Source organism: Anguilla anguilla, chromosome 1 (assembly GCF_013347855.1).
Source record: "Anguilla anguilla isolate fAngAng1 chromosome 1, fAngAng1.pri, whole genome shotgun sequence".
Lineage (NCBI taxonomy): Eukaryota > Metazoa > Chordata > Actinopteri > Anguilliformes > Anguillidae > Anguilla > Anguilla anguilla.
Genome location: NC_049201.1, coordinates 67,223,671 through 67,295,501, shown reverse-complemented (window position 1 = coordinate 67,295,501; position 71,831 = coordinate 67,223,671). Strand labels below are relative to the sequence as shown.

General features: G+C 39.3%; 4 protein-coding genes across 10 annotated transcripts; 2 read left to right on the top strand and 2 right to left on the bottom strand.

Annotated features, from left to right (window-relative positions):
* Window positions 1-12,713: 12,713 nt before the first annotated feature.
* mcl1b (MCL1 apoptosis regulator, BCL2 family member b) lies at window positions 12,714-17,105 on the bottom strand. The gene is made up of 3 exons (XM_035426293.1): window positions 16,408-17,105; window positions 14,289-14,539; window positions 12,714-13,794 (listed from the first exon to the last, which is right to left on the bottom strand). Exons 1-3 carry the CDS (start codon window positions 16,895-16,897, stop codon window positions 13,678-13,680), a joined length of 858 nt encoding a protein of 285 aa, XP_035282184.1. The 5' UTR covers window positions 16,898-17,105; the 3' UTR covers window positions 12,714-13,677.
* A 742-nt stretch (window positions 17,106-17,847) lies between these two features.
* ensab (endosulfine alpha b) lies at window positions 17,848-26,106 on the bottom strand. Its single transcript, XM_035428456.1, has 3 exons — window positions 25,931-26,106; window positions 23,105-23,227; window positions 17,848-22,594 (listed from the first exon to the last, which is right to left on the bottom strand). Exons 1-3 carry the CDS (start codon window positions 25,985-25,987, stop codon window positions 22,424-22,426), a joined length of 351 nt encoding a protein of 116 aa, XP_035284347.1. The 5' UTR covers window positions 25,988-26,106; the 3' UTR covers window positions 17,848-22,423.
* hormad1 (HORMA domain containing 1) lies at window positions 26,104-35,225 on the top strand. Of its 5 annotated transcripts, XM_035428422.1 has the most exons (17): window positions 26,581-26,990; window positions 27,124-27,182; window positions 27,536-27,680; window positions 28,776-28,839; window positions 29,141-29,177; window positions 29,404-29,424; window positions 29,511-29,537; window positions 29,749-29,816; window positions 30,147-30,298; window positions 30,657-30,814; window positions 31,119-31,217; window positions 31,589-31,649; window positions 31,834-31,904; window positions 32,033-32,116; window positions 32,750-32,815; window positions 33,682-33,774; window positions 34,928-35,225. In XM_035428422.1, exons 2-16 carry the CDS (start codon window positions 27,150-27,152, stop codon window positions 33,766-33,768), a joined length of 1,173 nt encoding a protein of 390 aa, XP_035284313.1. In that variant the 5' UTR covers window positions 26,581-26,990; window positions 27,124-27,149; the 3' UTR covers window positions 33,769-33,774; window positions 34,928-35,225. The 5 variants fall into 5 exon arrangements, with proteins under 5 accessions (XP_035284332.1, XP_035284322.1, XP_035284313.1 ...); XM_035428441.1 differs by lacking the exon at window positions 26,581-26,990 and adding an exon at window positions 26,104-26,220 and having other exon boundaries at window positions 33,682-35,225; XM_035428431.1 differs by lacking the exon at window positions 26,581-26,990 and adding an exon at window positions 26,355-26,545 and having other exon boundaries at window positions 33,682-35,225.
* A 14,811-nt stretch (window positions 35,226-50,036) lies between these two features.
* On the top strand, window positions 50,037-67,544 carry onecutl (one cut domain, family member, like). Of its 3 annotated transcripts, none has more exons than XM_035386093.1 (3): window positions 50,037-50,267; window positions 60,923-61,963; window positions 67,144-67,544. In XM_035386093.1, exons 1-3 carry the CDS (start codon window positions 50,246-50,248, stop codon window positions 67,452-67,454), a joined length of 1,374 nt encoding a protein of 457 aa, XP_035241984.1. In that variant the 5' UTR covers window positions 50,037-50,245; the 3' UTR covers window positions 67,455-67,544. The 3 variants fall into 3 exon arrangements, with proteins under 3 accessions (XP_035241984.1, XP_035241966.1, XP_035241975.1); XM_035386075.1 differs by having other exon boundaries at window positions 67,075-67,544; XM_035386084.1 differs by lacking the exon at window positions 50,037-50,267 and adding an exon at window positions 59,678-60,287 and having other exon boundaries at window positions 60,728-61,963; window positions 67,075-67,544.
* Window positions 67,545-71,831: the final 4,287 nt, after the last annotated feature.

Genomic DNA, 71,831 nt, shown 5'->3' with positions numbered 1-71,831 from the left:
ACACCTTTTTAACATCCAGATCCACGCTGATACCCTATAGGGCCCTTGACTGTGGATTTCTACAGTACACATGACTGTCTGTCAGCTGATAAGTTTGCTTGGACTGTGCCCTAGAGTAGCACAAAGCAAGAACTTTTAAATAATACTTGTTTGTTCAAATTATAAGCAAGCCAGCATTTTGTGTTTCTCTGCATTCAGTCATTTTATCCTCCCTCCCTTTCCTGTCACTTCAGGAACTTCAAGTCAGCTGACTTCTGAGAAACTTTGTTTTTTGTTTCTTTTTACAGCCACGGGGGCAGGCTGTTGCTATGGGAAAGCAGAAGAGATCTCAACCAATCACTGGCCGTTTTTGCCACTTCTAGCATATGATTTGCTACAGTCTCTTTCAGTTCCCTCAACTTTTGTTACAGATTGGATACTTCAAAAAGGTTTTCTGCTGAAGAATGTTTATTTTCTTTTAAAATGAAATTTTTACCTGTTTCAATGAATAATAAAAAACACTCAAAAAACATGCTAGTATGCTTCCATTTCTATTATTTGAAATATATGCAGAGAAAAGGTCATGGATATAAGTTGCACAAGAAGACAGTAGGCTATATACAGTACTACATTTAAGTAGCAGGTTTGTTTTGATGTGCCATTTTTACCATAATTTAAAATTTCAATAACTTTCACTTGTATGAAATCTCAGGAGTATATAGAGTAGTATATTCTGTGGAATGTATTGATGTGTATGTTTTATTTGGTTATTTTATTCAGCCAATGTGAGTGAGACAATGAGACAATATGTATACTGTATAAAATACTGCAACTTGAATGACTTAATGCTGACTAAAATGTTCTGGCAGTATCAGTCTGTAGTGTCTGCACTTGCAAAGTGCAGTCTGCAATCTTTCCACATTCCAATGGTAAACCTCATTTCATCATGGGCTTCTAAGCAACTGTAATTTAAGTTTTGCTGTGAATTAATATAATTCACTACACAGAAAAGGATGTTGTTATGCAAAATTCATTAGTTGCTGAAACAGCTGATATTTTATACAGATATGTAGTATCACTTTGCTGTGTGGAATGAGTATATGAACCCAAATGCACCAAGATACTGCCTTCAAAATCAGATAAAATAAAATACTGATAATTGCCTCTGACCACTGCGTCGAATAATTCCAGTGTTGTTGATGAATCAATGAAGAATTTTATGGGCATCTCAGAGTGCAATGTGTTGTGACAAACACAACCAATATGACCAACAGGACACCTGAAAATTTGTCTGACATACTTGAGGCACTGTCATTACATTAAATAATATGCATGTTTCCCATTCTCAGAATCACCAAAGCATAGCTGACATTATTTAGGATCAAGGATAGCACAAACCCATTTTCTTTTTTGGTCTTGTCAAATGAATGAGACCATTTCTGTGCTTCCAGGCCCCTGGAACAAGTGCCATAGGCCTTCAGAAAACAGGAGATGTGGTTATCTTTTTTGGACTGATATAAAATAAGGCAATAATAAAATGCAAATAACATCAGCATCATCAGACACACTTCCGGTTTAGAGAATTTGAAGGGAAGTATCAGTGAGGATTTTTAAAATAGTAGTTTAATTTATTTTTGATGATTGCTTCTCTTCTTTGATCAAGAGAGTTTACAACGTTTGTCAGGCCATGCTGTGTTCCAGCTGACATTTTACTCATCAAAGAGGCAAATTAACAATAAATACTAAAAATGCAAACATCCGATCCATCAAACATCAGTGTGGTGAAAATCTCAATGACTCACTACGAGGATGCAGGTCAACAAGGTAAGCCTCTTCTCTGAAGCTAGTCACAGAGAAGGGCCATGAAAGCCAGGGTACAATGACTTGAGTTCATGGGAGAATTCTTCAGTGGTGACTGACCCCACATAACCTATTTCAGGAACTTACTGATGTTCAACATGAAAATCCAATGAACCATGTTCCAAATCCAGTTAGGATATGCTTCAGACACCACAAGGTCTAAGAATATGAGTGTGTCATGATGATGTAAGCTCTGGATGTTGACACTTTAGTAAAAAAAAAAAAACAAGAACAAAGCAATGAACTTGTCTAGACCACATCCATCCCAAAGCTTTGTAATATGTTTTTTTTTTGTAATATTGTTTGTAGTAGCTGTAGTTTTAATATCTAATGGTGATGACATAATTATTATAATTGGTGAGATCTACTGTGCTGTGGTTCCAGAAAATTAAATATGGGTGTCTGTAATAGGAAAGTCCAGAGGAAGAACGAATTGGTCAGGGAGATTTATCTATAGTAAGCTCCTTTGCTTCAGTTGATTTCTGGTAACTACCAAGTGCAGGCACATACAATTAAATGCAAAAATATTGGGATAATGACACATTATTTTTGTTGTTTTGGCCCTGTACTCCAGCACATTGGAGCTGAAATTAAACAATGCATATGAGGTTAATATGCAAGAATTATAAAAAAGGGCTGTAATTCAACTCTTAACCTCATAATTTCAAGTCAAATGTGCAGGAGTACAGAGCCAAAACAACAAAAATAGTGTCACTGTCCCAGCACTTTTGTATTTAACTGTGTACTGTATGTTTGTGTTGTGCATCATGAATACACTTGTGGAAATTAAATATTGTGTATGTGTGTGTGTGTTGAATAATATATTAACTGGACAATTGGAAAATTATATAAATATCAAAACACATATTGCATATTGTACTTCCTGGATTTTGACCCTGTGGACTGTTAAAACATGCATGTATTTACATGCTTTTATTTGCTTGTCATTATCACTTGCAATAGCATGTAGCTAAAAACATTTGTAGGTAAACTGGCTATTTTGTGTATGCATTTGCTAGTCAGACGGCCAAATTGCATATGTAAAGCTGTAGGTTTGTGCTTGAAAAACAACCATCTCAGAGCAATGTTGTGCATGCTTGTCTAACATTATATGAAACTAAGATATTATCCAAATCTTAGCCGCGTAATACAACAGTTTTGGGTTTTTTGTAGCATAGGTAACTTTCATTGCTGGATAAAGTGACAGGTTAAATATCCTAACAACATAAATATAACAGCTTTGATAGCTAAATCAATAGCATGGTTTTTTATATAAATTACATTGCATTATATGATTCAGTGATAGCTCCCAGCCCACATAGGGGGAGTTCTACTCTCCCATGAAAGTAACAGGCTGCTTTGCAGTGACAGCTACATTTAGTACTCAGCCACGGGAGACCCCGGGGGTGATGCAAGGCCTGAATAAATATTGCACCACCTGTTCTCCTTGCTGGAAGCGTCGTGCTGTCCCCTTTTGATTGGGAATGTGTATATGGTTCTGAACAAGTCCATCTGCTATAGAAATGTTCACCATCTGAATTATGGATTCTAAGAGACTGGATGGCTGGCATTTAAAAGTTTTGTTACCACAGTAGCAGAATATAGAAGACCAAAAACAAAAGTCAAACCAGGACATACTTCAATATAATAAAATCCAATGATCTACAAAGATGCACTGTTTAGCAATGGGAATGGGCAGGTAGTGGTGTCTGTACATGTTAAGAGTCTGAGTACATGAGGCTGAGTGGGAGTTGTACTATACTCTAAGGTTCATTTTAGAGTGCTCTATTCACAACTGAACCCTCCCACCCCTTGTTTACGCCATATGTGTATTCCAAAGTGTTTTTGAGCTTTGCCACATTACCCCCTGCCACATATCACAATCCCTGACTAGGCAAAATATGACAGAGCATAAAAGATTAAAACAAGTCACTGTTGTTGCATTATATGCACATTGCCCTTTTGCTGAATTATCAAAGCATTGCTGACAAGGAGCCCCCATACATGGTGCTTCCGCTGTTTTTGTTCCCTGTTTAGCCAGACCTCGGTCCCCACTCCAGTCTGCAGCAAGGCTCTAATGAGCATGCAACAGGGAAATCACAACAGTGGCTAGCAGCGCTGGCTGAGGCACAGTGAGCAGGATCACCATGGAGAGGCCTGCTGCATTAAAGATAGGCCCTCTGTGTTTGCGCTGTAACCAGAGACACTGGGAGGGAATCCGAGCAAACAATGGCGTGGAAAAAGTACGCAGGGAGATCAAGGGCTCAGAGCAGGGTGTTATTGAGTTACATCAGCCTGTAGATCCATCTGCTGGGGTCCACACAATCATATACCCTGAGCAAGTGATGTAATGTAAAGAGCAATTCATATCATCCAGCATACACGGACCATTGTAGTTGTGTTACAAGCCTACTTGGCTGAACACCAAAGGCTGATTTTTCCAAATGCATTGCAAAAAGCAGGTGCTGCATGTATGAGAAATAATATCAAGAAAGCAATACGAATCATCAGACAAAAATTCTGTGACGTTATTGATTTATTAAATCATTAATGATTGTAATGACCTCATATTAAAGGGCAACTTGAGTAGCTCCCAGAAATGATGAGCAGATTACTTGATACAGTTATCACCTTATCATGACAATGAACCCCAGGCATTTATAAACACTCAGCAAATCTATCCAATAACATTTCCTGGGTTTAGTTTATATTCACATAGAATACTACAGTCCACTTAAACCGATTATAGTCAGATTAGGTGTTCTGTGAGTTGCTACACCAAGGGAACAATTTAGTTGCATGCTTATTAAAGCCTATAAACAGTATCTGTGCAGAATGGCCTTTGGAGTACCAGACAGGTGGAACTAATAAACCATTCATCATATTTACACCTTTCTCCTGATATTACCATCTAATATGATGGCTCCAGCTTCCCTTTTGGTAGCTATCTGCAAATGGGAAACAATGGCCACTGTATGTGGCTTCATAGTTACTCATATCAATGACAGAATAGACAGGCATGGCTATCACTTCCTTGCTCTGTGCTCCCCTTGTCCTGGGTTCTCCTCCTACACCTCCAGGGGAAAACCTCCTCTCCCAGGACTGTCCAGGACGTGACCTTTCCCCAACAGGATAGGTTACACAGGCAGCAAAGGGCACTGTGATATTTCCGCAACACCTTCTTTTGATAAGCAGTTAATCTTTTGCACACCATTCAAAGCTTATGTCTGAGCAGGGTTTATGGTTTCAGAGGCAACTCACTCAAATATTTGCATTGGATGTGATGAAGGACATACAGTTCATACAAAACATCCTCCATTTACAGTGATATAGCAACACAACCATGTCTGGGTCATGTTTTTGTCATTTTTGTCAGTATGTATTTACATAGAATATGCTTTTATGTAGACTGAAGCATGTTTTTAGCATATTTTACAAATGACCCTTAGTCTTGAGATGTTTCAGGAAAAAACAGGTGCAATTTATTTTTCTCTATATTTGTATCACAAACTTCACAGAGCCCCTTAATACAGTACGTTTTTAACTGAAGCAGTCGCGATATAAAGTATGGTCAGGTGTTATAAATGCCAATCATGGAATAAAACCAAGAATGCTCCTTTTCTCCCAGACTATACTCTGCAGCCAGTCCTTTTCACAATGACACTTCTTGTGTCTTGTTGAGTCACATTCCATACCCAGTCTTATAATAGTGCAGTTTTCCACTTGTGGCATAACCAATAACCTTACCATGCAGGTATTTCTTCAAGGCACATGGAACCATTACAACTGTTGTGGCCCCTTACGCTTTTTCAGTATGAGGTGTTAATTCAAAGCATAACAAGGTATTTACTGATGCCACTCCACTACATAAATTAAGACATGAGTTAAATTATTAGGACAGGAATGTCAGCAAGTGGCAACTCAGACTATTTTGAATCAGTAATGTATATGTAAGACCTTACTGGCATTGTATTTATTGCTTGAATTTTAATGGCAGTGCAGTCATTATGATTAAATGTTGCTATTAATGTCTTTTGGTTTTATTTTCACAACAATGGGCAAAATTATACCGATTCCTCTGGGAAGACAAGAAGGGAAGAAAATCGTCTTGGTCAAGCTGTTTACCATGTGACCCAGCAGCAGGCAATGCAAGCTTCATTGCCCAAGAGCATTTTCTCATGTAAACTGTGGTTCTCAAATGGGTAAAAACAACAGGAACTAAAACACACATAATGTAATGACAGAATTCTGGTCTTGACCAGGATCCTGTTCTCACCACTGCTTATGTTTAGAAACATTTCAGGTTAGAGTGCATGGGAACAGCATTTTCTGAGTGGGCAGTAATTCTGCAGTTTTTTCACTGTGGTTTTGGTGGACAGCGCTAAAGTGAAATATAGAACTTACTGTGCATTTCTACTATACAAAAATCAATTGCTAACAAGCAGCACAGCCTTTAACAGCAAGATTGTGATTGGGTTCACAATCAGTGACCACTTACCTTATCTTGGTGCAAGACTACCTGTTATCTAAAGCTTTTCAGGTCAAATTCTGAAAACAGAGTGTGTGACAGACAAAGAAAGAGAGGAGGGGGGGGGGCAAAGAAGAAGTTAGATGTATCATTCATGCCCCTACCGAAAATTCTTCACATCATATTCATAAAATGCATCACCTGCGATAAAAGAGGATAGCCGCAAGGGTTATTTTTTCAAAATCACAATGAGATGAAAGAGTGTTAAAATACAGACAGATTACATGAGCCATCCTGGAATGTAATAGCCTGTTGTTTTCCAAGACTTCAAAGTGACCACCATATAACCTGGCCTACGGCGTAGGCAAGTCTAAAAGGCCGTTTGGCAGAAAAGGTACTGCATCACAGCTCCTACAGGAGATTCTAACGGAGCTTCACTTTGCAATAACAACACAATTTGTTCACAGAAGCATGTGATAGGTCTCTATTAGTCTATCTTGACCAATGACCAAACACAATTAAATACTGTGTAGGCCTATATTTACATCATGCAATAGCAAAAATGCTCTTTTAACTGTGTTTTCCCTGAAAAATATTGGCAGTTTGTGTCTTCCAGAGAAATATATGGCCATATCTACACTATTCCCTTCACTGTAAACAGTAGAATGTGATCACTTGTGGGTCTCCTCTGGATAATTTTTCATAAACAAACTGCAGAGCAACCAAACCCATCTGCTAACCAGTCCAGCAGCGCCAGTCAGAGCCTTGCTCTGATGTAATAAGTAAGCAACAGCAACTCAACGCTATCCAGCACAGCCCTCATTGAAGTGCACCTGGCGGTTGACATCAGGTGCTTTTACAGCAGACAACAGCTTGGCATCTGGCAAGATCATTAAGTAGATCAAAAAATGTTTGGATAGGAGCGCTTCCTGGACTCAAATTGAGTTTGTTTGAGGTGCTCTTTGGATGGGATACTTATAGACATAAAAAATCAAAGAAAACTCCAAGGCACTCTCTTTTTTAACAATTAAAATGCCTTTAAAAAAACAAACTCAGACGCATTTCAGCATCAAGCTTTTGAAAGCTTGATGCTGAAACGCGTCAGAGTTTGTTTTTAAAGGTTTAAAATGACCCTGCCACAACAATAAAGGCATTTTAATTGTTAAAAAAGAGTGCCTTGGAGTTTTCTTTGATTTATAAGATCATTAAGTAGTTGGAAATATGTTCAAAAGATCAAAAGCTTAGTGCAAGCAGGGACAACCGATGGAGAACACTTTTCAAGCCACCAATGATTGTTGTATAACCTCTGCATATAACCTCTGTGATCATCTAATCTATGTTTACAGTTAAACTGGAGACTAGGCCACAGGGTCTCTTTGTGATAATTTTTCTTTTTTTTTTTTAAAGAAAAAGCACAACATCTCCGTTCATATCAGAATCACTGTACAGAGTGTCTGCAAAAACATCTGTCAAAAGAATGGATAACAAGTCTTTCTATCAGGGTTTTCTATCAAGACCTGGATGAATGTTACAATGAATACACTAATGAGGGGATGGTCCTCTCTTCCTCATAGAGTCAGAATGTAGAAGTCAATTTGTCAGCATGTGACCTTTTTCCAATCTGTTTGATTGGCAACTTTTACTTTTAAAAAATGTTTACTTACAGCAAGGAATGCAGTCTTTAACTTACATTTACTCATCTATGAATGAGGAGTTATCATAACCAGAATTTCAGCACAATCTTGGGAAATTAACAATAAACCAAGGACAACATGACTTAAAACAGTCACAAGCAAGAACTATCACTTGATAACATAACCAGTGATGCAAGCATAATTGTTTCTTGACATATGATTTGGAGGAATTATATGAAAAACTTTATTATTTATTATTTACAGTTATTCAATCCAGAAGATAATTACCTCATTCACTTTCCCACTGAAAACAAAGGGGAGCTTGTCTATTCACCAAATCAACATTATGGCATTACAGCAGAGTCCATTGTGAACCAACACTGAGAACTGAGAAGTGGGAAAATAGGCTTTATTCTGTGAAAACGAAATGGCTGTTAACTCATCCTTCTATCCATCCATCCATTTTCTAACTGCTTAGTCCAGATCAGGCAAACTCCTGTGCCCCCTAAAATATCTGCAAAAGGGTAAAAAGCTGGCCTGCTGTTCCACGGCCTGGACAAAACCCGCATTGTTCCTCCTGAATCTGGGGTTCGACTATCGGTCATAGCCTCCTTTCCTGCACCTTGGCATAGACTTTCCCAGGGAGGCTTAGGACAGTGATTCCCTGATAATTGGAACGCACCCTCCAGTCCCCTTTCTTAAAAATGGGGACCACCACCCTGGTCTGCCATTCCAAAGGTACTGTTCCCAACTTCCATGCGACATATATGATTTGTGTCAGCCACAACACGCCAACAACATCTAGCGCCTTAAACATTTCTCAACGCATCTCATCCACCCCTGGTTCTCTACCACTGAGGAGCGCTCTTACCACCCCAGTCATTTCTGCCAGAGATGGACTCATCCCCCAGATTGCTCCAGCTCAGCCACCTGAAAGAGGGCGTGTCTGTCAGAAACAGGCAGCTAAAGTTCAGAAGATGCAATGTGTGAGTGTGGATGAGACAGAAACCAAGAATCATCTTATGGTTAGTATGAAATCATTTAAATGTTGTACCATTTCTGACTTTCTTCTTTTACAAGCAGGAACTCCTCACAGAAGCAGCAGTGTTCAAAGAGGTTATTATATTTGTTAATTCACTTTTCACAATATACAGCCTTTGGCTTGTAAAACACAGCCAAAGAAAAAATAATTTATGATTCTTCAAAAAATTATGGGAAAGCACAATAGGTGACAATTCCTCATATAAATTGTACCACTGATATACAGTAGGTGTCAGCTGGATAGTAAAAAATGTGATCTTCCTCTTTTCTAAAGTCCAATTCCTGTGGGAGCCCCTCCACTCTTTGCCCTTACTACAGGTTCCATTTTTTTTCTCTGTAGACTTGCTTTATGTATAAGCGCACGGATATTTTTCCATACTTTGTTTAAAAAATCTCTTAGAAGTCTGAGAAGTTGGTTACATATTCTACTACTTTTGTTCTAAGTAATCAAAAAAAAAAAAACGCATTCAATTATGAAATTGAATGTGTTTGTGATTACTGGGGAGGCCAGTCCATTGTTCAAAACACCGGCAGCTTGACCTTCTTAGCAGTGTGCCTGGGGTCATAGTCTTGCTGTAGAACGAATTTGCTAATCAAATGTTTCCCAATCAAACTCTGTCCAGAGGCTATTGCATGACATGTTAAGTATTTACCAGTATTCCTGATGCCTTCAATGAAAACCAAATCCTGTTGTTATACAACCTCAAACTTGCACTAATTGTCCACCATGCCTGACTGTTGGTTGTAGACCCGGTTCATTGCATACATGCTGCTTTTTATTCCAAAAATCTCACATTTAGACTCATTGGTCCATAAAACCTTTCTCTCAGGTGTCCAGTCCAGTGTACTATTGCAAAATTCTCTTTATTTCCTTTTCTTAGTTGCGGCTATTTGACCGCTAGACATCCTTTCGAACCCATAGCATTCAGCTGTTTTCTCACAGTGGATCATCTGTGGATTTCTTCAAGTCTGAAACAAGAGTGGAGCTTGAATTTCTCTGTAACTTCCAATAATCTATTGAACTCGGTTTTTTTTTTTGAAACTGCCGTCTTTTTTTAAAACTGATTTTCATTTAACCATTCCATCAAATATTCAAGCCTTGTATGCATAGCTACAGTACTTCTTCCTTCATTTGACAATAAAGTGAAATTACCTGCCTCAAGCAAGTTTAAAGCAACTTGTTTTCATTAAGAATGAGAACAGAACAATCAAAAGGCAAAACATTTGATTGGATGAAACTATCATTTTGTATAGTAATAAGGTTGTTGCATCACTTGCAAAACATGTCAACTTGTTTTCTTCAGGACCCTTTACAGTAAAAAATAATTAACATTTAGTCATACAGTACTATTGAGGAGGAAGTTGTTGAAATGTAATTACAATAAGCAGGTTATTCAGTGTTGGGTTTTCCCAGTTTGTACCATTAATTTCCTTGTTAAAGCCACTTCCTCTTAATAACAAAGCCCATCACACTACAGTACCAAAGAGGCTTTGTCTACACGGCTAGTTCCTTCATAAAGTTTTGACCCCTCGCTGATTATTTCTCATTTTCCTGTGATGCAAAGTCAAATTAATATATTTAAATTGAATTTATTTGTACTCCCATATAACTCTACAATATCATAATGAAACAATGTGTTTAATATCTTCAGAATTACATTATAAACTAAAATCGGACAATGACTTAAGTATTCACTCCATTTCTACTAAGTCTAAACTGGGCAAGTTGTATTCAATTTCCTTCAGACCACACTAAATGTGTTAATGCAGTCCACCTATGTTGATAATAAATACATGAAAATAATGGAAAAATAAATATCTACTTTGTGAGGTCTGAACTGAAATGGCAGACCAGTCACACTGTCATGAAGACAAAAAAACTGCCTGCAGAACTTATGGAACTAAAGGAGGCAAAGAACTCGAGCTTATACAATGACTGGCAAGGCTCTGAACCTCCCTATGAGTACTGCCAAGTCACAGAGTGGGAAAACAAATGGCACAGTGCAGACGCTACCAAGTTCAGGCCATCCTACCAAATTGAGAATGGCAAGTGTCAGAAGTAACCAAGAGCCCAGCTATAACACTGACAGTTGCAGGGCTCATTGGCTCAAAGGGGGAAACTTTTATTAGCATAAAGATAGATGGAGCCAAATACATGCAAATCCAAAATGATAACCGGTTTCATAACTCTGTTCGGAACAGTTTTTTTTTTTTTTTTTTTTTTAAATAAACTTTTTTTGAATCATAAATGTGTTGCATTTACTGTGTTGGTGTGGCGATGAGGGGAACATATATCACTCTGATTTACGACGGTATAAAAGTGGTGACACGGATGTAAAATCCGTTTGTCAACAATCACCATGCACAAATGCATAAACTGTTAAATCATACCACTAAACACTGTTAGGCAATAATCAAAAATGTTTAAAACCAACAAATGTAAGGACATGACTGGTTTCTACGGTCAGGTGAGACTTCAGAGCGCAACTTTTTGGCCATGTAAACCATTGGGATGTTTTGCATCAAGAGGGGTACACACAAGGAAAGCACCCGATACCTACCGCAATATCTGTTGGAGGATCATTGATGTTCCGGGGCTGCTTTGCTGCCAGTGATCCATGGGCCTTTGTTAAGATCAATGACATAATGAATTCCAAGTACTGGGACAATTCAGCCAAAACTCCCAAACTTACCTCAAAATCAACATAGAAATGTTTGTGAAATCAAAATTGACATTTTGCAATGGCTCTCTCACGCTGGACAAACCTCACTGAAAACCTGTGGCCTGAATTGAAGAGGACAGTCCATATGGGTAAGCCTAAGGATATCAACAACTTTGAAAGCTTCTGCATGGAGGAATGGATGATACTACAAATAGGTTATCCAACCTAATCAAATATACTAGAAAAAGGTTTTTTGCACTTATCTTTGCCATGGGAGGCTGCACAAAATACTCATTATAGGGGTGCCAATAATTGTGAGACTTAATTTGTCATGGAAACTAATAACTCATTTAATTTTGGCTGATTCCACTGAATTAGCAGTACAATGTTCCCATATGGGGAAATTACAATGTATTTCAGTGATGGTGTTATTTGTGCAGGGTGCAAATAATTTTTGATCCGATTACGTACGTACATACGTTACACATTTCCATAATTTACATACAAATAATTACATTAGGTTTGAAAGTAAATCGAGAAATTTGGCACTGCTCCAATGGAAAGAAAAAATGCAAATGAAAGGCAAAGTCTGTGAGGGTGCAGAGAGGAAACCAGAGTAGGCTGTCATGCATCTATTGCAAGTTGTTTTGCATGGGCCGGCAGAGCAGCGATGGAGAGATAGACGATTTGCAGACACTCTGAAAATAACTCCCACAGTGTGGGAGCAAGTGTGAGTGGGTGTTTGTGTGTATTTTGCAAACATCTCTGTTGGGTAAAAACAGAACAGCTTTGCAGCACCTGCAAACGGTCTTCAGCATCAAGCAGCAGACTGGCTTTTGGCTTCGGCCCCTCTACTCACCAGGGGCACACCAGCTGGTGGGCAGTTTTTGACTATTCTCATATGCTCTGGCCTATTTGTATGCGACAGCTAATTTGTAGTACAGCATGTTGCAAATAAATAATTAAATGAGTAAGTAAATAAATATTTTTAAATGAGTGTCCTATCCTTTTCTGAAGAGTCTCCTTTGTGTGCGCCGTAACGCAATTACAGATGACAGAGAGATTAAATGAGATAAGCCAATAGTTTTGAATGGAATTTACAGCGTTGTGCAACACAAACACTTACCCAACCTATAGCGCCAAAGCCTTCAACAGAATGCAAGTCATACAAACTTTTTTTTCCTCATTTTTTTGACTGGCAGCAGGAAGTGTTACAGAGAGACATTTTTGAACATTAGTGGTCAGTAACAATTCAGACCATTTCCTACAATATTTTGAGGGGGGCAAGGGGGGAATAAAAAGTAAATGGGTAACAGCTTTACATTGTTAGTGGAATTTAAGTACAGCTGACTGACAGACTGACTTTTTACAGCTGAAATTTACTAACTCTTGGTAATCTGACCATTTTCTACAATGGATGGAATTACAGCTCAATTGTTTGTTGTGCATATACCACAAGGGAAAAGTCAAAACTATGTCTATGGACATGGTCAAAGTTGGGTAAAAGAGGGACATCTTGGGCAATCCATGAAAATCCAAAACAAATAGCCTACATATTGTTTGTAAATAAAATTTTATATAAAAATAAAATTTTCAGGTATACATTAAATAAAAAAAAATAATGAATATTTAAAACCCTCAATGACATACAGTGATGGCATTCTGATAGCAGAAAGGCAGGTAGAGTCAGTGTTCACCGTTCAATACTGGATGTACTTATGATGTAGTCATTCTGAAAGTTAAAAAATGACTTTCAGCTACATATGCTGGGGGATAACGGTGAAAAAAACAAAAAACGCCACAGAATGTGTTGTGCAGGCGATGAATTGCCAAATGTCCACAGTCACAAATCAGTTTGGCAATGTCTCAAACCAACCCCACCTATGGGGGGGGAGGAGAAAGGAGGGGGAAAAAAGAAAACCCAACCTGCATTCATTCGGTTTCAAAAGTTGGAAATTGAGAGCAGCCATCACTGTAGGTTTATCTTCAAAGCGTAAGTTCAATCTGTCCATTCTTATATAGTCCAACAGATTCATCGGATCAAGTATGCAAGTCCTGCCCCTATCCCAGCCACTCCCGCAAAAGCCATGAGTGCACTTCTCACCACAGATTCAGGGTCTTCCACGTGAAAAAACTCCACAAACCCCTCCTGAAGAGCACAGAATGCAAAAAAGGTAAATTAGAATCATTTTTAAATAATACAGAAATAGGATAACACAAAGAATACTACATTTGGGATTTCTGTCCAAAAGAGGAAGTTTAAGGAATCAATCTGCTGCAACATAATGCGGCAGCCTTCAGAACTTTGCTGTGCCATTCTAGCAGACCACAGGAACCATGAATGGAAATGGTTCCTCACATGCCACTGTCACAGTCCACAAAGGGGTGAAATTACAGGCTCAGAGTAATGTAAGCACACCTTTGGTATAAGATGTCAGGTGGAGTAATAAGGCACACCATGTCCCACAGAGGAGCTCAGGTTTCTAGTCACTTAAAGGTGTGTAGTACTTGCATCTATCCAGAAAATTTTATGAATGGTAAGGCCATTGCTAGCCATTGGGCCTACAATGGTCTCCAAACATAATTTAAGCTGCAGTACACCATGATAGGATGTTTATCCTTCAAACTTTTTGAAACACTCACCCAGGCTTTGTTGTTAAGCAGCCAATCCCGCTGTTCAGACAGGAGGAAAGAGGAGATTTCCTGGCTAACCACCGGCACACAGTGCTCTCTCCCACTATCTTTCAGGTGCTCGCACACCACAGCACCAAATGCCAACAGGCTGGCAATACGCCCCCAGTTGGTGGTCCCATCAGAGAAGATGTTCTTAGCAATACATGAGATGAATTTCATGCTGTCCTCCTGCTGATCCAAACTCAGCTTGAGGATCATACCTGAGAGTCAAAGGGAAAAGGGGTTAATGTGATTTACTGAAACGGCCCAATGTCACATGAAGACAAATCTAAATGGGGCTCCATGTGTTGATCCCTGCCCAAACAGTGAGTCAAAATGAGTCATACTTGAGGTATGCTAAATTTGGCTAAATTTGCAAACCAGGGAGGTCACAACACAGTGGTTTGCGAGTGTGCTTGCACAACTCAGAAACACTTCAGTCAACTGCCATGCACAACTATGTCAAGAAGGATCTTTGGTCAGATTGGATAAAACTCACAACTTCAGTATGACCCTTTTAGTTTGCCAGGAAATGGCACTGAACAGAATGTGAGCTCCAGTCCCTACCCACATCAATGTGCTGTGTCACTACGAAAGTAAGTTTCCCCTAATGATATCAATAGACCAGGACTGGTTAGACCAGACACACCTAGGGTTCCCTTTGAATAGCCAATGACATAGCTATTATTCTCAAAACGTAAAATCATATTAAACCAAGGCAGTTAAAAGAGAGGGACTTTCGTCAGTGCAGGACTGGATAAAGGAACCAATTAAGCAGAACTTGACTCATTTCTGTGAAAGCTGATTTCCAGAGACATCTCAACAGTTTAAAACCACACCTTTCAATACACTTCTACGGACTTACTCAAGTGAGCTAATACAGCAAGAGAAACCACATTTCAGATGGTGGGAGATATACATTTCCTGAAATGTGCAGCTTTCTAGTAGCCTATTGCATACCGACAATGTATCCTTCAAATTGACTGGCAGAGATGTTCGACACATGCAGCATCTGTCTCACTATAATTGGTCATGAGGTTACACATTAATCATTGTCATTTACCCTTGTGATTCAGTTTATGAAAGGATCTAGGAGGAAGCCAATCGGCTGTGAGCGGCTTTGAGAGTAAGATCTGACAGGTATTTGAATATAAGCCACAGATACTGCACCAATTACGGCACACGCATCCATAGAGAATGGCTTAATTTGTATTTCCGGAGATTCGTTATTTTAATAAGTCACGTTGTTCATGGTGGACATATCGTTACATACAGAGACGCAGTGAATAAGTTACAGGTGTCCCGTTAGTTTGACATTTACAAATACACGCACAGGTTTATATCGATCAGAACCAAACTTTTCACTGGATAACTACTCATCAGAATATATGCAGCACCTTTTCGAACACATTTGCAAGTGGTCACACGGCACACCACGTTAGTTTGTTTAAAAAATAAATAAAAACGGATAATATACGACTGAGAGGGACAATCAAAAACCGAAGAGTAGGAAAACGTCTTATCTGGGCGTCAGTAGGATTTGCTGGAATCAGCAAAGCGAAACCAGCTAACGTAGCTAGCCACAGGAAAAGGTCCATTTAACAGGAAATGAAACTATCGTTACTTGGATAAAATGACCTAGCTAGCCTAACAAATTAAAGGGTGCGAGAGTAGTTACTGTACAATTTCCAAATCCGTTAGCAAAATAAATCTTCCGCCCTTATTTTGTGACCTTACCTAGTATAAGCCATTCGTCTAGTGGAAAGTTAACTTCGCTAGTCTAGCCAACTTAACTACACAAGGAACTAGACCTAGCTAGCCAGGGGAACTAAACATCTTTGTCATTCCTAATCAAATAGTCTATATAAACTAGCTAGCTAGTGAACAGAGATTATCACAAATAAATATTCAAGGGTAGTCAACGTCCATATAATACTATCATTGCCAGCTATGAGTTTAAATTTGTGTTCATTGTAACAAGAAAACTAGTCATTACATTTCAGTGATACGACACAAAATGTCTAACAGAAGCTAGCTACTAGCTCACGTTTCCAGGATAGATTGCCAGCAAACTAGAATTGGTATTTACCGTTGTAGGCGAACTGGTGCTTTTCGATTAAATGATCCACTACTCGTTTCATTGTTGACAAAACCTTGGTGTTGGTTTTAGCTGACCGGGAGTCTCCTGTGTGTGTCCGATAAAACATTTCGATGATTTCCAGCGTTTCCTTTTCAAATTTTCCGTTGGGACTGGCGGGGAATTCAGGCATTTTCCCACAGGCCGACGGTGTATCGGGGGAAGAAGGTAAAGAACCGTCCGCGTTTGTGCTCGACGAGAACCGGGTATCAAATACAAATGGTTTCACAGCATTTTTCCCTGGATCCGCGGAGCTACGAGAGCAACCGTCATCTTCGTCCATATCTATCTCATCCTCAGAATTTAGCTTAGTATTTTCGTTGGCGTAGGTATCGCCGGCCCCAGTTGCTGAATTGAGGCAGTAAAAAAATACGTTGTCGACTCCATTTTGAATATGTGGATAATAAGTTCTACCAAGAACATTAGCAGAAACGCGCTTCATTGTGAAAAAAAACTGATATTTAGACGCTATTTATTTGCCCTATTCAACAAAAGTAAAACAAACAATTTAATTTGATGGACTAGCATAAATGGTCATTCCTTCTGGACATAGGTTTTTTTTTTTTTTACCATTTAGCTAGCCATAGGGCTGGCTGGTTAAAAATACATACTAGCTACATTCCCCTCGCGACAATGCAGCGGAAGTAACTAGGAAGGCAACATATATATGGTCTACGTATCTTTTACGTAGCAAGGAGGAGGGAGCTTAGCTGTTGTTCATGCCCACTCATTAAAACAAATAAAGTGACAGGTATCAATGATCAACGTAGAACACGTTTCTTTGTGATTACACGTGAATAAGCTAATTTAAAAACAAAAAACAACAACAACAAAAAAAAAACGATCAGATTCATAAATAAGTGCATACATTGAAGAAAAGAATGCATTAGATGAAAGTTGTCAAGTGCGTATGTCAGTCAGTTCTGCTTCCCTCTAGCGGCTAGCAGAAGCTGACCAAGTAACAAATAATATTTGTGTAGACCCTTTATCAATAAAATAGACAGCTTCTCTGATTAATGTAGGTAGGGTTTTCCACAATTTGTGAGCAAAATGAATAAAAGCTGCCTCACCACTTGAATCTAAGTGCTCTTGGTGGGACATAAAGTGACAGAAAATCTGAAATATAAAAAAAAGTTCTATACCATTTTAAGCTTTGTATACAAGTGAAAGGACCTTAAAATTAATTCATATCTTTAGCATTGTTACACTCCGGTCATTTTTTGACGTCTAAGCTAGGAAGCACTTGTAAACAACCAACAGCTTTTAAAAACAGCTTATTTGCTGTCATGTTATATGTTGCTGCAGTGTTGATCAACACAAAAACACCAGAAAAACATCATTTCAAATGACAATATATGGCTACATTGAATAAATCCACAAAACACACTCAAAATTAATGTAAAATTTTATTTTCAAATACTGACAAAAATCTCAGCAATGCTCCCACACTATTGAAACATTCGTTGTAAATTTAACCTTTTTGATTTGTAAAACGAAACCCATTTTTGTCACAAGCATTATTGAGCATGTAAACGTCACTGCTGGGAAACAAAGGCGCTCCCAGAATCCCAAAGTGCACATTGAGCCAAGGTTTGATATTAGGCAACTGTTGCTCCATTATGAATTTAGAGAAAAAAACATTCTGCATCAGAATGTAGCCATTGAACAAAACATTTTGGTGGAGAAAGAGCCTGTTGTTATGAAGGTATCATTACTTGTTTAACATTGTTTCATACATGTTAGCCAGGAACCTACAGGAATAGTGGTTTTAGTGGTTTAGTGTACCCTTTCTTGCTCATTGCAGTGTAATATTCACAGAGGTTGAGCCCCCCAATACACAACATTCTCAAAGCAGTTATGGTGAGCCCATTTCACTACTGTCTCTGAAGTTTCATGGCCCTCTGATTACACAAATACAACAGTCTTGTGACACATTTTCTTGTGGTTCCAAATATATCACCACTGCATTAAACAGAAGCAGATATATTCACACAAATTATGAGGTCAGGAAACATTAAATGTTAAGTCTGTAATCAGAGCCTTTGAAGCACCAGTTACTTTATAGATTATGCTATATGATTTATTACGATCCTCGATTCATATCGAAACAGCAAAGTTGCAACCTGAAAGATCAGACTCAGGTTATCATTGTTTTTTAATGAATAAAAAAATATTTGACTAATTTGTCGACACCCCAGAAATTCTAACGACATATGCTTTTCAGTGGTTCTGGATAGCCCCAATTCTTTCTGCCACTGCAGCAACACGACAGCCTTAAAACCATCTTCAGAGCTCCCCCAACAGGCGGTTTTCAATGGTTCCAAGTCAACATTTATACACTATGGTGACCTCTTCCCTGAAGATCCAAGAGGTTAGTCATTTTATCTGTATGATAATGAAGGGGGCCATATCTTAAAGGAAGCCCCCTTAGTAAATACCAGAGGCTGTTGGCACACCTCATGTTAAGTCATTGCCTTCCACCTCACATGCATACACAGCAATGGCAAGACCCACATCTTAAAGCCAGTGACTGATTGCCATAAATCCTTGATTCTGCAGGTGGTCAGATTCAGGACTCTTGGACAGATTCTCTCTCTTTCTCTAAGGGGACACCCAGATGAAGACAATTGTGTCATTTCTTTAATCAGCAGCATTTACACTTATTTATATTGTACATATAACGTCTTCCTAACATCTGGCCGGCAGCTTTATACTACACAGAAGACGGGTGCAGTAGAAGTAGTGTAAAAACAAAACAAATTTACACTGAGGAAAATAATCCCCCCCCACCAAACAAAAAGGCCTGGGGAGTATAAGATCCATGTTCTTTTTAAAAAAAGAAACAATGGAGAAGAGAAAGCATGGATACAGGTATTATAGAAGAAACAATAGTAAAGTCTATTTACAACCTGACTGGGATGTGAACATCATCTCATGACAATTTACAAAATGAAATGTTTTTAAGTGGAAAAAAAAAGTCACACACAAAGAAAAATAAGCACTCTCACGCTCAAGCACAGGCACAAATGCATACTCAATGCAAATCCTCCTTTTAACTCCTGACCTTTGGCATGGCTAAGTTCCCATCATATCAATCCCTTATTGGCATTTGAGCACTTAAAGTACTGGGAGGACCAATATAAGTAAACAATCAGGCAAGACTCAATAATTTACTTGAAATCCTTGACTTCTTTGAAAAGATTATTTCACAAACTGACAGCATGATATAATGGTCTATCTTTGGACAAACTGTACAGGCTCAAGCTTTAATATTTTTCCCAAAGATTCCCTACTATTCCCTTTTTTATTTTCATGATTCCAGATACATCTATGGCATTGTGGGAACACACTTAAATTGGCTCAAGGAAGAACAAGAACAAGCAACTACTGTAGTCCTTTTCCTCTGTAGTGAATGTAGCTGTACATGTACAAACATGTGCACAAAGTAAGTAATTCCAGGCTAGAACACCAGGTTTGGTCAGAAAGCACAGCTCATCCAGATACTATTACCTAAATCTATTCTGGCTTAACTGCATAATCACAAGAATGATGATGTAACCTCTTACAGCAGTTTGCCTGCACCATTCATTACTTTCCTGCTTTAGCCTGTAAACCAGCCCTGAGGAATGAAACCCTGATGACCACAGGGGTTCCACTATCTCACCACATCTTAGGACGTCCTGATGTCCTAACTTGAATAGGAAATTAAATCCACTGCTGTAGCAGTTCTTGAAGGGGGTTGGACAGTTGCCCATCCAGCCTGCACTGCAGTCTAGACCCTGTAATGGTTTTATAGGCACTGTACACCTCATACACCTCTGTCACTCAAAGTTTCTAATGTACTTTTCTAATCTTATTGAAACAACAAACTGTGGCCTGACATATTCACAGCAGACATCATATCCTTTCAAACTCAAACTAAAACGAGCACAATTCATTCACAGCCTCACAGTGCTTATACCAAACTTCTCCTATGCATCAGACTTTTCCCCATACCCATTTATGCCGCCCAATGAACCATTCTACACCTGTACTAGAAACAGGGAAGAATCCCTCCTCTCTGCTACCACCTGCCTCTCCACCTCTCCTCCTCTCCCAGAAGAGAAGTGGTTGATTATAGGATTATATGTAAAGGGTAATGGGTGAGAGCTGAGCAGATAATGCTTACAGCCAGCAGATAAGGGCTTGCATTAACCTATTTCTTTCTTAAGCAGATGCACACTCAGGCTAAGCACACAGGATACATGCTCTAATTGTCAATACCAGGGCTTATTACACAATTCCGTCCCTTTCCACTCTACACATAGACCAATTACAAGTGAGGAATTGCTATTAGTTACATTTACCAATACAACTGCAGTTACTGTAAAGACTACTGGACTAGTACATGAGTGGGGACCATAAGAAACAAATTAAATAAGTAGCCCATATCTCAGTGGGACATTTGACAACACAATACTACCTTATTTAGCCTTTTTCAACAAGCTTCTGGTACAAAACACTTCAGTAAACATCCAACAAATGTGGACATAAGATGCTTTGTTGTGCTCAGTATCCCATAGCTGGCTAATTGATAAGCCAAAATATGCCCTTACAGGAGCAATACACCGGGTGTTATTATGACAATGAATTCATGCCCCATTTCCGAACATTGTATAAAAATATATACTTGAATACACAGTGCGGTGAGACTGGCAATTAATTTCCTACCAATCATTAAGGCTTGTTTTAAAAAGGGCAGATAAATAATATTACTGATGGCTGACTGAAAAGTACAACAAACACCTTTCAATATCTAGGGGAAATGTCATACAATTTTTAGTTCATATATATTGTTTCCTCTTTGTGAAAAGACCCAGAAAAGGATTTGATTTTCCATTAAACAGAACTACAATTTCATATGTTTTCTCCCCAGTAGACAAAACAGCCATTTCTTCAGCCAAACCAGTTACAAAACTAATAAGCAATAACTCACAAGGCTGTTACAAAATCCTACTCCAGAAGTGGGAAGCCAATAAATGGAAATCGCACAGCCTGAAAACTAACCATCGGTTGTTTTTTTTCCTGTGTTTCTCTCTTTTGGGATTCTTGAGCTTCCATTGGCGTGGCACATGCACTGACAGACAATAGCCACCTTGACTGGTTTCCAAAGAAAATGAACAAAATGTTTAGGCCCCATAGAATAGTACAGGAGGTTGTACAGGTAAGAGTAAAGCAAAAGTAGAAATGATGCCGCTTGTCCCAGCCTCAATATTATACAACAAAATACATTTAGCTTTTTTGTTGCTTTTCTGTGCAGTGAATAAGGGAGAAGGGCAGGGGTATCGGGTGGGGCAGGGTGTGGAGGCAGAGGGGATAGAGTGTCTGTATTGGGACTGAGGGGATAACTAGGCTCCACGCAGGTGCATGCTATTCACCATCCCTCACTTTAGTAAAAACCTACCAACTATGACCTTGCGAATGAAGCTGCTTACAAATAAAGCAAGTAATTGTGAACTTTAGTGACTCAACACAAATGAAGATTTTTCTGTGGCAACCTAATCAGCAGTTGTGTATCCATGCCACAACTTACATGGCTGAGGTGACATCATCACGTTATCCACTGCCACCATTTGCCTTCCCTTTCATTCCTAGTTTTATGCGTGACTACACAACCAAAGCTTTCACAAGACCTGGTTTGCACTAATGCATCATATGCAGGATTCCTATGTATGTTTTCAAATTTGTGCTCTCATTGACACAGATGTACAGACAAACTAAATACACTGACTTTGTATTCATGTACTGCAGATCTTCAGATCCCCTAAATGTGGGCATTCTAGGATGTAAGAGAAGAGTTTGGACAGAGAGCAATAGAGGGAGAGCTGAATCTACACCTCTCTTGGATTGTAATGGCATGTGGAGCCTAGTAGGGGGCCTGGGTTAGGTTGAGGTGGGGGAATGGAGGGCACGGTGGAGGCGGGAGGAGCTAGCCCGCCAGCTTGCTGGTAACCAGGGATGACTTCCTCTGAGGCAGGTCCTGCGGTGTGGGAATATGGTCTCCTGTCACCAGATTCTTGTCCGGCCCGGCAGTGGGCAGCTGTTTGTTCTTCACCTTGGCTTTGGCCATGTTGTAGTCACCTGAATCAAAGTACTTTTGCTGTGTAGGAAACAGAGTGCCATACAGTATAAATGGAAAATCACAAAGGAGGGTTGGAGGTGATCATCTATATGATATTAACCTACAGATGTTTCTGAACATATTATGAGCTTCTTGCAGTCATTCAATCTTGGAAAAATAGCAGTTCATCAAAGAGAATCACAGTTCAATGGTGCATACATGTATACAGTGCATGCCAATAGTATTAGGCCACCAGTAGTTTAAAAAATAAAATAAAAAAGAAACTTCAGGTGGAAACTTTAGGAAAAGTCACCTTTTTGTGTCGTGTAGGCAGAAAGTATTGATACATTTCAGATAAAGGATACCTTCAAAATCCATCAAATGGTCTAATATGCCTCATCCAACTGAAAGTGCAGCAGGCTCAGCAACATTGCCGTTACTCCGGAAACACAAACCCTGGGTACAGGATCTCACACACTACTTGGGCAAGACTGGACACTGCACAGTTGCCATCACATATTCATACACCAGTAAGGAGACTCCACTCACCCCTTTTTGTAGCCTTTTCATCAAGAAGTCAGAGCCGCCTGGCTTCTGCCCCAGGTTGGGGTACTTGGCTTTCAGCTTGGCCTCCTCTGCTTTCACTGGATTCAGACTCTTCTCCTGAGAGTCCTGTCGAAAGAGAAATAATCCTGTATCAAGGCTATTTATTACAATAACAACTTGTGTTTTATTTTTTCTTTGGGACACCGATACAGCGATTTCTCAGCACTGCATGACTCCACATATCCTAAACACCCAAGCTTGTGTAATCCTGTGATAGAATAACATGGCAAGATGTTATTGGTTATTAGTTTGAAACACATTAATCACTGGCAGATTTTGCCCTTTCCATCGAATGCAACCTTCTCCCATTTTCAACACAGTGATATGGATGACTGCAGGTCTAGCTAGCCTTTCAGTCTGTTTTGGAACACAGGTTTTCTTTGATTGAACTGGGGGCTTAGGAATGCCTTGTCTTTTACAACCCCCAATGCATACACATGAAAAGCATCTTCCGTTTAATTAAATTAAGTTTAATGCATGTGATTGTGCTAAAGGTTTTGGCTGCAGCAAGCTAATAAATCACAACATTATTTACTCACCATGCAAAACATTTCACATTTTTCAGCACATCTGTGCTAATACAAACACACCAGCATAAAAAATATAGTCCATATACTGTACCATTTGTTTCTTTTCTTTCATTTATACTAAATGTACCATGACAGTTTCTACCCTGCAATTGAAACTACGGGAATTATTCCACAGAATTTCAATAATTTTGCAATGTAATTCTTGCATAATGGTGTTTGGAGATTCTTCCGGGACCTTTGAAAGTTTAAAAGTGCCATGGAATCTTTTGTTTCTTTGGTTAGGACCAAAAAGTCTTGTTGTCTTTGATGATAGACAGTTATTTCCTTATAGATCAGAGTACAAAAATGCTAAATCCTAATGTATTGGTCTACTTTTAATCTACATTTTGTATAGCTCATGCACACACACACACACACACACACTGTGCATAGGAATATACTATCATTTCACATGGATTGTGGTGAAGCAGCAGTATATTTTAACAAAGGCGACATCCAAGGGACATTCTGAATGAATACATTATGAGACTTCAATGACTGTCACCATCAGCATCCCCATAATGTCTCTAGAACTAAAAGAGATTCACATCTGAAATGTGCTGTGTCTGGAAAACCTACATATCTCATGCACATTAATTTAGCTTTAACGTGAGACCAGATCTGATGGCAGACATTTCTGTAAGTATGGAGTGCATTTTCATATATTGCTTCCAGGAAAGGGAGATCAGCAGTAGGCCTAAATCAAATGAATGAAAAGTTAATGTACTGAACAAGTAGAAAAACAGGTTCAAAGGGAAACATTGAAGAACATTCTGTACGAGACTAACAGAGGTGGATCTCATTAACAAATCAGCCAGGATCGGGAATAAGGTGTTTAAGGTGTGTTCCCATTCCCCTGCGCCTGGAGAAGGGTTTGGGATCCAGGATAAAGTGGTTAGGCCCAAGGCAATCAAGTGGGTCACAGTTTTCCAATGCACATCTCTATCACAATCGCTTCAGCCATAAGAGGCAAACGCCCAAAAAAGGCAGAGGGAGGGTATTTGTAGTCAATTTTAAAAGGTCTGTGTATCTCATAGAGGAACACATCAAAGACCAAACATAATATGTACACCACCCAGCATTTAAGCTCTCAAATCACAGACAAGGACCAAACTCACAGGCATGCATAGCATTCATTGATATAAAGAAATAGCACACAATATAAAGTACAACATAAAGACAAATGATCATTCAGACAGATAGGAAGTCAATGGTACACACCTTGTTTTGCATAAAAACACATAACACCTTTGTTGAAGGCTTGTAATATATTAGCTACCTAAAACAAAATGTGAGTGGAGACAGCAGTGTGATTTTTTGTGTGCACAGTGCAATTCATTTGACTTCAATCTAACTCATTTTTGAATGGCTAGAGTACACTCAACTCCAACATCAGAAAAATCCACAAATATGTTTTGTTCTGCAATATTTCTGAATGCATTTCTCGTGCATTCAGGTTGTCTTACCCACGTTGCCAGAATAGACCCCTTCTGTAAACAATCACAGAAACATGAAAGTGTCTGATTTTACTCTATAACTATAAAACTCTGACTAATAAGGCATCTAGACTACATCTTTTTTTTGTTTAAATTCATCACACGGGGGAATATTTATAGTACTGCGGGAACAGTGACAGATCAGGATCATTCTATAATATGGTTCAGCCTGAACTTGAATCTGGCGCGGGTAAAAGCAGTGAAATTTGAGCAGATGCAACTGTAAACTAGGCGTTTTCAAACTGATCTGTGTTGACTGTTTACTTGTAAAGTACAGTTTGTCAAAAACTAGCAGACACTGACGCACTTCTTATCCTAATACACAACCGGAAGACAATTTTGCAGCCTAACAACAGCAGACCAATGAAATCCAAATAAATATTTGACCGCATGACTCCTTGGCCAATGAAACGGCTAAGCTTGAACAAGAGTGGTATTCCTTGTTTAGGCAGAGTGAAAATAAGGCACGAACACTCCGTTCTGAGGGTGGGCAACAGTAAATTCGCATTTCCAGCTAGATAATTTAGCTGGGTGATTACAGTAACGCTACCTACCTTGTGATTTAGAAGGTACGCGTGGTGCCAGCAATCGGCGAAGAAATTTATTTGTAACGTTTAGTCACTTACATGAGCTCAGGCACATGAGAACGCCTAGCTCCCCATAGCAACCTTGTCACTGGCAGCATAACGCTTAAATAAACCCACCTGTTTTTCCTCGCCAGACTCCACCTGTGCGTCTGTCTCCTGTTTGTCTGACGACATGGTTAGCTGTATTAGACTGTCACGCTCCTTAAGATTGTTAAACAAGGGGCGCTGCAGATATTTAGCTAGCCCTCTAACACCAGTCCCTAACCCTGTTCGACAATCTTCAAAATGGCGAGCGTCTAAAGTGACATCATAGAGTGGGATAGCCAGCTTTGAAAGACATTTACAGTAACCAATCGACAAGGCAAATACCTGCGAAGAATATTAAAATATCCAATGAATTATCAAAGGTAAAACCTGCTATGATTGATATGGACTTAACCAATGGTAATGCAGTAAGTAGGCGTGAATTGGTTCGACATATTTCGTAGTAGGTCAATATTTAGCAAACACGTACAGGAGGGTGATGATGCTTTCTTACTTTAAAAACTTGGCTTTGTTTATTTTTTAATTTCCAACAATGAGGTCCACAGTTGGCTTGATCTTATTTGGTGATAGTAGGATACTGCAAAATCACTCCCCCCTTTATAAAGACAGTTGGCCCGAACTGCTTTTTCAAATAATATTGATACAGCAAATATGTTGATTAATTAACCGTAAACGAAGAAGAATCAGGTGATCAGACGGCCGTCAGCGTTCGTCCATGATTTGTTCAACTGTGTCATATAGGCTAGCATGCCTGAGCCAGTTAGAGCGCAATATTATGCAGAGATATGCGCCTGTGGTGATACTTGCTATTTAATAGTTCTGCCATTGTTACTACGTTTACCAGGGGCTTAATTAAAACACAGAACATATTCATTTAGGTATTTAAAGCAGGGGTGTTTACGATTGTTGAAATTACCTAGTCTATATATTTTGAACCGTTCTAGTTCTACGAAATCCCGACAGGTCCACTTTTAATGTGTGGTTCAGGGCTGACGATTGGTTATTTGTGGCTAACGCTAGAAAAAAAAAAAAAAAAAACGATGAGGCGGGAAGCGCGTGGGACAGTTGTCTCTCGGACGACAATAGGAGACGCAAAATCAGTTAGCAGTTAATAGATTTATTCACGTAGATTGTAAGTATAATGGATTTTTATTAACATTGAAGTTAGCCAAATTTTTTTGGCTAACTTAATTTAATTTTTCAAATTTAATTTTCTAAGATTATGATTGTAATTGGTTGTTAATCATATGTATGTGGTATGACAGGAATGAGCTGAACTGAAGTTGTTTCCATGGCTTGTGAGCAACAGTTGAGACAATCGCAGGTAAATCCCCACAATTCAACGAACAGTTGTTTGTTGTGTGACTCCCATTTTCTTCATGAAATCTAGGCCTGCTTTGGAATTTAATATCGTAATAAAATGTGTTTTTTTTGTCTGCAAATGAGCAAAGTAGATAGCTACTTTCTTATTTTAAACAATGCATGCTTAATACAAGTTCAACTGGCTTATTAACACAACTAATTTTGTGGCAGATAGCTTGCTGCAATGTTACTATACGTGATACATTGGTTCTATACCTTCCAGTTTTTTTTAATTGAAGTTCGACATTAGAGATAACTCAAACTGAGAAAACTTCCCTTTTGCTCCTCAATCTGTAATCACTCCCTTATGTTCAGGGCACAAATTTGCTGCCAAATGAAGTTACCACAGAACAGCAGTCCTTGATTGTGGTGAAGAAACTTCTGGCTATAGCTGTCTCCTGCATCACGTATCTTAGGGGTCTGTTCCCAGAAAAGGCGTATGGGAGCAAATACGTGGAAGGTAAAGCACATGATATTAAGCATATAACATATAAAGCATATAACAACAACCTTGCTATGTACTGCTGGTAATGTGTATGTGCCATCATTAAAAAAAAAATCCTTGTATCTCCCAAAAGACATGAGAAAAAAGTTTTATTACATTGCATTACATAGAACATTTTTGGTTAAGTGGAGCTGTGAATAAACTTTATTAGTCACAGAGCCAGGAAACACTGATAGTGAGTAATTGTTAGTATGAGCCTTCTGTTAATTTTTTAAACTAAAAAACATTGGCGATTCAAGGTTTTAAAGGATACCAGTGCATTTGATATGCACACACAGGATTGTTTTGTCATTTTATCTCAAATTATTATTATGTTGTTTTGCCCTGATGGTAGATTAGGTCAGTATGTGTGTTGGGGAAGAATAGAGTAAGGGTAAGGCAATATTTGGAAAGAGCCATTGCTGTTGAGTTTTTTTAATGTAAATTTTTGGTGCTTTGAGCAACTCAAATGTTGGCCCCGTTGCGGTCCATTATATCACAGTGAACTACATCGGGTATGTAGAAAACTCAGCATAACTATTTGGATGGATAGATAGCGGAAGTGGAAATGTAGCTTTATTTTTGGATGAACTGCCCCATTAACATTGTGCTGCTGCCTAGAAAGATGCAGAGTAGCAGTTATAAAGATGGCCTATATGTGGGTTGGACAAGATTATCCATGAAAACTATGCTACGGGTTGTCTTAGTTTTCAAAACCATACATGCGAATTAGGCTATTCATGATATGCTGATAACAAGAGAGGACACTAGTGCAAAGAATGTGATAACACGTTAAACATTATCCCAGGCCATGTGATTACAATGGAATATGTATCTAGAAGGTGGAGCGGATGTTTTCATTGGTTGGGAATTTTAATTAATTGATTAATTCATCAATTAATTCTGTAAATGAATTATTCTACTTATAGTTTTCACTTAAACGCAGATGTTCACCATCACAAAGGGCACAGTGATGGATTTCTATGATATTGCACTGCTGTTAATGAAATGTTGGTGCTGTTTGTAGTGTGCTTCACAGAGTTACTCTGGTCTGCTTTTTCTGCTTTACAGAGCAGAAGGTGATGATACTGAGAGAACAGCGGAGCTGCCCTGGAGCCAGTCAGATTGTCCAGTGGTAAGTGGCTCTGGACCAATCAACAGCAGGAGATTGGTTTTAAAATTGGCCACAAATATTTTTTTTGGTTTTTTTTTTCATCTTTTTTTGTATTAGTAAAGGAAAATACAGATGAAGATACATATATGAGGGACTATGCAGACTTTTGAGGTAAATGATACAGTTTTACAATAACTGATTCAAACAAGGAGGTAGACAGGGAGATGCCTGTGACAGTGCTACTGTATGTGTAGAATGTATATTGGGTTGATGTGTAATAGGAATGTTTGCCTTTTTAAAGTGGTATGATTTCTCTTCACAGGATGCATGGATGCTTTGATGCTCTTCAGAAAAAATATGTAAGTCATTGCTAAATGTCTTGCAGTATATTACACAATCTCCCAAGTGCTGACTATGCTACAGGAGTTAGTTCTAGGAGTTCTACTTTCAGCCCATATCTTTACTAGACCAGTGGTAAAATGATAACATGTTCTCTGGAATGAACAAGAATTTATGAATTTAGTCTGTTATGTTAGGAAATGTTTAAACCATAAAACTGATATAAATCCGCGATCTTTCCTCTAGCTGCGACTGGTTGTTCTGTCTGTAAGTATACCCATTTACCTTAAATATCACAGTTTAATCATTTTCCTTATTGCTTGTTGAAATATGTATGCTTTTGTGTTTTGTAGATTTACACAGATCCTGAACATCCCCAGGTAATTTAATTTATTCAGCTGCTTGAAAAACAAATGCATTCCTGCAGACCAGTAAACATGTTTTTATATTAAAGAAAAAAAAAACATGATGATGTATTGGTTATTTTATTTTTTAACGGCCTTTTTTTCCTGTACAAGGATCTAGTTTTGTGTTTGTAAAAATTCTGTGGTTGTGTGACTGTTGAATGAACTTTTACTAATTTATTTACAGAAAGTTACAGAATGCTACCAGTTCAAAATCCAATACACTGATACGGGACCTCAAATGGAATTTGAAAGGTAGGGTTTGATTAATTTAAAACAGAAATGTTGCTGTTCATTTGTTCCTTTTCTATTTTCTTCTGTTTCGGTGTAAATCTTGGTTTAGGTTTTCGGTAATTTAAGATTTAATTCACTCATTTCCATTGTTAAAGTCTTCATCCAGTAGTTTCTTGGCATAAGCTAACCCTATACACCAGAAAGTGTGGTATCATTTTTTATTTGTGTACTGTCATCCAAACACATATACACATTATACAGCTTCGCTAATGCTTCTTTTAATCAAAGCATAAGTCTGGGTACGCGGTGCATGATCAGAGTATTTTGTGTAATGCTGGCTTATTGTTCCAGCCGCAACAACAAGAAAGTGGCAAAGATGGCCTGTAGCAACGTGAAGAAGGCCAGCGTCCTCCTGGTGCGCAAGCTCTACATGCTGATGCAGAACCTGGGGCCCCTGCCTGACAGCGTTTGTCTCAACATGAAGCTTTCCTACTACGACGAAGGTACAGCTGACACAGCTGGATTTATTATGACCTGGGTTGCCTAAAAGCCTCCATTTTAGCATCAGGCTCTTGCTACTGTTTTTTGTTAAAGTATAACGCTTCTGGTCCCTGTCAAATATTACTGTCCCATCCGTGGTCCCGTACGAACAGTAGTTCGTGTATGATTTCGATTGACTTGTGTTAGTATTATGATTTATAGCATTATGATTATTTTATTTTTACAAGTAGGTGTCACTTTGACATTGGTCCGCTTGTTCTGGGTGGACACAGGAGTATCATAATGGCTGCTGTTGTAGATCTCATGGAGGATCACCTGGAGGCACTGTGACGGTTTTGTCACACTGAGTTTCTCCTTCAGTTACACCTCAGGAGTACGAGCCTCCTGGCTTCAAGGAGGGAGACAGCGACAGCATGATGTTTGAGAGAGAGCCTGTGAACCTGACCATGGGGGAGGTGGTCACCCCCTTTCACACCCTGAGGGTGGATGTGACTACAGAGAAGGAGAGGCTGGAACAGGTGTGCATGTGTCGCTCAACTGTGTACTCAGATCAGCTTATACTCCCTACGTTTTAATACATCTTATATGCTCTGTTTCCCAAATGTATTTTGGCAGCTTGAGTGATAGCTGCGATCATAAAAGAAACTATAATTTTTATTTGACATCCTTTTGAGCAGGATGCTTATTCTCAATTATCAGTGTGACTGTTGTTTTAGAATGTTTGTTGGGCCTGATGAAGATTTGTTGAACAAATACAGAATGGTGGGGTGCTCTGGTGGTAGTGATGCTGTTTTTGCTGCGCCTCTTTCTTTTTCCGGATAGGTTTGTGACGCTGAGCCTGTGTGTAAGGCAGAACAAGGAGCCCTGGAGATGGAGGAAGCAGAACAGGCGTCCATGAGCAACAGTCAGCCCATAAAACAGGTAAGCCATTCGCAAGACATGATCACAGGCACACACAATATAAGCCCAGTATGCTATATGTGTAAGGGTAAGCTGTTTCCCATTGCAGGATGTCTCTTTGCTCTGTTCATGAACTGTATGCTGATTAATATATATTATAATTGTATTAGAAAGGGCATTATTGCTAAGAATGATGCTGCATTTAGCTTTTAAAACAAGGCCATAAAGAGTAGCGAACTGAGCATGTGCAGATGACACAGATTTCTAACTGCAGGATAAGTACTTTTCTTTTGATCAGTGAGGCTAACCCCACAACACCAAATCTTTGAACTAGCAGATAAACAGATTCATTTTAATCATGAAAACTTACGATGTTTTATTTTTGTTGTCAGTGTCGTATACCAGTGCTGAAAGACAGGAAGGATTGTAATCACAATCAAGCTGACGTGTCAGGTAAGGATCTTTGTGTACTGTAGCAGGGCAAAAAATGTGTGAATGATTAACATTAACAAATTATTTGTCAACTACTCAATGAGGGACCATATTTTATCACTTGTAATTAAAATGTATGCTGAAACATTGATGGCTTTTCATTCATCTATTCATTTTCTAGTATGTTTCTTTTCTTGTAATACAGAAGTGCAGGTGAGCAGCCAGGAAGATGTGAAGACGTGTGAGGAGAAACTGGACAGCTCACACCTCTCTCAGGTGAGTGCTCACTGATGACTCAGTGTGGATGTCTCAGTCGCTGAGTGTTAACACAGTTGAACAGGTTCTACGGCAGAGACTATCTTGAATCAGAGGCCGTGGGTGAGTAGGAGTGACTTGTGTTTCAGATTGACAGTCTGGTGAAGAAGCCCTCAGACGTAGGGGAGACCTTGAAGAGGACCAGAAGTGGCCGTGTCATTGCGCCCACAGTGGTAATGTCACAGATAGGCCTGCACTGTCTTCTCTATTTTATTATATATTTTAGCAAGGTAGCATCACGTACAGACTTGAATAAGTCACTTACCTGAGGTCCTTTTCAAACAGCATAACTTTACATAAATTTGCCAGGCATCTAATTATTTTCAATGGGGGATAAGCACAGTTCTTCAAAAACTGGGGCTACAGCCATACAAGTTATTTTAGATTTTATAGATGGGCTAGATGATAGCAATTATTTTAACCTATGCAGCCTTACCCTGGACCTTTGCCATTTTGGGTTTATGAGAGCTGTAGTCGACTTTGGGTGATGAGAGAGTCGACTTTATCATGATTTGCCCTAAAGCACATAACGTGATGTGTCTGTTTGCACCAACGGGTTCTGACTCATGTGCTGAGTGACTTGCACACAACAGATAGAGCACAAATGAACCAGATGGCTCACATTATCTGATACTAAAATGCACACATTCCATTTGTGATATTTAAAATATTACATGTATATTGTGAAAGTAAAGCTTTTTAAAGATTTTGAATGTGTATACAGTGTGGGATCAGAATAGTTTTGGTTATATAACAGACTATCCATTTGTTTGTATGCTGTATATCATGTTCCATTGTGAATATAGGAGAGAAAGGACACAACGGTGTGCAGCACCATCAAGAATAGATCCATTCCTCAGATGAATAAAAAGGTAAATATTAATAACCTGGTTAAGAATCTAGATGTACAGAAACGACCAGCGTGACTCATTATGACTGGTTCATTCACATGTGACTAGGGTTGGGCCAATATCTGATACCATCATATACCAACAGCATTGCTTTCCACACTGTTTACAGAATTGGCAGGAACAGTTTTTTGTGCCTGAACTCACGTACATGTCTGCACAGGCAATCATATGGGCTTGAGTTTTTACTTAATTAACTTCTGTTTCTGGGCAATAAAACAGTAAAGCTGAATTACATGTGTGTCTTTGTGACCTGTGGAACCACCTCAAGAATAGCAAGGAAGGGAAAGGAATAATTATGGTTTTGGAGTTGCACTGTTCTGATGTGCAGTCTGAGTGTAGCTTGTTGTTTATTAGCTCCACGAAGCTAGTGTTAGCAAAGTTTGATGTACAAATTATCATAACTGCCTATCTCTTTAAGTTGCTAAAACTGGCAGGCTTTAACTTAGCTTTGTAATTGCAATGTAATCCAAGTCATTTAAAACACAATGACTTGCATTCATGTATGAATTAATTGTTTTTTCCCCAAGGTATACTGTGTTAGTAGTCGAAAGTAGTCACACTAGTAGTCACAAGCAGTTTTCTTTTTTGGTTTTCTTTTTTGTATAAGCTATAAATAATGTTCTTAATGTTGCAGTAAGAGAAATGATACATTGCAGCACAGGGCAGGAGACTGGTTGAGAACATTGTCTCCCCCATGTGGATAAAAAATAAGAGGCTTCGCACTTTGTAGTCAGTCTGGTTGTGGGCCAGGCCCTCTGATCAAAAGCTTATGATTTCCACCAAAGTTATCAACTGCTCATTTTTAAAAATCTTCTTAAAATCTGCAGATGTCCCAATTTGCATTCCCCAGCAGTCAAGGTCAAGACTCTGTCCCAAAGAGACGCAAGTTCAGTGAGCCAAAGGAGCAGTACTGAAAAACAGCAAGTGAAATTTCTGGAAGTTTATGGTTGACAAAGAAGCATATTTCACTGTTATTTCTGCTTGAGTTGTCACAACTGCCAAACACATTGTTCCGCACATTTTATGTTTTTGACTGGAGGATAAATTACATTGGTCAAGCCTCATAAAGTTTAAGTCAGTGGTAATGGGCTGGCAATTTATACATAGTTATGACTGAACTGCATGTATGAATCTGTTTTTGTACTGGAATGTTATTGCCTTGTTATTTTTGCCATTTAAAAAAGAGAAATTGAAACCCTTGGGCATATTGAACTGCCTGTGGCGAATGGAGTCATATGATTTTTATTCATTAGTTTATGATTTCCTACCTATTCATTTAGTATCTTTGAAATGGGGGTTTCTTCAAATTGATTCAAATTACTGAAGTATAAAATATATATATTGCAGTGGTGAGTAATCCCTAACCCCCAGTGAAGTAGCGGTATGTGTTTTTCATTTATATAACCTCTTACTCACTTACTCCATACTTTAAATGTCAGCTGATCATAGAGGTCCTAGATTGTCCATACAAGTCTTTCTCCTTCTGTTCTCTCCATATTAGGGATTTAGCCGGTTTAGTCCAGCAATGAGAAATGTAGGAGAAACTGAAAGAAAAGAAAAGCCTCGCTAAAGTAATTAACTGCAAAACAGTACTTGTTTTGGAAAGAACTTTCAAAATAGATTGAACTGTGTTATGTTTGTGGAGACAGGGATTTGAAGTTCAATTGAACCCAAAACTTCAATGAGAATGCCAAGTGTGATCGAATCTTCACATCACTTTGGCCTCCTGGCCCTGGATGATGGTGCTAGGCCAGCCTGTTGGTTTGATGCTTTTTCCCAGGCATTAGGGAGGTTATCAATACACTGTCTTAATCCACTGCCAATCAATTCTTCTTGAAAGCGGTGTGATGCATACACAAACGGCCTGCACTGCGAGGGTGAAAGGGACAGCTGAACAAGTACTCTAACTCCGAATAAGGAACCGTTTCATGGAATACATTCACAATTGGTTTTTCGGGTGTGGGAGATAAAAGTTTCAGGATGGAATTGACAAAAAGCTTAGGTGAATCTGACATAGCATGGCCTGCTGTGTGAAGAATTAAAGGCGAACTCTTGCATTTCGTCTGTCCTCAGTGAGGATTTCCAGCAAGCAGGAAGCAGGAAGGGCCCAGGATAGATGAAGAGCTGTGGCCTGTTACAAGGAGGATGAGATGGGCTGACACCTCTGTTTCAAAGTCCCTTATCTCGTGTTGTGTCATATGAAGCTAGCTTTGTGCTGTGAGGTTTCTTTGTTCTTTTTACAATAGCTTCTCTGTCAGACAGAGAGCAAAAAAAAAATGGTAAAGATAGCATTTAGCATTTTAGCATTCCGTCATTAGTATTTCTTGTATTGTGTTCTGTATTGCATTAAAGGAGAAAGTCTCGGAATGAATTTTCTGCATCAATGTGAGGGAACTGTGAAAGTGATTTCCATGCTTGAGGATGTGTTAACATATTTGCCCGGAAGGAAGTAGTGATAATTTCCACAAATTCTGGGTTGTTTTAAACCTCAATCCATGGATTACCGCTGAGTATAATGGAGAACAAATCTGATATTTCAAGACATACTGGTTTTGAACACTTTTGCACTGTACAGCCATGGAGTCTTGGATTTTAAGTTTTCAGTTTTCAGCATTGTCTGCCAGTGCTTTTCCAAACTGGAAACAGAAAGTAGCTATTAGTCAAAAGATTTTCTCTGAGGGACAAAGCTGCATGCAAGGGAAAAACTCTTTCTTGATATCGATGTTTGTGGTATTGTGCTCCATCAGTTCCTGCCTCTGGCGTTGGCTTGAACAGTCCTGTGCATTTTAACAGAGGATTCAAATGCCCCCCCCCCCCCTTTATAAAGTGTTTGGCTGTGAGATTAGAGGGGAATAATTTACAGTACCATGAGTCCACGATGCAGACAGTTCCATGGAGGAGGTTGGAAGTGAAAGCATTTTTTGACTATTGCAATGAACTTCTGTGAACATTAATTTATAAGTAACAACTGCATTAAGTGCAGAGCCTTGCTGCAGCTTTTAAAATGCATGTAACTTGAATATACAGTACAATGTGAACTAACATCACATTTTCATCCTGCATGACTGTTTTAGGTCTTGGAGAAGTCACTTAACATCATGCAGTGCCTTAGGAAAATAGTCAGACCCCTTCACTTTTCTCACATTTTGTTACGTTACAGGCTTATTCTAAATTTGATTAAATTCATTTTTATTCTCATCAATCTACACGCAATACCCCATAATGACAAAGCGAAAACAGGTTTTTAGAAATTTTGGCAAATTTAGTAAAAATAAAAAACTGAAGTATCACCAGGCAACGCTGCCAGGCCTGAACTGGATGTTTGACTTTATTCTAGCCATCTGTTTTTCTCTGTGTCCGCTTTCAAATGCTTTCTTTAAAGCTTAAAATTATACACCTGCTAAATTGTAACCCTAAGGTAGACTTCTGTTTATTTTCTGTTTGCTTTTCCACCTCAGATCTATCTGGTGTCCTTCTGAAAATCAGGTGTAAAATAATGAAGAACCTATACCTTGCCTGCCTCACACACTTCCATCCCCTGTGAGTTCATAACCTTTATGATCTGTGAAATGAATTGGCTTGACCTCATTCGCTAACCTTATGGCCACAGTTCTCTGCAGTTCTTTTTATTTGGCCTCCTATGGCTTCGCGCGTGTTGACAGATGGACCGGGGTTTAGCAGTGAGTAATGGCCGCTTGTCGATTTGAAGGTATGAAGCAGATGATAAATGAATGACAGGCTAGTGCATTTAAATGGTTGCTCTTGTTTTTAAATGCACTTATCTTTGTGCTACTATACAATATCTCAGTGAAAATTTATACCACTATGATTGCTTCAATATGTTAAATTGCTTCAATTGTGACAAGGTTGCTATTTAAAAATAATTGTACCGTGCTCTTATTTTCAGTTTTACATGGCTAATAACTCAGAATTGAAGTTGTATTATAATGTAGCTAGGCATTACTTAACATAAACATGAAGGCACATCACAGAGTTGTGGCTGTTAGCAAATGAATATAGCCTTGCATTATAAGGCCTGTTTAACTGAACTTAAACTTGGGTTGAGCTTGACCAGATGACATGATTTGAATAGTTTCAGTTTCAGACACATGGTTTTGATCACCCTGCACTTCCACTTTCAGCACATACTTTCCCCCTGTTCTGCATCTGTGAACGAACCTCTACATGTAAATGTTATTCCCAAGCATGCTAATGGAATACCATGTTTCAGCTTAACAAAACCGCAATCAGCTAATCAAACATCACGTATTGGGGGATGGCCTCTTATCTTTAGGTGGGTCAGAAACCTAGAAGTAGAACTGTCAGTGGAATCAGCGGAGGTGTGTTTGAAAGAGGCCTTGCTCTTCCCCTGGGCATAGATTACTGCCTCTCTCAGGCCCCACACACTGGATATCACCATTATGCCTCAAGGGCTGTGTCCCCAGGGAAGGACAGGGGATGGGACAGTTAGCAAGGGACCATGACCCCAACGACCTTGCCAGAAGGGCAGTGAATGTTTAGGATCTGATTAGAGCTCTTTCTGCACATCTTCCAGGCCAGCGTTAACCCTTTACTGCTGGAACACAGAATCGTCACTCAGTATTGATTCCAGAACTGTCAATGTGCTTTGTGCTGCAAACCCATGACTGCAGTGGGTGACCCAGACAAGCTTTAGGGCATGAAGACTGTTACATTTTCCCTATTTAGGGGAAAACACATTTGTCAATTGTACATTTTATATGTGAAAACACCCTCACATTATAAAGTTGTTTTTGCCAAGGCTACAACATCAAGTATCAGTTATAGTGTAGGTGACAGGGGTGCTCTGTGGTGGAGCTATGGTCAACTAAGAAAATTGAAAAATTGCTGGGATGTGTTTTAGACTTCATGCAAATAATTGATAAGCTGGTTAATTCATTCCCTAATTTTATGATTTACTAACATCTATTATGTTCAATTTTTAACGGAAATTATTTACATTACAGTAACCTATATAGGAAATAAAGAAATAAAAATATACTGATAGATATCGCACATATCTGGTTTTACTTCTATTATTCAACTATGGGTATGAAATATAGATGCCCACAAGAGGGCACTACATGGATTCACAATGCAATGCGCAACCTGCTGGCCTAAGCTAACTCATATTTTGCTTATTTCATATATCTCCTGCATTTTATCAACTTAATTTATACACTACACAATTGAAGCTTAATTTTGTAACATATTGCACAGCTTGTTTCATTTTGACGACCATCATAGGCTCAGAAAGCACGGCAATCCATATGTAAGCAAGGAATAAGAAATAAATTCCTTAGGAATACAAATCTCAATGAAAACCAACACTGATTATTGGGGATGTACAGATAGGTTGTAGATTTCCTCATTTTCTTCCTGCTCCAACAGACAACCCCATGTAAAGCAGAAATGGAGCAGAGCAGGGGTTGCTAGTGCATGCCAAAAAACCAGGCTATCAAGATTGATTCCTTTGCTGATTGTGTGAGAGAAAAATATATCACCTTCTGTGGAAAAAGGAATAGAAGAAAGGCTCAAAATCAGTCTTTCTCTTCCATATGGACTTACTGCAGCCAAACATCCTCATTCTGCAAGTGACACATGCAAAGATGCAACAACAAACCAAAAAAAAAAGGTTTCATAGTAGCACCTCCACAGTTACTCAAATGTTGAAAGGGCAAGCATCTCTGCTGAAATCCTGAATAGTTTTAAAATACTGTTAGCTCTTTGATGAAAACACAGTTTGAAGCAACAATAGCTAATGTTCTCTTAGACGTGTTTCTGTTAGGCTTTAGTTTTTTTTTTTTTTTTTTTTTCATGTATCCATCGAGGAAAATGTCTACCACAGGCAGAGATGGAGGCAAAGTAGACGTGATTTTGCTTTTTATTTATAATTACTAGGCTCTTCACTAACATTTTTTCTAAGGAGCATATTTGCTCATACATTGACAAATTTAGGGGCAGACTAATGCCTCCCAATTAGACGTGCTTTAAAATTATTATTATTGTTTTTTGCATGCATGAATTTTCAGGAGCAAATGCTTCAGAAATGGGAGCACTGTGGAGCCCTGAATTAACTCACAAATAGGCCCAATACCTCAATCAAAACTTAAGTTTTATTATATATTAAGTACAGCATTTTAACAGAAGATCATCCTGAGAAATAAGAATCTCAGACATAGCATCATCGAGTCGTGTCATCAAGTAGAGCGTGAAGGAGCAGGGGTTGCACTTATAGAGGAGACTGCTAGGATGAGTCGACATATGAGGATAATTGTGCAATACATGTGCATAATTTCAGCAAAGCACCATGAGCAAGAACATCAGTAGTTTCAGTTCCAACAGAAAGAATACATACTATAAGTGGTGTTCTGAACAGCCTTCAAGTACAATGGCACCTGTGACAGGAACATATTAAGTTGACTACATGCTTTGAGTGGTGTGTATTCCCCATGCTGAAAAAAGACATGACACCAGTATTTAGTAAATATGCATGAATTATGTTTTCCACTGGGTGAGGGCTGCCCATGGTATTGCCAAAAGCAAAAAATATCAAATCCAATGGGAGACAGCAAATCCGAAAACCCAGTGTTTTAGGAAGAAAGGCCATTGTCCGGTGAATGTTGCAGGGACCATACTGCATATTTTCCCTACTGTGTTACTGCCCAGCTTAGTGCTATCTTGAGCTTGATCCTGTTGCTTATGTGCTTTTACCCAGCCGTAGGAAGCCATTCAAGCCTGCCCCAGAATCACATGATCTGCCAGATTTTGGTGTGGAAACATTGTGATAGTTGTGGGAACTTGATAGAAATTGTGGCAGGTGAACTTTGGTTTGCAGGTCATTTTTAAACTCTTTTTCTTGTACACTTTGGTCCTAAAAGGCAGCAAAGAAAAAACTGCTATCCTCCACACATATGTGCTACTTTCCAGTCCTCATAGCCTTCATATAAGCAGCACTCACCGAGACAACAATGCATACTCAAGTGAATACACAATGAATTGCACCTAGATAGAGTTATGATGTTTATTCCCAACATAATTTCCTACACATGACAATCCAGTTAAACAGCTAACGCTTTTTTTTTTCTTTATCTCATAAGGGTGACATTAAACCTTTGGTCCTACCAATAGTGTAGTCAAACACAGGATGGTTTAAGTTATGGAGATGTTCTTCGTCGTGTTTCTTTCTTGCTAAAGTTTTTTTATCGTGAGAAGTGTGCACGTAAGTTCAAACTGTGTTCTTGCATACGCAATGCCAGAGTGTTGCTAACTGCTCGAGGGAGGGCAGAGTTTTATTCCTTGATTCCCTTCTCCCACATGCGGAGGCTCAGAGCGGCTGACTTTTGGCCCCAGTAGCAGCTCCTTCTCTTCGGGCTGAAGGAGTTTCATCTCTGTGGGATCTGAAGGCAGCCACTTTTACTCCCTCTCTCCCTCCATCCCTATCCAGCATACACAATCACAACCCTATTTACATTTCTACTGCAGCGTGGAGCGCAACACCTCAGGCTAGCCGCCAGATAACAGCACATATCCCATAGAGAACGCATGGCATAGGGAGAGCCTTGGAGACACGTTTGAAAGAACGTGTAGTTGGGTCCACCGCGTGGAGCAAGTCCTATGAATTCCTATGACACCTATGTATTTTTTTTCGCAATGTACAGTGATTCAGTGTGCTCCGCATTTCAAAATGTCTGGGCTTGCATATCAAATTTGAAAAAAGTGTCAACTGCCGGTTCCCTCTGTCCTAAAACCATTGTGAGATCTATGCATTCTGTATATGAACTGCTGATTGAATTTAGATTAGTGTAAAAGTGTGTCCAGGTATAATTACCGCAACTGACAATTGTTGTATGTTAGAATCATACACCTTTACGCTTCAATTTCATTTCAAGAACTCTTGCTGACTTTGGACTTCAAAGATTTTGCAAATTCACTCTTGATCACATTATGGCATTCAGACATGGCAAAACTCATCTGAAAAAAGCTGCATATATAATATTAAAATTCTGCATATGATGTTTAAGGAGCCACCAGTGCAAATACAGCTGTACACATGATTTGTTATAGTTAAAATAGTGTATTCTTTGTCAAGTTTTCTAACATACAGGCAGCCAGCTAGCAAGTGATACCACAAAAGCAGATATTCAGGTAGCAACAGCTTCAGTAGCTTCACATTAAGCAAAGGCTATAATAAAGTTATAAATAAAGTTAACATAAATTCCCTAAATGATTAACCCTGACAGTATCTGAAAGCTATCTCTCAAGTAGTCAAAATTCACTCATTCACTTACAAAACTTAAAATCTGTTTAGTAGTTATCTGTTCTGAAGGGCCAAAGGATAAATAAGACTTGTAGCAATGGTTTTAAAGTACCAATGGCTTAAAAACTTTTTTTCCAAGTGCTACTTTCCTCACCAATAAAGCAAGGATTACTAAGCTTTGACATTTTGCTCTTCTCACCAAAACTGTTGACTGGCTAAAATCAGTGAGTCATTGCTAGAATCTAATCACCAACCATTGCATGTTTTATTATGGTTAAGTCGTTTTTTAGTTAATTATTTAAATTGCATGTTTACTAGTCTTTGTGTTATTGTATGTGGGTCTTCTGGTTTAACAGATTCTGTGAATTGAATTTATTCATGTGCAACTTGGATGATCAGAAAATCTACCACCATCTGATCTGATCAAAGTCTGATCCAAAAATGTTATGTAAATGAGCATAGCTCAGCTTTTTCTTTGTTTAAAATGCTCACTTTAATGTAATTTGTCTAATGTCCATTATGAAAAATCTGGGGAAATCACAGATGAGTGTGCCTCATTCAAAGCGAGAAAAAATTAGCACTGCACTTTTCCTGTATTTTAATCTCCTTGTGGCTGTTGTTGGACAGTGGAGCTGTGGTATTCCCAAATAATTAAGTGGTTTTCAACCATGGACCCGACCCAGGCTCAAAGGCATGCAGTTTAAATAAGTTTTAAAAGGTTATATTTAATATATATATATATATATATATATATATATATACAGGTTTTACATTTTGCATAAAGTCTAGCTTGGGGCCACCCACAGCACCTTCAAGGACCCCAGGGGTTCTTAAACCCCCTGTTGAAAACCCAGGGTGTAAATGCTGTACAGAATTGAACATTTCTAATTGGAGGTGAATCCCAGAGCCAGACATCCTGGAGGAGGATTACTCCTGGATGAAAACAAATGGATTGTTTGTATTAGAACAAATGGATCACTACAAATGGAATTCACACCTAGTCCCTCTCTAAGTATGCATTCTATTGCAAATGTTTTAGTCTATTAAACCTCAAGTCTGTCCTTTCCTGGGTTTTTAGCTGTTTAATAGATTCCGTATTAGGGTACTGAACAAGCATAAAATAGTTAAATGCAAATTTGGTACATCTCTGTTCAAATTCCAGACATAACATACATAAAGAGCAGAGACCAGTAATGATATGGATTGGCCTGAATTAACTCACCAACCCTTCAAATTTCATTTGGGAGACTGAAGGTGCTGTTAAGTGCAAACAGTTTTACATCCGTCAAGGGAAAGATATGTGGGTGTCGAAACATCCAAAAAAAGAAGAAGAAAAAAAAGAAAGCAGATTAATATCATGAAGGCTGGCGCTGCATATTTAAATTCGGTCCGACATCCCACTTTCGCAGTTGCGCATATTCTCTGGCGTTTAGTTTGGTCTCAACAGACACGGCAATTCGTCCCACATATACGACCCCTCGACAGACAGACAGGAGTGCAAGCACCCAATAATACGAGCCTGCAGTTTCCTTGTTCTGCTGCCGTGACTGACTGGAGATCCGATCGATAATAGCTACCCGTTCTCCTATTTCTGTCAAAGAAGACTCGCTTCAAAATCCCCTGTTTTCACTTTGAAAAAATAATACAGGCTAGCTGATCATCATTTAGGACCTATGGTCGAAAATAATATGATCACATTAACCTACGCTATTGCATTCAACCGCGGAAGCAACTGGGTCATTATTATTATTATTATTATTATTATTATTATTATTACTGTTGTTATTATTATGTTTTTTATTGTTTTTGTTGTTGTTGTTAGGCCTATATCGCAAAGCAATTTAACCAAGCTTCTTTTTCTACTCTCATAAATCAGTATTCACTTCCGTATGAGTAATGAATAATAAAAAGCCTACGGTTCAATAATAGGATACTGATAAAGACTATTGTTGATGTTGTCGTTGGTAGCATCTTTCTTAATTAATGGGAACATTTCTGCATTGGTGGCAAAATCTGCAATCCCTCTTGTCCTCGGTGCACTTTCGTTCCAACATTTTCACCTCTCTTGGACCTGTGATGACTCTGCCTCGGGGCGATAGAAACACCTTAAGGGGCAGCCACCTTTGAATCGTGCGTTTTATGACTCCAACCATGACCCCTGGCCAGGGGGATCCTTCAGGCAAAGTTTAAACGAGCTCCCTCAGGTCCACTCCAGTTTTTTCTCGCTCCCTAAAGTTTCGGAGGATTACTTGAATTTTCGGTTGATGTTACTTTTGTTTATTCCATTGACAGAAATAAGACAATTGAATCGCTACAAATAGTTCTGGATAAATGGCGACTGTTTGAGCACGCAACAGTGCACAGAGGACTGGACTTCGAGTTGCACGTGATTGTATATGCCGGGGAGGATTACCGTCGAAGCCGAATAAAATCGATGCACAATGTTTCGCGTTGCCCGGGCCTACTTATTAAAATTACAACATTGCCTCTTCGTTTTTCAATAGCCTACAGTAGAACATTAGGCTACCTTATTCATAACGACTAACACAGTAAATAAAATGCTAGAAAATATGAATTCACAAAAAATATTGATTTATTTTATATATATATATATATATATATATATATATAGGCTAAATACAATTCTATTAGACTTGATACGTCATGTTTAGCTTACTAATAACTTAGCTTTCTAAAACCATGGTTACTTTTATTCACTTATTTTCCTCAAAGAGGTTTGGCGAAGTTATGAGAGACAGAAGGCGAAAAAACATACAATATGGGGGTATCGATCCACGCCCATCACAGCAGGAAAAAAATGTCGGTTCAGGGGCAACACAATTCCGACTGGACACTACGATCGATAGTGTACTCCATCAGCCGTTTCCATGGAAACCCGCAGAAAGAGGACAGAGCCTGCCATTATTTACACCTGTCTGTTCCATACCAAATGTGGATAATAGTGGCCGAAGGGTCAGGAAAATGGATGGAATTGGGTTTTAGGGTTTTTCTACGTGCCGTCCGTTTTTGGAGGTCACCATTATGTAGACGAATTTAGGTTAAGTCAGGTAATTAAAAAAAGTAGTATAAATAGACCTACTCATTACTGCTTTGACAATGTACAAAGAATTGTGCTGTTCAGAATATACAAATTATTATACCTTAATTAATAGCGTACACTAAATCCTTACAGTAATTCAAAGCTCAATGCTATTAGTATAGCCTACTCATTGATTCTGATTATAATTTGAAGGTTTGAAGGGTAAAGCTATTATTTTATTATTTAATTTGGGTGTAGCCTAACTTTTATTTATTTATTTATTTATTTATTTATTTATTTTGTTTATTTATTTATTTATTTATTTATTTATTTATTTATTTATTTATTTAGTTAGTTAGTTAGTTAGTTAGTTAGTTAGTTAGTTAGTTAGTTAGTTAGTTAGTTATTGCTGATGAGTGTGAGAGAGAACAAAATTTGTGGTCTATTTGTATGTGTATATATTTGTATAGGATCTAACATTTCTATGCCTTTCAGAATTAACAGGGCTGCACTTTCACATTTAAGGGAGAGGGCTTTAGTGGTTGACCCCAATTGGAAGGTCAAACAAACATGATCAATGCAGTAGCCATTAGCTCATCGTGGGCCAGGAGTAGGGCAGGGATGGGGGGAGGGAAGCAGAAATGACTCCACCTTTCTTTTTAGGAGAATTGTTTTCTCTTTTTTCTCTGTCAGAGTGGGATTCCAAAAGGGCACAGCAATGTCAGGAAGCACGCACGAGAACTTGCTGCTGGATGTGTGCTTCTGTGGGGTTTTTGCTTGCTGAATTGATCACATGACTTGTTTATGGCAGGCGGCTCACGGGGCGGATCTGTTACGTGCTAAACAGGGAGGGGATGGGATTGTTCCATACTGTATTGTTCAGGTTCTGTTTCATCATTCAGCAGACCCTCTTATACAGAGTGACTTATGAACTTCAGTATGGCAAGATAGCTTCACATGCACGCTATGTTGTTATGTTGATCAAACATGGTAGGCAGAACTGTTAAAAACTGGCTACACAGAAGACAGTTGTCCACCATTGTGTACAATGACTCTTTGGGCCAGTCCAAAGGTAAAATGAATCAATAGTCAGTCAGTCCTGTATTATATAATATTCAAAGTGTTATTATTTGGGATCTGGGTATATTTTCAGTTGAAAATTTGTAACATTGTTACACATAAGCCTTCATGAAAAATATGTACTATATATGCAGAGTGCTCCATAATGTTTGGGACAAAGACATATTATTTTTTATTTGGCTCTTATCTCCACAATTTTAGGTTTGTCATCACACGATTAAAATATGGTTAAATAGTAGATTCTCAGCTTCTACTGAAGTGTATTTTTTATACATTTTGTTTTCTCCATGTAGAAATTACAGTTGCATAGCCCCCATTTCAGGGCACCCTAATGTTGGGCAGTGTTTGAAGTTTTATCTTGAGCATATGAAATCATGTCCAGTTGGATTCAGATCAGGTAACTGTACTTTGCCAGTCAAGAATCTTCCAGTTTTTGAGTTTGAAAAACTGCTCTGTTGCTTTAGCAATATGTTTGGGATCATTGTCTTGCTGTAGGATGAAGCACCGTCCAATGAGTTTGGAGGAATTTTCTTGAACTTGAGCAGATAAGTTGCTTCTGTAGACTTCAGAATTCATATGTATAAAAAGTGCTGTCATTTCTACCTGGTGAAACCAAAATGTATGTATTTCTTGCAAAACAATAATCACATCAGTGTGGATTATTTTGGGTGGGGTCAGCACACAGTGGCAGAGACTCTCCATTTTTAGTGAACTGTGACAGAGATATTGATGGGCACGTGTCCCTGCTTCACTGCAGCCTGACAATAGGGGCTGCTGGCCGTCCTGCTGACCTTTAATCCCAACAGCCACCGCAGGGGTCATCCTTCAGCTCCCTTCACTCCCCCTCCCCAACCCCTTTCCCCGCCCTCCCTCCCTCCCACCCCTGGCCTCTGCCAATCAATGGCAGGCTTATGTGGCTTCTCAGGCCTGCAGTGACGTGTGTCCTATTGATTTATCGATCTTACTCCAGGCAGCCGAACCCAAAGGCCCCTCTCAGTGGGCAGCTAGACTCCAGCCCCCCGGACTCGAGCAGCGGCGCTCCCTGTGTCTCCCTGCCCCATGTTGCGCTGAAGACATTGGTTGATCACACCGCTGCCCCTTTGATCATGGGAACCTTGAGTTTCCAATCAGTCTTTGAGTCCATGCTGCTTCAGAAACATAACAGACTGTTATATTTCGAGGCACGCTTTTGATTTTTCCTCCTTTCTCCAGCTTTCTCAGCTTCTACCCTGTTCAATCCCTGGGTCACACAAAGCCATCTATGAGACCAGTCAGCGTTCTTTCCTACTGCAAGCCCGGAGATCTCATCCATTGTATTCTCCTGTGAAATAAAAGTGAGGGAAATACACCACATACAGTGTTTCAGAAATCTTTACATTTGCATAGTGAAAGGCCTCTCTGTTTTCTTTATGTCACTCGTCATTCATATGGCTGCCTTGTTCACTTTCCTGTGCCCCCCCCCATCCCTTCTCCTCTCTCTGCGTTATCAGGAGATCTGCTGACAGGCCTGTCCGTTTGCAGACAGGATGTCCAGTGAAAGGGCCAGTGAAAAGACCTGGGGGCAGCTGGACAGTCCATGTCCCCTGGCCTCTATGGGGGTGGGGCACTCCATTAGCATTGCCTGCTGACAGCTGTCCCAGAAGACAGAGGGGTGGGCGGACGGAGGCGTGACCTGTCCGCAGTGTCCAGCTGGGGGTCATTCTGCTGCCCACGTCCAGCCACGTGCCGGACAGCCATCTGCGTCCACAGACCAAGGGCACCTACAAATGGAAGCACCACAGCAGGGCTTTATGGCAAAGCATGCTGCCTTATTGTAGTGCATGCAATTGGCTGTAAGCTTGTGTGAAATTGACTGCAAAATTCCTTCATCAGTATTTCGGTTGGTGTGTATTTTTGACCTTGGATAGTCAGGTCATTCTGGGATGAAGGTGCTTTCATGGTGTGTCACCTGCAAAATGCTTGTTCGTTGTTCTGAATATTTTTTCAGCATAGTTATTAAAAAGTTCTGAACCAGTTTTACTTCTTTTTATTTTCTTTTTGCTTAAAAATATTTCAACAGGGTATCATTGTATGACAAATGAAGTCAATTTTTCTTATGTATGATCTTTCACCAAAGTAATAGATTTGCAGCTACAGCATGAGTGTGATACTTTGGGTGAGGGCCAAGTCAGTAGAGTAGCCCAATGCAATGTTTTTGCACAGATGGGGTAATTTATACTGTTTAGTCTGTTGACTGATCAATGCGGTGTGCCAAACGGCAGACCAAATTTGGACAGGTTTGTAACCACTCCCTCCTCCAGACCCCCTCCTCTTTCATGCTGCCTCTGTTTTTAACTGCTTAAGATTTCCGTATTTGCACTGTCCTCCCAGCTTAGGCAGTAGGGATCAAAGGTGACTGACCCCTGCCTGATGCTAAAGGTCACGCCTTCTCTAATGAATAGGGATGAAAGTGCTTTTAGCCGTATGAGGATTCTTGTTTGTTTTGGAGTGTCCACCTTGTCCTACGAATGAATGTATGTTTAGACATGAGAATCACTTGATTAACTCTCCTAACCTGCACAGAATTACTAAAACTAGACATCCAGTCATATGAATGTATTACATCAGGTTTTTTATGTTACGTGGAATATTTATTTGTCTGTCCACTCTAAAATCAATAATGTAATTACAAAGGGAACATGAAAATAATGCATTTAGGTTTATTTAATTTATCTTTAGCTCAAATTGACACTGAGTTAGGTCCAAAATATTATCTTTATCCTACATAATTGTAGCTGTAGAACAGGGCAGAAAAAAAACGAAACCAAGCAATATGAGCTACGGCAAATGTGCTACGCATTTGGCAACCAGCCTTAATGTTAAATGGTAATTCAGAAGACCTTCTCTGTCAGTTTGCCTGCATTGGCGATTTTTTTATTTCTCTGTCCTCCATTTTCCCTCTCCTCAGCTCCCTCCATTAGTGAAGGGCCGGCAGGACGGTGGCTTGGTTTCAGACTCATTGATCTCTGAGGTTCCAGGGCTGAACAAGCAGCTTTCTGGGCCCGCTGTCCCGGAACAGGCGGCATGTTTACTAAATGAATTCTGAAAATAAGAGAGAACTGCAGGCCCTGACATAGCTGTAAGTGTGTAGGGAGGGGATGAGCCGAGTTTGGCTGTGGTCCATTTATTATCTCAGGGATCGATAGCCCCTGGCCTCTGAGCGGCCACCCTGGTTACTGTTGCTAGGCGACTGCAACATCCAAGATGGAGGCCTGGGTGATGAAGGGCGACAGCCTGAGGGGTGGGGGCGATGGGGAGGGGAGCACTGAGGGCAGTGGTCATTCTGACTCCCCCTGGGCTAGTTTTGGATCTGCAGATTTAGAACCCTGAATTAGTTTTTGGGGTGGAGGTTTAGGTACAACAGAAACGACAATGGACGACTGCCATATCTCTGTATCAATGTGTTCAGTGCACTCGATGCCTTATTCTGCGAAATTTTTCGCAAATAGCATGGGAAAGACAAAAATAAAGTTTATGAGTTTTGAAAGATTTTGGAACCTTCATCCATCTCACTTGGCCTTTGCCCATCAAAATGCTTCTGGCCTCTCTGTCTTTTCAAATATTCACGGTTGCAGTTCTGTCTGAAAATTATAGCATATCGATTTACAAAGGAATTGAAGAAAAAAAAGCATCCAAGTTTAGAATCAAAGGGAAGGGCTTTCGGTGAACCAGCAGGACCACAGAAAAGACACGAGGAAGGAATTTACTGGGAGGCAAAAAGACACAGGCTCATGATCAGACAGATGCTACTGTCATGTCAACCTGAAAGGCCTCCTCGTATCTGTAACCTTTCCTATGTAGTTTCTGCATGTGTTCTTTTCCTTCATCCTTTGCCACATCTCTTATGTCTGTCTCCTGTTTGTCTCTGCAGATGTAGAGCCATATGTTTGTTGACTCCATATCCTGGGGTGGCTAGGAATGTTATTATGCTGAGTGGGGGGTGAAGTGCTATTGGGAGGTGTGTGTGTGTGTGTGTGTGTGTGTGTGTGTGTTCGCTTGCTTGCAGGAGGTATTCTTTCTTTCCTCTCTGTTGAAGCCCTCAGCTGTGTATTTTTCTCTCAGCAGAGTGTTTTCCCTCAGAGACCAACATTTGTTGCCCTAAAGGATATTGTGGATTCAAAAGAAGAAGAAGAAGAAAAAAACACACAACGCAACACAACACAACCTTTCGGGGACGTGGGGGTTTACAGAAACGAGCCCTTAAAACAAAACTGTTATTCCAGCAGAGAGCAAAAATAAAAAAAATAAAAACAAACAGAAACTGAAGAACTAGAAAGCTTTGCTTGGCAATAGGGCCAATGTCACAAATTTAGTCTTCACATTAGCATTAGCACGTTCATTTATTTTAATCAGCACTAAGGCTCCCTGTAGCCAAGAGTGCTCAGAGCCTCTATGTACATGTGTGTCTGGGCGTGTGTGTGTGTTTGGTGGGGGTGGGGGGGTGTGCTGAGGGGACTGGGTGAGATGGTATCAATTGCGGGGCCTAGCCATTGACCGTATTGATTAGTTACCTTTCTTATTAACATGCTGATTAAAAAGCGAAGGGAGAGAAACAGAAGGCAGGGGAGAGAGATGCAGGATCTGTCTGCGTGAAGCGAAGCAGGAGAGAGGCACAGAGGATCCCTGCCGAATGGAGTGAAGGAAGAGCGGAGGAAAGCATGGACGCAAAGTGACGAGAGGGAAGAAAGGACAAGGGGGGAATTTATTTGGAGGGGGGCATGGGGAGCTTTGTTCCGGCAGCGGGACGGCGGGATCTCAGCGAGGCTGAGGTCAGGCGGGAGGGGGAGAGGGACTGCGGCTGGGGCTCAGGCTGCGCTGTCAGGCTGAGAGACGAGAGCCAGCCTGGCCGGGCTGGAACCTCCAAACACACCCTGATGGACAGCAGCCTGGGAGAACAGTGTTTGGCAAAGCCACAAGACCCATAGGCTGATGACTGGAAGACTGCAACATTGTCATGCAGAAGGGAGAACAGTACAGTATGTATTAATCAGTAGGGTTTTTGTTATCATGCATGCCTAGCAGTGTTTTGACTCTTATGTGCTTTCATTCCTTTAAGGAGTGAATCATGTGTGACATACCAGCTATGAACTTGAAGAGGGATTGGGGGGGTGGGGAGGGAGGGGGTGTGAACTTTTTACCATTTCATATTATTTCAGCACCATATTAATAAAACAATGCATTTTATAAATGGCAGACTTTAAATTAAAGGTTTAAATTGGTTTTATTTTGCATCTTTATGCAAAATAAAATTATACCATTGACCCCCTTTCCCTCCACCTTTTTTTAAAACATGTCCTCTCAGTGTCATCTTAGATTAATTAGTACATAAATATGCATGGAATATTTAGGGAAGCATTTCATAAGAAATATCCAGAAAGTAACAAATTTGACTAAAGCAAAGAGCTTCTATATTTGTGTGATTTCCACACACACACACACTACACGCACACACGTGCACACACACACACACACGCACACACATTTATGGGCCAGCTCTAGGGATAATTTGGTGGTTAGTGAGAAATATGGAGTGGGCCTCAGCACACTAGTCAGAGACATGTCTTCCTACATTAAGAAATACAGTAGATTATATGTCTGCTTTACATTGCACACACTGTTGTGAGAGGTAGAAAGCGACAATACAGAAATATGTTTTCTAAAAGTAGAAATAATAAAATTATGTCTGCTTGTGGTCATTTCTCAGTTAGATGCACAATGTAACATACCATTCCCTCTGTCTAGAGAGGGAGGCACTTGGAAAGTTAGATATAGAGCTTAACACAGAGCTCAGATCTAATCCTTGTTAACATGACACTAAATATCTCAAAACCCAAAGGTATTATGCCTTCTATACACTAACAGAGAGAACTGTAGTATATAGGTAGCACTTCATAATTTAAAGAATGCTGGTTGTCTCAAATTCAAAGTCCTCTGCCAAGATGGAAAATGAATGTAATAGGCACTTATTCACACCTATTTCATATTCCTGAATGACACTCCTGTGTACTAACAAATGAAAAACAGGCCACCTTTCTATGAATATAACTTTACAAAAGTAAATCTAAACAGGTAAATCAGAATCCTTCAGTTGATACACATGCAAGGCAGAAAGCTAACTACTGAGGCAAAAGCTGTTTTCCACAATAAGAAAACATTTTCAGCATTAAAAAAACTTTTGTTCATTGAAAGTTTACATTGGTCCATCAATTTCATTGGTCCATCAATAACGAAAGTGAAAGAAGGAGGCGATGTCCATTTTTCCACAGAAAGAATAAACTATTATTGTATTTTACGGGATGATATAAAGAATTATTTTCACTCTGTTCAGTTCCAAAAGCCCTTTAAGCACAGGCTTGTAAACGCAGACATGGTAGAGCCCAAAATTAAAATAAATAAAACGACTGGAATCTTTCCTGACAATGATACACCTTTGGCTGTCACACAGCAATGACCTGTGTTCATCACAAAACAGTCAACAATACTAAAAAAAAACATGCGGTGGATCTTCGACAGGGTCGTTGCCAAAAGCGTAGGCCTAGGCCTACTGTATAGACAGAATAAGATGTGTGGCGTCAGGCGGTCATGTGATATGTACTACACTTTTAATGGCGTTTGAGGATAATCTTTTAAAATTTACAATATGAAGAAAATGCTAGAGTAAGAAATAAATATTTGCATATTGTGGTTCAAGCATCCAGATATTACAAGAGAGGAAATGCAACCAGCCGCAAAATTCAGAACCCAGATTATGTAATCAACCATTGGGATGGCAGGTTACGCCTTGGTGGGACCGCATGTATAACTGGTCCCCAAACAGTATTTCCAGCGTCGTCTGCGCTGTAGGCAACATCTCGCGAGAAAGTCGGTAGGCTAGGCGTACACTCGGAATTTAACCTGGGTAACTTGGAGTGTGATTAATATGTTCACCTCATATCCGTTTGAAAAAATACGTTTTTTGAATGTTTTCTCAAAATTCCAAGTCAATGTTCTAGCACTCTGTTACAGCAGCGTTAGAATGTACAGTTAAGAACATTCTAATCACGTATTTGTGACCTTACACCTTAAAGGCTTACAAAACGACAAATCATATAAGGTTATCCTTTTTCTTGGCCAATGTCTGTAAACTTGTTATCGCAGTCCGACCTGTCGTGAGAAGAAAAGAGTTAAATGATTCCCCTCCATGGTGAGGAGACTGCCTGTGTTAAAGAATCGGCCGGTTTAGCAGTGATAACGGTCATAGGCCCACATGGCTGGTTGCTATGCTGGGGAAAACAGGTGTTTTCTCCAAGTAATATAATAATATATATTAAAAACCAACAGACCACCAGTTGGTTCTAAATGACAGATAAATGAGCCTCATAATTTATCTTTAAGGTGAATTTCGGAATGTCTCAGCAAATTCACATACCTGAATATATACCCATAATACAGCTGTGTAACATCAATTTACTGTGAAAAGTGACACATTCTGATTATTTCCTACGAAGTATTTGCATCAGTGCTCGATTTTATCCCGTACCAAGGGAAACTGACTTCATATTGAAAATATTTTGACAAAATGGAAACTAAACGCATTTAGATAGTTACCCTTGGCTTCATATGATCTTTTCGTTTAAAAACTCCTATACTAGGGTAAGTGTAACTCGCTTTCTGTTTCAACATGAAAAACTTCCTCATCACTGACACAGAAAAGTCCGATAGACTGAAATTGCATTGAGCCAAGGAAATTCAACGAGTCATTTCGTACTCGGCCTACCAAGGCTACAGATACGAAGTTGTAATGCAAATACGTTGCACACTCATTCATTCTCAGGTGAACGGAACGGGCATGCAGTTGATTTTCAAATATATTTTGGTGTTAATTGAGTAACTTATTCTGATTATGGCAAGATCTGTAAAATAAACCCGTTCATATTTTTTTTCACTGTTTCTTCTCCAGTTTGTTTCGGGAAACCTGCTTTTCGTATTTTATTTTGCACTGAGGCATTTGTGAAAACGACCCCTTATTTATTAATTTTTTTAAACATCGTTGTACCACATAGGCACACATCATTTTACTTTTCTGTATTTAATTTTTCCTTTGCATTAGACCTAGGCCATTTCAATTGGCGTTATATGGCTACAGGGTTATGCTAATCATGTTTAATAATGTTTTTCTTTTGGAATTTTAGTGGGGCTCTTTATCTTTATATTGTAGTCTGTAATTTTAATGTATGATGGAAAAAAAAACAAATCGATGAATGCTCGACAGTATCTTGGTATACACCTGTCATAGACCTCCTTTTACTTCAGGCTGGTATATTAGGCCTGCACTGTACGTAGGATACTACTACAATAATAATCTTACTAATTGATATGCAGGAATTCACCAAAGTTTTCTTTTTTTTTTCTTCCTAATCCGAACAAATTGTTAGAAACGCATAGATCCAAACGCATTTATTCTATTCAGAATGAGAAGTGAACATTTAAAAATAAAATTAAATAAAACAGTACACAGCAAAATTCCCAGTGATAAAACTCGTCAGTTTATATGAGTCTAACAGGGGCCAAATGTAGGCCTGTGTTGTGAATGGGCTAGGTTGTAGTTCACACCTGAAATAGTTAACTCGTCTGTTGCTTTCATCACATTTCAGATTTACTCTATTTGCCTTGAAGAAAGAGTGAATGGCGGTGGGAAAAATATAAGCTATACAAATGGGTTCCACTGGAAACCTAACTGGTCGATAGCATGCTATTCCTTCACACAGGCCTAATTATTTCTTCCCTTTCAATGGAGAAACATGCTTGTTCCATGAACAGGCAAGTTTTCTTGGACATGCTCATCTTTTTTGGCTAAACAAATCTGTCAATTCTTATGACGTTATGGGTTCTAAAATCGGTTCACATAGTAGATACATACAAAATTGTTTTCTAGGCTGTATCATATAGTGTACACATACAAAATTATATTGTAGATTATATCAAATAGGTTTGCTGTTACGCGGTTAGCCAACTGATCCCATCAAAACGAATTTTAACTTTTTTATGTTAAACTGAAATCTAACTGAATCCAAAATAGAAAGTAGCAACAGAAGAGTGTAACCCATTTGATATTTTCCTGTGTGCTTCTTCAAATTAGATCATACTGTCGTAACGTAAGCAAAGGATAAAAACAACTATGTCATTTAGAGAGCGTACCACAGCAAAAGATATGCAAGAACAACTGTGTGCAGCACTACGTCAGCTTTATTGCCATAGTGAAAATGACTGTATTTATGTAGAAATGAATAGACACAAGCCTAAGAACCATAACAGCAACAACAACAACAAAAACTGAACAGAATAGAATTTTATTTTGATGTGATAGTCTATTTTTGTGAAAGTTATTATCATTAGTTCTGAAGCCATTTTTATTATTTTAAAGTAGTCATAGTCATAGTAGTCATTATTATTACATCTGAACCCCTACTCTTAGTGAATACAGTGCTTTTGAACGGTGCTTGCTTTCCCAGATCATAGCCTATTTTCTCCAGTGGTCCCTAAAGTACATATGGCAATAATTGATTTTATTGATTTGTATAGGGGGTGAATATTCTTTTGTTGTGCTGTCTTATTATGCATGCACAAAACAGAGGTGATTATTTTATGTTCACGAGCCATCAGATTTTTAAAAAGTAGTTTACTAAATTTAAATTTTCATTCACGAGACAAATGATGAACACAATAATTAATGGCAACGTATAAAATAAGCCTACATATAAATACCTGATATTCATTTTTTTTAATCATGCAATTTTTTCATTTTATTTGTTTAATAGGCTATTATTCCAGTTTGGTAAGTAAGCCTAACTTATTCAATGAAGTAAACATTCGTTTGCCTTGAGGTTTATTTTACAATTAAAATAATATTTTATTCTGTCTCGTTTTTATCGTTTCATGGCTTGATAAATCGTTCGAACTATTCTTAAATTGTGATGTAACAGCTCTATATTATTTGACCAAATAATTATCATTTACCTTTTGAAAAGTTTTTTTTTTTTTTTTTTTTTTCATTTAACGACGCACATTATTTTGCCTCTTTGTAGCTATGTGTTCTATTTTATAAAAGGAACCCCTACGTATAATTGCTTAATCGTGTTAATTGCTCATTGTTTGTCCCTATGCATATCGCGAATACGAGCGCATACATCTTGTTTAGGCCAATGATAACAGTTAATAAGAAGGGACATTGTTCGTAAGGACTATTTGTTATAAAACCTTTGTCTAATACATGATAGATTTATATGTTTTTTTATTTTTATTTATTTATTTTGCACATAGAAGTTAAAATAGTATTATTTCCATTGCTACCTCGACAGAATAAAAACATGCCTATACCCTTTATTATCTACAAAAAAGAATAAAAAAAAACTAATAAAATACATGCAATTATATATATTAAAAAAACTTTTCAGAGAAACAAATTGCGAGCGAGAATATTCGACTCATTTGGATACAGACGATATTGGTAATTCGTTCATCTTTTCAGTGTTCCTTCACTTCAAACCAGAATTAATAAACTCAAATACATTAAAAAAATACTGCTTCATAAAATGTAGCTAATGATCATTGGCAAGCTCGGTTGTGAAACCTAACTTGGCAATAAAACAAAAAAAAAAAAAACTAAACAAACATATCGGCATATAGGCTACAATGTTTTGTCGATATGGGTACAGGACCTCTAGGTACGAAAATACCACATTAAAATGGATTAGAAGCAACAGGTGTTCATTTTTGCGTTTAGAGTTAGCTTCTCGAAGACTATCCTTATTCCACACATTGCCTAAATAATATGAAAGTGTTCAATGGCATCATGGACAAATGTTTTAATTGTAGTAACTGGCGGCTCAGAAAAAGTAGCCCATATTTCTCTTAAAAGTTATCTCATATCTTCGTCCTTTAATTAAAGGAAATTCTGTTGAGAATTTTATACTGGTAAGTTTCATGTTCCTGTGAATTGCATTGGATAGTCCACGGTGTCTTGTGGTCATTGTTTGTAGCCGTGTCGCTTTAACTCATGACTTAAATACTCCGAACTGAAAAGTCACTTGAGCTCTGCGACGAATTCAGGTGGGACATGAGGTGGCCCTGTCTTTAAAGTGCTATCGCGCCAGGAAATAGGATAAATTATTAATGCGCTGGACATGTCGTGGCTTTCGGAAGTCATGTTTTACATGGTACTGTCTGTACACTCAAATTTGTTCGTGTGTTTAAAGGGGCAGCAGTCTTTCATGAAGTAGCTTACTTGACCTATCTTGGATTTGGAGCCCTATAGATTCCACTCTGGTGTCTTTACTATTTTAAAGATTTCATATCTCGAATGAATCTGCAAAATTTTTACATTTTTTGTCACGTGCAAACGTAGAAGTCGGAAGCTTTTATAGTTTCAATGTACATTTGAGACGTGGTTATAACAGTTTGATAGCAGTTTATTTAGAAAAAAAAGTATAGCTATATTACACATGCGTGTCCTTACATCAGCAAAACAGGGCTATTTTATCGACCTGTTTTAATTATTTATTGTGACACTGCAGATCACTATTATCCCAAGAACAAGAACCTGCAGTATAATGCTCATCTTGCCACAAAAGTTGAAAAAAATTACGAAGCATACTACAGCTTGATACATGACACTACAGTTTTACAGTTTGTTGTCAGTAATTTAATTGTGTATGTATGTGTTTGTTTGAATGGTGTGTATGTGTATACACAGTAAAATGACCCGTGTTATTTCAACTCTAACTGAGTTGAAAAAAGCCGAATAGAGGCCAAATGTACTCTCTAAGAGTTGATTTAACACTGAGCATTTTACTGCACACACACACACACACATATATACACACATGCGCATGCAAGCCGACGGAAGACGCAATTAAGCAGATTCCCTGTGTCTGTGATTCTTACTGTTTCCTTTATGTTGTGAACTTTATGTTGTGAAATTTAAGTGGGACCTTTCACACTAGAATATGTTTAATATATGAAAATCATAATTTGTTCACAGTAGCTGTATGTCCTCTTACAATATTGTGAGGGTATTCATATCGGATATTATTTCGTTACATGGCTAAACGCAAGGCAAGGAACTGTTCACTGTTTGTGGTGCTGGAATTTAAAAAAAAATCCAGTATGCGCAAGAGCACGCCGTTCCTCAAGTCATTGTAAACATTTTGTTGCAAACAACGCTATCTTGACAAGGCTATTATTAATAAGTTGTTAGAGATTACGAAATAAATAAATAAACGAATAAATAAATCTAAACTCATAATTACGTTTGGTTAAATTAAAGTTTTCATAAATAGTGGTTACACTGGCATTATTCTTTTAAATAATAATAATAATAATAATAATAATAATAATAATAATAATAATGAAAACACAGATCATGAGTATATTTTATCTGTCTATTGACCTTTTGGTCTCCGTCTACGTGGCTATCTGCTTCACTAACTGCTTTCTGTCTTTTACCTCTACTAGATAAGGTTAAAGGTGATGGCTATATTATAATATCCACAGGACAGAGGACACGTTTAAATGTCAGAATTAGGGACCTCATCCGCGCTTGAGGACGAATGTCAAGTCAAGACAAAATAACCTATGTCCACCATACTATTAAAACTGGACAATTTAATTAAGATGCAATAACAAGTTATTTCGGTTTTGGGTGTATACGTAGACTGTATATACTCCTCGGTCATTTGTCTTTATGTTTGTGTACTGTTGAAAAATGTCTGAGAAGTTTGGGAGATTTAACAAGACGAAGATTTTGTACATATCTCACACAGACTATGATTGGCATTGATTTGCTAATATAACGTGTGGATAAAATCCTAATGTATCGTTTTTAGAGTTTTTGTGGTAGAAAATTGTTTTCCATATTTTTGTACATATGGACATTTGTTTGTTGTGTATTGTATACAGGGAGGTGATAGGCCTTTGACTAAAAAATTTTTTTTAAAAGCAGAATGTAAGTTAAGGGGCCAACACAGCTACCCTAATCCCGCGTCTGTGTGCTCTTGCTCCTGTGTCAGCCTGTCCAGTTTTTACTACGGCAGAAGGTGAACTTTCACCCCAACGCCCTCAAAAACCTTTTATATTCGTACCAGAGCCACTGACCATTTTACCTCGAGCTAGCCGCTATCCATACATCCATCTCTCCATCCACCCATTCGTGCTGCGGATCGATAAGGCAGCATCTGCTGCGAGAAGGCAGCGGTCCCACACCGCACTTGGAATTTTTCAAACGCCAGAATTGCTCATCTCTGAAAATTAAAATGACAGTTAGATATGATTAGTATGCCATGTACCAACCACCCTCCCTTCCGTCAACTCCCAATTCACACGCATCGTCAGCCCGCCAAAAATAGACTGTTAGGAATGGAGGAAAAACCACTATTTTTTGCGCTGTGGTTTTTGGTGTAGGCTGTACATGTCATTGGCCAACACTCGTATGAATGGTTAATTTCGTTGATCACATATTCTTTCCAGTATTCAAGGCATCCAAGATCCACTTGTAATGTTCAGTTGCAGTTTGCTCACTGACACCCAGTTGTGTAGGTTGTTTTGCACACCATTTGTAACAAGCTTAATCGTTCTATGGCAATAATTCTACATGTTAACTTTTGCACATCATATTATTGTTGGAGATTTCCAAGATAAAACATTTCATTATAATTATGATTAGTATTTTGCTATTGTCTCCAGAACTGCGAAAAGGACGACATTATACTTTATTATTGGCTAGGTTTCTGAAAGCATTTTTTATTTTTTTATTTTTTTGTGGCTGTGGAATAATTTTTTGTCAAAACCTGCATGTTATACAATAGCGATAATTTTCAAAACCATGAACGACAATCTACAGCTTTTACATGTACTTACATGACTGTCTCTTTCTGAAAATTTCTTGAAAATGATCAGCTGCCTAGCACGAAGACAGGAAGACACTTTGTGCATTGTATCTGAGAACTGCTAATATAAATAATTCAATTACTTTTTGTTCTTTAGAGTTGGTAGATATTGATTATCCGATTACATTATAACATTTAATTTCGGCAGGGTAGTAGTATTCGGATAAGACCGTTTAAGAACAGTAGCAGCAATAATAATAATAATAATAATAATATGTCAAAAAGGGCGGGGGTAGGGGGGGCTCCATGTTAAAACAAAGTAATGTTTCTTTGGATTATAACTCTTTTTCACCTCAGGAACTTTTGTGGACATACCATTAGCTATTAAATTGCTCACTGTCATTATTTAAAATGCTCGTACACATTACACAAGGTAGCAACCCGATTGGAGGCAAGTCTAGAGAAAAGATTCACGTCTTTCTGTACCCCGTTCTTCTGAATACCCCCTCCCTTTTTTGGCGACGTCTACCGAAGCGAAAGGGTTAATTGAAGTTGGAATTTCATTGCACATCTGTCAGATTTTAAAGCTCGTGACGTACTGAAACGAGCAAGCGTGCGAGCAGGAGAAGAGAGGAGAGAAAGAGTTGGTGGGGAAATCGATGAAGTGGCAGAATGAGAGAGACGGAGGTTGAAAATCTCTTGAGAGAATGAAAGAGAAAGAGAAAAGGAGATAGGGAAATAGGAGCGAGGCTATCAGTTTTCAGAAGAGGAGCAAAGGACGGGGTCGGAAAGCATCGTCTGGCCAGCAGTCGATTGTGGCCTCTCATTTCAATAGATTTAGCGTCTCCAGTACATCTGCTCTTCAAAACCCACGACTGACCAATTGTGTGGCGCTGCGCGAACGAGCTGGCTGGAGAAGGGACACGCAGGACACAGATCCAGACAACGAGGAGCTGAAAATGTGTAATTGATCGAGAACAGCGACCTATTTGCTAGCATTTTGGAATACGCGAACTTTTATGCAGCTACATTATTATTTTAAAAAAACAAACAAACAACAAAAAAAAAAGATAAATCTGTGCATCTTCGGCTACTGTGTCAAACACGACCATCGCACGTCGCCTCTGTTGTGAGGTAAGCAAGCCAATAACGAGAGCTAATATCCCAAGAATTGCCTGCTCATTGAATATTCAGAACTTATGGAAAGCGATGCGAGGCAGGGAAACTTTTGATTGAACGTATAGTAGCCATCTTAGAGTCAATTCTTAAACGCTGTTGGAAGGTTTTTGTCCTCCAAACGAATTGATTTCTCCCGATGAGAAATGTCGATGCCTTTTTGTTTTGTTCACATTTATTTTGGTTTTTGGCACTGATAAACTGAATTAAGGTCTTAAGTGAAAGACATAGGGGCGAGGTTGTTTGAATTAATGATATTTAATATGTATTCCTGTGATTTTTCCCGGATTAACTAGTGATTGTGTACACTACAAGGAAATCAGAATAGAGGGTAAGGGATGTCCCAGTGATACTACGTTGCTGTGTTATTTACATCGCTGCTTTTTGTTTTGATCAAGTGACAAGAGACTGGCGTGATGGACTGACCATTGAACAGATTCTATTGTAAATAATTGATCTACCAGACCAGAACCCAAGAGATAATTTGATTAATAATCAATAAATATTGGACGGAAGAGGCATCAAAAATCAGGTTTGTTGTTGACAAACCAGCAAAAGTTGTTAAGAGGAGAAAAATTTTGTATTTTCATCAGAAATGGATGGACATATTGGAGAGATGTCTATCCAGAGCCATACCGAGCTCATGCACACGCAGGATGGGAGAGCAATGCTGCATTCTCGTGACCTCTCTGCTGCCTTCCCAAGGCCCTCTTTGGGGGGGTCCGCTATGACCCTTGAGGCCCCTGAACACCGACCTCTTGGGCTGGACCATTCCTTGTCTGCGCTTGGCTATGGAGGGGATTCGCCAACAGGCTGTGGTAGCACCTACACCACACTGACACCCCTACAACCTCTGGAGGACAAATTTCACCACCACCACCATCACCATCACCATCCTTGCTTGCCAGTCAGCAATGTCATTGGGAGCTTCACACTCATGCGGGAGGACAGGGGACTTGGTGGTAACTTCTATAACCCTTACAGCAAAGATCTCGGAATGCCACAAAGCCTCTCTCCACCGTCTGCAGGGTCTGGGCTTGGAGCAGCCATGCACGGGTATGGTAGCCTGGGCAACAGTTCTAATTCTGCAGGGGGACAGATGCTTCCAGGGGGGTATGAGGTCCACATTGGGAGTGGCGGAGGCAATATATTTTGCAGGACAACAGATTTTGGACGAGAAATGTCTCCTCTGGAGTTTGGGGACTCAGCCATTGGCCATCAGATAAACAAGATGGAGGTGCCTCAGCATGGGCACAGTCATCACTCTCACAGTTACAGCCATCATTACCAACCTCACCACCAAAGCCAGCTGTCCTCCAAAGTAGGGGACCTCCATTCTGGCTCTTCTCCCAATGACAGCCTGCTGCACGGCTCTCAGAGCAGTGGAGGGTGTGGAGAGGAAATAAACACAAAGGAAGTGGCACAGAGGATCATCACAGAGCTGAAGAGGTACAGCATCCCACAGGCCATCTTTGCTGAGAGGGTGCTGTGCAGATCACAAGGCACCCTCTCCGATCTTCTGAGGAATCCCAAACCATGGGGGAAACTCAAGTCTGGCCGTGAGACCTTCAAGAGAATGTCCAGGTGGCTTCAGGAGCCAGAGTTCCAGAGAATGGCATCACTGCGGTTAGAAGGTAAGATTCCATGTAGATGCATTTAAAAGTTTTTTGGTCTAATGGGTTTTTGTTTTACACTAAACATAGGTATGTTCACTTTCTCAAATTTTGCAATATAGGTGTAATCTCCATTACTGTTTTCAACATTAGAAACTCCCGTACATATGCACCGGAAATACTTTTTCACGACAGATATTCAAGTCAAAAGTTCATGTAAGGCTAGGTTATTTCAATGCTTCAAGACCAAACCCATTATGTAGATTTTTACCCGGACAAGATTAATAAAGCTAAATGATTCATGTTAATTGTTAAAACATTAATCTTGTTAGAGGTACACTTTAAAAATGTGACTTAAAGCTTCCAGTCAGATATATTATAGCTGTTCTGAACTGTTAGATAAATACAGCTTCTCTAGTAAATTTGTCATTCACAGTCAACTAATGTATACCATGAAGTGTAGTGATTGTAAGCAGTGATGTGATGTAAACAATGTGTTTTTTGTGATACACTAAAATTTTCATCTTATGCCAAATATGTGTTTGTTGTTGCTTAAAAGAGGCTGTAAGCTATATATAAAATTATGTCAAATGAGACAAAACACACCTCTGTGGTTCCTAAATAAATCTTACTGTGTACCATATTTGAGGTAGAAAAGGAAAATGTCGCCGTACGCTACACCACATGACCCTGAAACAAGATTTTGATGTGTTGTCATCACTGCAGTGAAACATGCTTGAAATTCCACACACTTTGTAAACTCGCTATTTATATTTTATCAGGAGTCAGTAAATAACAGATCACTGTATTGCTACAAGCTGACACATTATGAAATATTTTGGAGCTCCAACCTTGTTTCTGTGCAGCTGTGAACTGTAGGGCATAAACAGGCTTGTCTACAATAATTCAAATTGTTTTCTTTTTGTACACATTTCCATATGAGTAAACCAGATCTAAAATATTAGGGGCATGTTTTCTATACATTCTTTGTCTAGTTCTTAATCCTTAGACTCAATATCTTAAATAAAAATTACAACAACAGGAGCAATAATTTTAGTTTAATAAAAATCATAAAAACATGAGCAAAAATCTAAATTAAAATGACACTAGACACTATTGCTTAATATACCATATTGTTTCATATACCTGTACAATATCACATTGGGAGACTGGGCGGATTGAGAGAATATCTGATGTGCACTGCATTTGTAGAAAAGCATCCCAGAAGCCATCTACAGTAATTTGAGATTGGCTGAGGGGGCTGCTTAGCGTTCTGTCAGCCAACAAACTGTTCACTGCAGGGGTCTGTGAAGTACAGTGTACGCAGTCAGTCTCAGTGTCTTGCAATGTATTTCATTTCATATTGTGGGGAGTTTAAGCGTAGTACTTGATATCACTGTTACTGCATTTATGGGCAGATAATCAGATAATTAAATTGATTTAGTTTGTTTCATAGGCTCTGCAGACTCCGTGGACTGGAGCGTTGAGTCAAATAATTTGTTTTGTCTGCACCGTAGTTCCTTCACTGTTCCAAGTGACACATTAACGTCTTTGTTATTTCAGTTGCTGTGCGTTATATTTACTTTGTATGTGTGGTTGATTTATTACGTTCATATATAGAATATGGATTTTTACATTATGCCAGCTGATCCCATGTTTGTGTTCCATTACTATCTTTTTAAACCCCACATTTGTTGACATGACTACAATCCACAAATAACTTTTGCCTCACTAATTCCATAATATGCTCAGTGGATGTCTATTCACTAATCAAATAGAGGCGTTTCGACTAATGATGCACTGCTAGCAGATGACAGTACGAGGCTGATGCTAACCCTTTGCCTACATAGTCCTTGGCAAACACCGCACAATGGCACCTGGGCACCTTTCTTCGTAACCCATTTCTTCGAGAGGTCGGGTTTTCTGGCCGACCCCTTTTGTTTAATTACCAGCCAGTATTGATTTCCTTGGGAAAGAACAGCACACAAGGCCCGCTCACATCTCAATCGCATCGGGAAATCATGGCCGAAATTATAATGCGCGGCACCCTATCTTCTCTGGCTGGAGAAAGCTGATGTTTCACCACAGGACAAGTGTAACACTTGGGTCATGTCCCATAGATGGCTTTTTATGTTACATTAGTAATAATTTTATCTGCCCCGAGTCATTAAAGCATCATATTTTACTCAAATTGTCTTTGGCACAATGTAAAACCAGACAGACTCTGGGAAATCATAGCTGTACTTGAATCAGTACATTCTGTTATTCTGAATATATCGTTGTGGGAATTATTAGTTTATTCTCTCTTGTGTGTAGGATTACTCTACTCTTATTGATTATGAATTATGTCCGCTAAATAAACACTGTTCAGTAAGCACGAATATCAGTGGCGCTTGTAGCCTTGCTTGAAAGTGTTTATGGAATGATGTTCAGTACAGGACATAATACCTACCATAATACCTAACACTAAATACAGAGATCAGTAAATATCATTTTCAGTCATTATTCAGAGGGCTAATGAGGCGGTTGATTGAAGGTTTAAATGAGCGGGACTGGTCTGCCAGGCTTATCTGTGCTTGTGTATCTCTATCTGCTCTCGCTGCTAACGCTTCTCAGTCCAGCCCAATATCCTGGCATGTTTAATTCAGGTAATACCGAGCAAATTCGTTTTCAAGAAATCGAGAACAGACGTGTTTCAACCGCGAAACCTACAAACAAACACGTCTGTTCTTTGGGAGCGGAACAAATCCTGGCACTGAAGGGGTTAACCTGCCTCGGTGGGTCTCGGAGTCTGAGCTGCACAGATTTAATCAATAATTTCTATCAGCCCGTGGCCCAAGACATCAGTGGGGGGTGGGCTTGGGATGGGGAGACTGGAAGGGAGTAGGCAGGGGGGAGTTGTGTGGATTCGGAGGCTGGGGGGTAGGGAAAGGCCCTTCGATCACGTTTCAGCAGCACGAGACAGAAGCATACATCATGATTAGCTGCTGTTCCCACGATTATAAGAACTCTATAGGGGAATATTTATGTTTCTCCATGTACGCCAACACTGGGAATTTATAGCATGGTAATTGCGGGCCTTTTACAGATGATTACAGCATAAGGAAGCATTTACTTAATGGTCAGTGTTATGATCCTGATTCACAGTGGGAGGGAGGGATGGGAAGGAGAAGAAAGGAAAATGAAGTGGGAGACTTAAATTGTAACCACATAAATCCATGCAAGAAGCATGAAAAATCCTATAATGCCATTGCTTTCATTAGCGTTAGTGGCTGTGGGCATAGAGTGTGTCCTTGGGTAGTTTTTTCGATTTGCTTGATGTATAATAAAATGTAGCGGTCAGGATAACATTATGGTGTGTTGCAGGGTAACCTAGTGATATGTTGGAAAATCACAGAATGCCACGGAACACAGATCCGGTGCGCAACTACAAGAACACAACAAGTGCAGCAACATAGTCCTAAATGAATGGAGTTCTGTTTTGAGTATGTTAACATCATAACAGACTGTATACTGTTGGACAATAAACCAAGAGCATTTGTGTGACAGAGGAGATAAGTATTTCCTGAAAATGAATAGAATCATGAACATACAGTACATACACGTGCAGTGTTTTAATTATCTTTTACAGCACTGTGAATTGAATTATAGTAGAATATAAACCAGAAGCTTATATTATATAGTACAGTTTAAAATATATTGATTCTCTCACTTTTTTCTTTCACAGTTTTTGGCACCCTTAGTCTGTCTTTGAATGTGCATTTTCTGGGATGTGGATGATCACGAAGGGGTTCTGAAAACAGGACAAGTAAATAATAATAATAATTATTATTATTATTTTATTTTTTAAAATAAATAATAAAACTTTAAGCTGAAGATGTCATGATTTGCAATGCAGTGCCCAGAAATATAAAAACACCAACATTAATTTCTGAATGAAACAGCAATTAGGCAGAAAGGTGAAATTATCAGAACATTTTGATGGAACCGCGCATTCATTTTGGGAGGACAGGCTCTCTCCCGTCAGCAGAAATTGGTAGTCCATTAAGCAGTGCTGATAAAGACGTCTTAAAGAGAGCATTTAGATAATTACTAGAGTCACCAAAAATGTATTCAAGCCCACTTAGCCATTTAAATGTTCTGGGCAGGGTGGCTCCATGGATTTAACTCACTTCCGACTTCTGTCTCAATAAAAAGTAAATTAGTACTCCTAAAGTGATGATCACTCACTCCTTCCCCACCATGCAAATGACTTTTATGAGGAATAATGAGGGATGAATGATTAAAAAATGTGGACTGGGCATTTCTATGAGGAGCCCAGGGGGAGTCTTAATTTAAACCAGCGTGTGAGGTTTCTAGTTCCACAGGGCAGGGAAAATCCAGACTGCTCTCCCCGTACCAAGCATAAACGCCCAGTCTTCTCTGTGTGTCTTTGAATCAAAGCTTTACCTGGCCCTCTGTACCACAATCTGTTGTTCAAGTGAAGGCTAAAATCACCAGTGTCACAGCCTTGACAGAACAACAGAGCTTGGGACGATTACATTCAGGGAGAGGAGGCTGCCGGTGCACTCCTAGTCCAAGGAAGCTCAGTGTATACAGAGAACAATCATGTATGGTGTATTTTAACGCAAGAAATCTTTGTTACAAAGCGAGATTGTCAGTGTAATAACAATTTGATGTTTGTGCTAAAACCAAAACCAACAGCCAAAAGAACACATACAATTCAGCGGTAAAATATTGATGCTAAAAAGCGTTTATGGATGTACTGAATGTTAAGGGAGCAAAATCTATGATGCACTTATACCAACACTACATTACATAGCACAGACAGGTAATGTAATGGTATAGAGCAGTGCTATGCAATTCAGGGATGAAAATGCTGAATTTGATCAAACAGGCCACACAGTTTCATTACTGAATTAAAATAATATCTGGCATTGGGTGATGGGAAGATTAGGGAAACCGCTGATAGCAAAAGCTGATACCATCATCCAGTTAATCAGTGTGTTTTAGTGTTCCAGCTAAACTAAGCATCACTCCATTAGCGAGACAGCCGTGGTAATTATATACAGTAGAGTAATAATAGCTGCATATTTTATTGCTGCATTGATTTTCTGAATTGCTCATCACAGACCCAGCTGTGCAGTGGGGCTGGCCGTTAGGCTCTCCAGTGACGAGTCTCTCCCCTCTTCTTGGTCCAGCCTGCAAGCGGAAGGAGCAGGAGCAGAGCAAACTGGAGCGGAACCAGGGCCCCAAGAGGACCCGGCTGGTGTTCACAGACCTCCAGCGCCGCACTCTCATGGCCATCTTCCGGGAGAACCATCGGCCAGCCAAGGACCTGCAGGTCACCATCTCCCAGCAGCTGGGCCTGGAGCTCTCCACCGTCAGCAACTTCTTCATGAACGCTCGCCGCCGCAACGTGAACCGATGGGCAGACGAGGGCCGCCCCTCCTCAACAGGTTCCTCCGGCTCCAGCGTGTCATCCTCGGCTGTGTCTTGCAGCACGGCCTGATGGGAGAGGCTTAGGAAGTAAATGGACAAGGAGTGGGACCTGGATGCACAAGCGGCCAATAAACAATCTCACTCCTGACCAAGGACTAGGAAAGGGGTATAGGATAGGGGTGAGGGTGGGGGTGGGGGAGGGTGTGTCTCTATTTTATCAATTTATTTTTATTTTTGAAGATGATCTCAACACATTTCCACTCTTCCTTGAAGGGTGCTGCCAAGGAACGCAAGAGGTTTGATCTCCATAAATGTTTTAAATAGACGTGGCCCTAGTTTGTAGACATATGATGGGGGTAAATTGATTTGCTCATGACTTTAAAAAGCATTAGCTCTACCTTCTACCCACAGGGTTTCCAGATTATTTAATCTGGAGTAAGTTACAAAAGTGGATCGACAACCCTTTTAACTGGCCTCTGTGGCTGGTGTTGTGCCGTTGCTTCACATTGTGTAGTAAATGACACTCCTCTCGGCTAGTGACTTTTTCATGACATTGTATCCTTACCAAACCTATTGACCTCTGCAGCATCTGAAATCTGGGTTATGGATACTGCAGGCTTCAACAAACTGCTGGATAGCTTGCCTCTGTGGAAAAGGGACATGCAGTCAGATCCAGTGCTTCTTCTGAAAGCATGTCGTTGGACAGCTCCTTGTTTTACTCTTCCATCTAGACTAGTCAAGAGACATGCAACTTCCTAATATGAATCAAACCAGTAGTTAAGAAATCTTTCTCCACGATATAGTGAGGGTTCAGCTAAAGAACCAGGAGCTTTATAAGGCAAGTGAAAAATACTGTTAGTTACATTTGCTGCTAAGTCCAAAGTGGGAATGATCTTCTCACTTTGAACCTAGACAATGTTTGACTTGGTGAAGGAAGATGTGGAGCCATGTTGGCCCTGCATGAAAAATGTCAATATGAAGGAACCATATGACATTACTTATAGTATGATGTAATACTGAAATTTTGGTGTAGGTGCTTTTTCTTCTCTTATTTGAAAATGATGAAAAGGATGCTCGTTATACCATTTTTTTACAGGAAGTATTGGGGAAATGGAGGGAAAGGGTCCCTTCTGTCCTTTTGTACAAATTTCAAGCACACAAATTAAAGGATGGCTCTTAAAAAATGTTAGACATTTAGGGGCCATAGTGTTCCACAAAAGTCGTTTTTGCTCCACAGAGGAAGATTTTAAACATGTGTCCTCATTTCTAGTGTCAATACTAAGCTTTGTGGAATTGTAAATCCAATCAATGTAATTACATCAATTATTTATTTTCTCTTCCTCTATTTATTTATTAATTTATTTACCAATCAATGTAATTATTCATTTTGATGCTTTCTATGTCTGTGTGATATTATTGAATTTAAATATTTTCCAATGGGAGCTTTTAGCTGTAGAGTCCCATTGTTATACCAAAGATGAAGATCACTTCCCCTGAATGTACCCTTTGACCCTTACCCAACCCCATCTTTACCCTACCAAGTGATGTAAAAATATGTATTTCTTGTTCAGGCCATTTTAATGTAGAGTAATGGGAATTTCTTTGCTGTTGGTGAATGTCTCTTGGGTTGGGCCCTATTCAGAGGCTTGTCTTGTTTGAATGTTTTGAGGAATGACATTTCACACACAGGCTGCTTGTAAATGGTATCCAAATATCAGCCAGCAAAAGTGCCAGAGTTCTCAGAAGAGGAGAACTTGCTAAACTGTTTGAGTTTGTGGCAAAATGTTGTGCAGCGTTTCAAAGATGTGGAGAGGGGACGTGAAATCTAGAGTTAGCATAAGCGTTTCCATGAAGAGCTACACTTCATCTCTCTCCTTTCTCAATTTGCCATCTGCAAGTGCAAAGGTATATAAATACAGTATGCAGGTAAATATATTTTACAAGGATTTATCTGTCATATGTTTTTAAAAAGTTTCATTTTGGCACTGTTGTATGCTAGTCAAGTTCTTGTCACACGATGTGCAGAAATCCCCTGACAAAAGTGCCCATAGAACAGTCAATTTACCATAAACTAAATGTTATGAAAAACTTTATTAATCCTATAGAGCAGTTGCCTGTAGTAGAGAACATATTTGTACCTGTAGACATGGAAATGAAAGCTTGTGGCTCCATAATGTTCATTTGCTCCTAGTTCACTTCCACGAATACACTGACTCAAGTCACTGTGTCACAGTTTGCATTTGAGAATGGATGTTTCTGAGGAAATGCACTGGGGTGCTCGCAATCCCATTGTTCCCCTCCTTCCTATTGTGAATTCATGATCGTGCTTACAGTCAACGTAATCCCGTCTTCTTCCTGTTTCTCAGTTCCCTGGTCACATGTTTGGCGGCCGTGCCCTTTTCACTGTCCAGACGAGCTGGCCCTCGGTCTTTAACCTTCAGAGGGCGTGTTGTGGATCTTTCTCGCAGCACTGGCTTTAAAGGCAGACCATGAAAGGGGCCATCGACTTTTTGTAGACTTCAAAGTGCACGGAGGACTGTTTTTTTTTTTTTTCTAGCAGTCTCCTCTGTACGTGTCTGGTCTGAGGCCTGCTCCTGTCCAGACTCTGAGGCCTCAGGCATTCAAAGGGGCAGAGATCAGAGAAGAGGGTGAATTCTCAGAGAGATGAGGAGGGGGGGGGGGGCGTGTTTGTGTAGGGAGGGTGAATTAAAGTTTAATAGCCAACAATTGTAAGCATGCTGCGCGCAGGGAGGGTTCTGCATTGTCGTCTCGATGCAGGGAGAACATTAGACACCTGCTGTAGATGTGCTTGTCCGCTGCGGTTTCCACATAATGCCGTTTTTAAGAGGCTCCAGTTTCTGTATGTTCTTCGGTTTGTCAGGCACTCTATGCCGCTCACCTTTTCGATGATAAAAATGAAGGCAATTAATCACAGCTAAAACCAGTGACCTAGCACTATCGCTGATTCTGGGATAGTAGTCTGCAAAAATACGTCACGTCTGGCAAGGTCACAAAAGCATTTAGGAGCAGAAAAATCAATATTGCTAAAGGGAGCATTGTTAAATGTTTCCACCCTCAAGGCGCTTTAAGGTTTTGCCTGTGACAAACCATTAATCGAATTGTTCAGATTTCCCACTAAATTATGAGTCTAGACGTATATGGAGATAAAGTAATGCTTAATCCTTTTGCTGCTGTGTATCATGTGAACAGAATGCAGCTCCAGTGGGCAGCGAAGGCCTGCTCTGCAGAGTGGGCGCAGTCTGTACCTCCAGGCTCAGAACCAGTTTATGGAAAACAATGGTGCCCCCTTGTGGATCACACAGGGACACAATCTAGACACACTACCCAAACTGTGTTTGGCTAATCCACATGACAGGCATCAGAAAGTAAATATCACGTCATATATTCTAGTATATCACATTTTGGCAAAAACAAAATACTTCCCTGGTTTTCCCATCAATCCTATACAACCTTGAGTGAACATACAATGGGATAAGAGACTTTCTTTCCTGAAGCATCTCAATTTTCTTTAACCAGAACTGGCTACCGATGTCAGTGGGCTGTTGTGAACTGCAGGAACTGAGAAATTGTCAGAAGACGTTGACTTATCATAGAATAAAGTAGCCCCTGTGTCTCCTGTCTACCTCAGCTGTAAGATGTGTGGCCCACACATCACAGAACCAAAGATTCAACCTTGCCAGTGTGGCTGGCCCCCTACCCTTCCAAATGCTGGAATCAATCCCCTCAGCATATTGCCAAATCCCCTTCCTGTCAGTCATGTTGGGGAAGTACATTTCACCATGTACACTTAAGATATTAAAATTAAGACCAAATGGAAGTGACAATCCAAGTAGTTTCTGATACACAAGGTTGCTTATTCCTGGCACTCGGAAGGACCCAGAGCAACTTCATAGAATTCAAGAGCTCATTGCAGAATTCACTACCTGTACATTTATTACCCTTTAAAACTGAAAACCTGGTAGCCTTCTCATTGGACATGGACGAATGTGGCTAACTAACCAAAGGCTTAAAGCAACTAATCAGAGCATTTTTGTACCAACAAAATGAAATTCCTTTGAATACCTCATGTGAATTTGTCTTGTGTTGCACTATTAAAAGACCTGTACATTTAAAGTGTCATCTTTCCTTCTCCAAAAGCAATTTCCAAATTAAAATGATTGCCATGTACAATCAGTCCATTGTCTTTTGTAAAGCAGCAGAAGATACTATTTTTGAATTGAACTGCACAAACCTAAGAATACAGCAAATACATTACAGGCATTTGGCAGACGCTCTTATCCAGAGCTACGTACAAAGTGTATAACCATAACCAGGAACAAGTATGACGAAACCCCTAGAGAGAAGTACCGGTCCAAGTGCAGGGAACAACCGCGTAGTTCAACTTGGACCCTGAAGGTTAAACTGATTAACACTAACACAACGAGAA

Excerpts from the sequence above, each read along its gene's own strand:
- mcl1b (XM_035426293.1), bottom strand. The coding sequence starts at position 16,897 with ATGAAGCGCGTTTCTGCTAATGTTCTTGGTAGAACTTATTATCCACAT. Across the intron at positions 14,540-16,407 it reads GCACCAGTTCGCCTACAACG|GTATGATCCTCAAGCTGAGT; the intron begins GTAAATACCAAT and ends TTTGACTCTCAG. Across the intron at positions 13,795-14,288 it reads TGCTTAACAACAAAGCCTGG|GAGGGGTTTGTGGAGTTTTT; the intron begins GTGAGTGTTTCA and ends TGTGCTCTTCAG.
- ensab (XM_035428456.1), bottom strand. The coding sequence starts at position 25,987 with ATGTCGTCAGACAAACAGGAGACAGACGCACAGGTGGAGTCTGGCGAG. Across the intron at positions 23,228-25,930 it reads AGTCTGGCGAGGAAAAACAG|GACTCTCAGGAGAAGAGTCT; the intron begins GTGGGTTTATTT and ends CTCTTTCGACAG. Across the intron at positions 22,595-23,104 it reads TGAAAAGGCTACAAAAAGGG|CAAAAGTACTTTGATTCAGG; the intron begins GTGAGTGGAGTC and ends TTTCCTACACAG.
- hormad1 (XM_035428441.1), top strand. The coding sequence starts at position 27,150 with ATGGCTTGTGAGCAACAGTTGAGACAATCGCAG. Across the intron at positions 29,817-30,146 it reads CCTCAAATGGAATTTGAAAG|CCGCAACAACAAGAAAGTGG; the intron begins GTAGGGTTTGAT and ends TTATTGTTCCAG. Across the intron at positions 32,117-32,749 it reads GTGTCATTGCGCCCACAGTG|GAGAGAAAGGACACAACGGT; the intron begins GTAATGTCACAG and ends TTGTGAATATAG.
- onecutl (XM_035386075.1), top strand. The coding sequence starts at position 50,246 with ATGCAGAAGGGAGAACAGTACA. Across the intron at positions 50,268-60,922 it reads GCAGAAGGGAGAACAGTACA|AAATGGATGGACATATTGGA; the intron begins GTATGTATTAAT and ends TATTTTCATCAG. Across the intron at positions 61,964-67,074 it reads GGCATCACTGCGGTTAGAAG|ACCCAGCTGTGCAGTGGGGC; the intron begins GTAAGATTCCAT and ends TGCTCATCACAG.